Below are 70532 nucleotides of genomic sequence, written 5' to 3' on the forward strand. Positions count from 1 at the left end.
GAGAGGCAGCTATTTGGGATCTTAATTTGGTTGCCCTGACCTAGGATTTGATTTGGAGACGGTTTATTGCGTGGTTCAGCGGATGCTTTGGTGCGGATTTAGTCTGGTGCTAGCTGAGATAGTTTGGAGTCTGGACCATGTTATACACAACAGAAACTTTACACAACAGAAACTTTATCAGACAATTGGCTACGTTTTTCGGAGTCTGATAGATTGATGTTGGAGCAATAGCTGTTACAGATCTTGTCTTTTGCGTGTATAGTTTGAAGAGGATTGCAGAAATTGGACATGAGAAGCTCTTGGTACAGCAAACTATCTTTGATTTTAGGCTCTAGACCGCCTATCAACTGGTTGCTTTTGACGGTAGTTGGTGTCTTTGTTTTGATTGCACTATTGGGATCTTCTTCTTCCTCTACTACTTTTGACTCGGTGACTGCCTCTGTGAGACGAGAAATTTATTTGAATTACAGAAGAGTGAAAGAACAAGCATTGAGCGACTATTTGGAATTAAAATATCTAGGACCTAACCATGTAAAGGATGTTGATTTTTGTGGCAAGGATAAAGAGAATTATGTGCCTTGCTACAATGTCTCTGCTAATTTACTAGCTGGTTTTAATGGTGGGGAGGAGTTTGACCGTCACTGTGAAATATCTCGTGATCAACAACAGTGTCTGGTTCGCCCCCCTAAGGATTATAAGATTCCCTTGACTTGGCCAAGTGGTAGGGATGTTATATGGAGCGGGAATGTGAAGCTGACGAAGGACCAATTCCTCTCATCTGGAAGCATGACAAAAAGGTAGGTTAATCTTAACTGAAAATGCGGGATTCAACTCTCAAGTTATGTTGAATTATTTAGTGAGCACTAATATATGGCATTTGTTAATACCTCTTATGATGTAAACTCTAATGTTTTAATTTTTTTCAGTATGATTTACCTTTGAAACTTCTATAGGCTGATGTTGCTGGAAGAGAATCAGATTTCTTTTCACTCTGATGATGAGGTGATTGTCGATGGTGTCAAAGATTATTCTCACATGATTGCTGAGATGATAGGATTGGGGAGTGATAGTGAATTTCATGAAGCTGGTGTAAGTTACTGTAGTGTGCATTGCTTTATTTCTCGCTTCCTTTTTGTTATCAGACTATACCAGGTTTTTTCTTCGTAAATGTAGGTATTTTTTATTAGAACTGTATCATAAAGTATATTTAGTTTATAGTTTTTTGTTCTTTGCAGAATTGGCATATATTCATCTTTTACATACGAAGTATTTGCAGTTATTCATCTTTGATGACTTTTGTCCTACTGAATTCCAGGTGCACAATGTACTAGATGTTGGCTGTGGGTTTGGTAGCTTGGACGCTCATTTACTCTCACTTAAGTTAATGGCTGTTTGCATTGCAGCATATGAATCATCTGGTAGCCAAGTTCAGCTAGCTCTTGAGAGAGGTCTCCCAGCAATCATCAGCAGCTTTATCTCAAGACAACTACCATTTCCATCCTTGTCATATGACATGGTCCACTGTACTCAGTGTGGAATTATCTGGGATGACAAAGGTATTTTTATAGTTTGGTATATTGATGCTATCATTCCTCTTTATATTATGCATTATTCAGTTATACTTTTGCTAAGGATTGCCATCTGGGTTATTTTTAATATTCTTTTCTCAGCTATTTAATACTCTAAAAGAATGTAAATCTCAACTTAAGTGAGGATTGTTAAAAAAATTTCTGTGGGTGAACCAAAATATCAAGATATTATCATTTAATGTTACAATACTGGGGGTTTAGTTTTGAATTTTGATGGAGCGCTGTTTCAAGCCACATTTTAAATATTTCTTATAGAAGTTAATAGAAAAGATGTATGCTGATTAAACTTGATAAATCATTAATACAAGTTCAATCTGATTGCTATAATCAGTTTATTTAATAGGGTCATGAATATGTTCAAAAAGGTAAATTTACATGTTACATGGATTCACTAGTTATGTCGTTCTCTTGGGAGGTCTCAACAGATGTTTCATGATCTCATAACAAGTCGATGATTAACATGATGTGAATTACATAGCATCTATTTAGTGAATGCTATAATGAAGATTTTGTCGAACCTTTTCGAATAAATAGGAGTCAGTTTACTTTGTCTGAACGTACCTATAACTAAATCGCGGGCTTATGTTTGATATTTTTTTTGTGTAGGTAAAATCTAGTCTTTTTAACGACCAAATTTTGCAATAATCTTTATCTTTTTCTGTTGTAGCTAACTAGCTATACATGTTCTATGTAGTAAACTAAAAAAATTAAATTTTTTCTTCCTGAACTAAGTTCATGGCAAATATTCCCCAAAATCGAAGATCTTGGTTATCTTATTTATGCATTGCAATCGATTATTAATATTATTTTACTGTAGTTTTTCCTTCTTTTGTTGGTTGTAGAGGAGGAGGAGTGTTATGGGTAAAAGCGGTTGGTGTGATACTTTAGTCATAGAGATGGTTTCAAAAAAATTATTTTTTTGTTTGACTGCTTCCACTTATGACGAGTTTTGTCTGGTAGATGGGATGTTTCTGATTGAAGTTGACAGAGTACTCAAACCTGGAGGTTACTTTGTTTTAACATCGCCCACAAGCAGGCATCAAGGAAGTGCTGTTGGCTCAAAGAAAGGAAGTTATATAACTCCTTTCGAAGAATTCACCCAGAAACTTTGTTGGAATCTTTTGGCAGAGCAAGAGGAGACTTTCATCTGGCAGAAAACTGCAGATACTCAATGCTACACTTCTAGGTGAGATCCATTTCTTCTTCTTGATCTTTCCACCTGCTCTCATTCTATCAAAATTTCCTCCTATTATGCTTTTGGTTCTTAATTTTAGGAAGCAGGACAGCATTCCTCTTTGTAATGGAGATGATGACCAATCATACTACAGACCACTTGCACAGTGTATAAGTGGTACTACTAGCAAGCATTGGATCCCAATTAAGAAGAGATTTTCTGGTTCTCTGAGCTCTGCTGAACTTGAAGTTCACAGTAAGTGGTAGTATTTTAATTCCATATGGGGTGCATGACTATATTAGTTTCGCTTCAGTTCATCACCCTATTCTTGCAAACAATCAGTTTATCATTCTATCTGCTTATAGGAATTATTCCTGAAGATTTCTCTGAGAATTTGGAGTTCTGGAGATCTACTTTAAGAAATTATTGGTCATTGCTTTCCCCCTTGATTTTCTCTGACCATCCAAAGAGGCCTGGTGATGAAGATCCAATGCCTCCTTACAATATGGTTAGGAATGTGATGGACATGAGTGCTCATTATGGAGGCTTCAATGCCGCCCTAGTGGAAGCCAGGAAGTCTGCGTGGGTGATGAATGTTGTGCCCATAGGCGAACCTAATACACTTCCTTTGATTTTTTATCAAGGTTTTACCGGTGTCTTCCATAACTGGTATGATGTTAGTTCTGAAATTGCCTTCACTGCCTTTTATTTTGGAAATACAAATTAAATAATTGGCTTCCTCTTGAACTTTATTTCATGTTTGTGTCTTGCATTTTCTTTTGACATCATGTGTCTTAACATGGAATTGTATGTTCTATGATCGAATGAAGTTTGATAGAACATCATCTTCTTCTCTATTTAGTAAATGCTCAGCAAGGTTGATTTTTGAAGTCGTGGTGGGGTGGGAATTTTGGTACTTGGTATGTCGAATCCCTTCTCAATTGGTAAAATACACAGTCTATTCTCCATAACTTCAATAAACCCAAATTGAGAAGCTCCTTCCTTAAACCCAAATGAAGGAAAAATATTCTCTAAGCGACAGTTTGAATGTCACCACACTCAGGAACTATTCTTAACCCAATTATATTTCAGTGTGATGTTCTTCTTTGTTTGTTCAATCTCTTAAAGTCAGATGCCAAGTCTATAATGGAAATTATTACTTCAATTGAGCTTCCTGTCTTCCCCCTAAAGTTTCTTTCTGCTTGAAGTATAGCTACTTTCTGTTTTCTGCAATCATATTCATCGAGCGTTCAGTTACATATCTTACGATGCAGGTGTGAACCTTTCCCTACTTACCCCAGAACATATGACATGCTTCACGCCAATGGACTCTTTTCCCACCTTGCTTCAGAAAGGTGCAGTGTGGTTGATTTAATTTTTGAGATGGACCGTATTCTCCGGCCTGAGGTACTGTTCAAGACACTGGCTTTTAAACTTGGTTTTCATGATCATATCCTATTCTTGATTAAAGCTCATGATCGTTTTTTGAAATGCCCATCGGTGCTCTATAGATAGTCTCTGCTCTCAAATTTGATATTCATGACTGGTCTTGTTGGCAGGGATGGGTTATTATTTCTGATAAGATTGGTCCTATAGAGAGTGCACGTAATCTTGTTACCCAACTCAGTTGGGAAGCTCGGGTGATTGATCTTCAAAATGGCAGTGACCAAAGGTTACTAGTATGCCAGAAACCATTTCTGAGAAAATGATCCAAGTCTCAAAAGTTCTCAGTTCTCATCATCCGCAAGGCAATCCAGTCTTTTTAAATCTGGTAAATCTTTCACATGTTGGATATAGGGCCGATCAATCGTTTCTGTGTATAAGTTTTCTATGCATTTCAATCTCAAGAGTTTTCGTAACAAATTCAACCTCATTATTTCCTACACGAATTATGTCTTTAAGAAGATGGCTTCAGAAATTTTGGACATTGTAGATTAGATGAACGTCCGCTGAGAAGTAGCCTGTTCAAGAAAAAAGAAGATTTTATTTTCCACTTTCAAAAGTGAAGAGTATCAATTCTTTGATCCACTTGATCTTTTTGGTTTTCATAATCGTTTGATTGATTTTTGTAATTGAATTCTATTTCTGCTTAAACGCTGCTGTTTTTGGACTATTTGGTGGGTGCAACTGCAAGTCACAGAGTGAGAGATATATCATATGAAGGCCACAACTCAAAAGTATAGTAGATTCTTCAGTTGCTATTCATTTGTTCTCATACCTTAGGACCTTTGGTTTATGAAAATATATATTATTACAATTGGCTTGACATGTATCTCCTATTCAAAGAGTAGAGAAGGGAACATTTAATCTTCTCACACGATGCACTCATGATTTTGATCACCAAGAGGTACTAAATGTCCGAGTGGCCTGATGCCCTGACATTTGAGGGCCGCTAGTGAATTTTTAAAATTAAGTTAGAAGTAAAAATATTAAATTGTTTAATGTCTATATGTAGTTTTTTTCCTTTAAAAAGGAGGAAATTTTTATGTAGTTTTAAAGATGATATTCAAAGTTAAATCAGACTAAAAGCTTTTTGACAATGTTGTGCTGTGCATTCATCAAATTTTCATGTCTTTTGACTAAGGATGTAAATGAATCAAACCGTTTGTAAGCTATTCGAAGCTCGATTCGATAAAAGATCGTTTAAGCTCGTTTAATGAGACTCGTTAAGATAAACGAATCAAGTTCAAGCTCTACAATATTCGGATTGTTAGTTCGTGAACATGTTTGTTAGTAAATTCATAAGTAATATCTTAGATGAAAAATAATAATTTTGATATTTAATTTATTGATTTAACACATTAATTATGAAGTATATAAAAAAATCTATTAATTTATTTATTATAATAAATTAACAAATTTTAATAAAAATATTATATTTTTTTCTAAATGTATAATTTATTTTTTATTGAATTTAATGAATATTTAAATGTACAATTCATATTTATTGAGCTCGTTTAAGTTCGATAAAAGCTTGAATAAGCTCGTGAGCCATGAATATATTTGTTAAATAAAGCTCGAGCTCGGCTCGATTATAAAGATTATAAACAAGCCAAACTCAAATATTTAAGAGTTTGGCTCGGCTCGATTCGAATACATCTCTATTCTTGACGTATAATTTTACCGGTAATTCATGTCACACGATTTTTGTAGATTAAATTCGAATATTATGTTTAATAAATCTTTGGAAAATAAAATTATGCTAGAATAAGTTCTCTAATCAATCTTAACGTTTGGATCTCAATTTTGTATATCTTGTTTTCTTTTAAACATAAGGTAATTTGGGAAAATTATATTTTTGAAAGAATTGGTTTGAAGAATTTAGTTAGCATTACTAGGGGTGCGAAAAAATACCGAAATACCGAAAAACCGTACCGAAAAAAATATCGAACTTACCAAAAAAATCGGTATACCGAACATATACCGTACCGAAATTTTCGGTATCGATATCGGTATGAAATATTTTTTTTTCGGTATTTCGGTATATACCGAAAATAATTTTTTATTATTTTTTAAATTTAAGTTCGGTATACCGAAAAAATGTCGGTATACCGCGACAAAATTTTCGGTGTCGGTACGGTACCGGTATGAAATTTTTTCCATACCGAAAATTCGGTATACCGAATGTGTGGTATACCAAATTTTCGGTATCGGTATCAATATGAAAAAATTCCATACCGATATTTTCGGTACGGTATACGGTACCGTAGTTTCGGTACGGTATATCGTACCGTACCCACCCCTAAGCATTACGATGCAAATCTTTATAATAAAATAATAATATAGATACACTTAAACCAGGGTTTGATCTTATTTGGCTTGCATTATAGGGCTTGTGCATGTGTTTATGCTAAAATGCAAGATTAATTATAATTTAATGAACCCATGGATAGAAATCCTTCAACATAGTTAAAACTTAAAATTAGCTCAGTTTAAATTGTCCTCGCATTCTATGGCTCGTGGGTAGGATGGTATGTATATATGTGCCTCTTCAGCTTCCATTTGAAGTTCGCACACATTCGTACTTTAATGTACAAGTTTTCTGCTTCACTTCGTAAAACCAATTTCCGAATTGAAACCCAAATTGAAGAACTCAAATTGGAAATCTCCGGCCACCATCTAGAAGGTCCACAGTAGGTGCAGCCATTGTTGATTCTCCAATGGCTGCCATCGTCCATTCACACCAATTAACATGTGCAGAATATCCTCTATAAATAGAGGCTTCAGCTCGTTGTTTAAATCATCTCATTCCCAGTTGAGGAATCCTAATCCCAAGCAGAGGAGATTGAGAGTGCTGTGAGATTTGATTTTTCTCTCAAATTAGTTTGATCTTTGATAGTTTAATTCACAACAAGTGGTATCAGAGCCTGGTTAGAGGTATTATCCATCAAAGGAGAGCTCTCTGTGAAAAATTCGATTTCGTGAAAGTGTCTGAAATCTTGTTTTGATTATACCACGACGTAGCTCTCGTTCCCACGAGTCTACCGGTATTTTCAGATCGAAAATCGGACATCAAACGAATTTTCTGTGATTTTTCAAAAGTTCTTTACGAAGAAGATGATGAACAGTGCCCGCCACGTCATTGCCACGTAAGCGTCCAGTCAGCGCCACGTCATTGCCACGTAAGCGTCCAGTCAGTGCCACGTCATCAGCACTATTCAATTTTCTGAAAATTGCATTTTGGTCCTTATATTTTCTGCTCGTTTCAAAATGGTCCTTTATCTTTCCTAAAGTACAGAATGGCCCCTGAACTTTTGGTAATGACTTAGAGACCCCTGAACTATCAGAAAGTTATATAGTAATCCCAAAATTTTCAGCAATAGAATTTCTGACCCCGAAGTGCCTATTCCACCATTTTCGGCCGTTCCGGACACAACGGTGTACTCCGTTTTACGAGATTCAGCTCCTATTTTGATAAATAAATATTGAAGATGACCACAGAAGAGTCAACATCATATTCTGGAGCTATGACTATGCTCACGACAACCAACTACACGCTGTGGAAACCTCGGATGGAAGATCTCCTCAGCTGTAAAGATTTGTTCGATCCCGTAGAATTGAAAGGTGAAAATCCTGATCCAACCAAAGCGTCAGAGTGGAGGAAATTAAACCGGAAATCTATTGGTCAAATCCGACAATGGATTGATCATAGTGTCTTCCACCATGTTGCACAGGAGACAGACGCATATGCTCTCTGGAAGAAGCTGGAGGACATGTACCAGGCCAAGACCGCTCGGAATAAAGCCCTGTTGATGAGGCGGTTAGTCAATATGAAGTTCAAAAGTGGAACTTCTGTTGCCGAGCATACCAGTGAGTACCAGAGTCTGGTAAATCAATTATCGTCTGTAGAGATGCCGCTTGGAGATGAGATGCAGGCACTCCTACTTCTCAGTTCGCTTCCTGATAGCTGGGAAACACTTGTAGTTTCTCTCAGCAACTCGGCTCCAGATGGCAAACTTACCATGTCCATGGTTAAGGATGCCCTGTTCAACGAGGAGGCCAGGAGAAAGGATATGAGCACAGACCAGACTCATGCCCTTGTCACAGAGCCCCGACGAAGACAACAAGAGAAACAACAAAAGGGTAAAGACAAATGGAGAGGCAGAAGCAAAAGCAGAGGCAGATCCACCGATGGCAGAAAACCTTCGTATAAATGTCATCACTGTGGAATAGAGGGTCATATGAAGAAGAATTGCTACAAATGGCTAGAGGAGCAAGGCCAGAGCAGTTCCCAGTCGAAGAACAAGGGTGGAGAAACGCTAGTCATCATTCCTGGAGATGTAGCGTTCTATTCGACCCATAATGAGACATGCCTTCACGTTTCAAAAGAAGACACAGAATGGGTGGTAGATACTGCAGCTTCCTACCATGTGACTTCGCACAAGGAATACTTCATGACATACAAAGCTGGTGACTTTGGAGCAGTGAAGATGGGAAATTCCAGTTCCTCTGGGATTGTAGGAATTGGAGATATCCAAATAAAGACAAGTGTTGGAAGTACAATCACTTTGAAGGATGTCAGACATGTGCCAGATCTTCGGCTCAATCTTCTTTCTGGAATAGTCCTTGACAACCTAGGGCTATGATAATCATTTCAGCAATGGCACATGGAAGATGTCAAAGGGTGCTTTGATAGTCGTTCGAGGACACATTTGTGGCACACTGTACAAGACTCACATGAAGATATGTACAGACACCCTCAACGTAGCTGAGAAGGAGGGTTCTCAAAATTTGTGGCACCAGAGACTCGGCCATATGAGTGAGAAAGGGTTGTCTACCCTAATAAAGAAAGAGCTTATCATCGTTGACAAAGATGCTGCGCCAGATCCTTGCATTCATTGTCTATTTGGTAAGCAGCACAGAGTCTCATTCAGTTCCTATTCAACGAGAAGATCAGAGTTGCTCAGTCTGGTACACTCTGACATTTGCGGTCCCCTGGAGGATGAATCACTAGGCGGAAATAAATATTTTCTGACTTTCATTGATGATGCTTCTCGAAAGGTGTGGGTCTATTTCCTGACAACGAAGGACCAGGTATTCGAATACTTCAAAATGTTTCATGTCATGGTAGAACGTGAGAGTGGGAAGAAATTGAAGTGTCTCCGGTCAGATAATGGAGGCGAATACACTTCCAAGGTGTTCGATGCAGATTGCAAAACATACGGCATTCGACATGAGAAGACGGTCCCTCGCACCCCTCAACACAACGGTGTAGCCGAAAGAATGAACCGGACAATCATGGAACGTGTTCGGAGTATGCTCAGTATGGCTAAACTGCCAAAGTCATTCTGGGGAGAAGCAGTCAAAACCGCCTGTTACCTGATCAACAGATCACCATCAGTACCACTGAATTTTGAAGTTCCGGAGAAACTGTGGTCTGGAAAACATCCATCATACTCACACTTAAGAGTATTTGGATGTTTTGCGTACGCACATGTATCCAAGGAGCTCAGACAAAAGCTTGATGCAAGGACCACTCCATGCATTTTCATTGGCTATGGAGATGAAGAATTTGGATACAGACTATGGGATCCAAAGAAAAAAAAGGTGATCAGAAGCAGGGACATTGTGTTCCATGAAAGCCAGACTATAGAAGACATTGAAAAACCTACAATGTCTCAGAAGTCAAATGTTGGTGCTCTAAATTCAGATGCAACACTAAACCCGTTCGATATAGTGACAGAATACATGCCAGAAGCAGAACCTGAGGAAGAAAGGGGTGTTGAGCAGGGGGAGCCACAACCCACTCCACCAGATGTTCCAGGATCATCACAAGGCCCAGATGATGGTGAATCTTCTCAGACTATTCCAGAAGTTCGTAGGTCTGAACGAGGACGGATTCCATCTAGAAGATATACGGAATCCGAGTACCTTCTGCTTACTGAAGATGGAGAACCAGAGAGTTTCCAAGAAGCACTATCTCATAAGGACAAAGAAACATGGTTGTCAGCAATGCAAGATGAGATGGAATCTCTGCAGAAAAATCACACTTATGAGATCGTAGAACTTCCAAAAGGGAAGAAGGCACTAAGAAACAAATGGGTGTTCAAGATGAAGAAAGATGGCAGCGGACAAGTGGTGAAATACAAAGCACGATTGGTAGTCAAAGGATTCCAACAGAAGAAAGGAATTGACTTTGATGATATATTTTCACCAGTAGTCAAGATGACGTCAATCCGAGTTATACTTGGCTTGGTAGCAAGTATGAACTTGGAGCTTGAACAGATGGACGTGAAGACAGCTTTTCTTCACGGAGATTTAAAAGAAGAAATCTATATGGAGCAGCCAGAAGGTTTTGCGGTTTCAGGTGATAACCTCGTTTGCAAGCTTAAGAAAAGCTTGTACGGTCTAAAGCAGGCACCAAGGAAGTGGTACAAGAAGTTTGATTAATGCATGACAAGTCAAGGCTATAAGAAAACTGCTGCAGATGAGTGCGTTTACATTCAGAAATTTTCAGACAGGAGTTTCGTTGCTCTTCTACTTTATGTAGACGATATTATGATCGTGGGAAAGGATGCAACGAAGATTAGTCAGTTGAAGAATGAACTCTCTAAGTTTTTTGAAATGAAGGACTTTGGACCAGCTCAACAGATTTTGGGAATGCAGATTGTTCGAGACAGAAACAACCAACGGTTATGGTTATCTCAGGAGAAGTACATTGAACGTGTGCTCGAGAGGTTCAACATGAACAACGCCAAACCAGTCAGCATTCCACTTGCCAATCATTTCAAGATGAGCAAGAGTGCATGTCCTTTATCCAAGAAAGAGATCGGGGAAATGTCATCAATACCATATTCTTCAGCTGTTGGAAGTTTGATGTATGCAATGGTATGCACAAGGCCAGATATTGCTCATGCAGTGGGAAAGGTGAGTCGTTTTCTCTCCAACCCTGGGAAGCAGCATTGGGAGGCAGTAAAGTGGATTCTCATGTATCTAAAGGGTACTACTAAATTATGTCTTTGTTACGGGGGAGCTGATCCAATATTGGAGGGCTATACGGATGCAGATATGGCCGGAGATATTGATAGTAGCAAATCTACTTCAGGATATATCTACACTTTCGCGGGGGGAGCTGTCTCATGGCAGTCACGACTGCAGAAGTGTGTTGCTTTATCCACAACAGAAGCAGAGTATATTGCTGTCGCTGAAGCTGGGAAAGAAATGTTGTGGCTAAAGCGATATCTTCAAGAACTTGGAATCAAGCAGAAAGAGAACAAGGTACATTGTGACAGTCAAAGTGCTCTCGACTTAAGCAAGAACTCCATGTACCATTCCCGTACAAAGCATATTGATATTCGATATCATTGGATACGTGAAGTTATGGATCGACAACTGTTGAGACTAGTTAAAATTCATACGAAGAAGAATCCAGCAGATATGTTGACAAAAGTGGTAACGCGAGAAAAGTTAGAGCTATGCAGAGACATAGCTGGAATGCTTGTTTTGGATATGGCTGGAGGGGGAGAATTGAAGAACTCAAATTGGAAATCTCCAGCCACTATCTAGAAGGTCCACGGTAGGTGCAGCCATTGTTGATTCTCCAATGGCTGCCATCGTCCATTCACACCAATTAACATGTGCAGAATATCCTCTATAAATAGAGGCTTCAGCTCGTTGTTTAAATCATCTCATTCCCAGTTGAGGAATCCTAATCCCAAGCAGAGGAGATTGAGAGTGTTGTGAGATTTGATTTTTCTCTCAAATTAGTTTGATCTTTGATAGTTTAATTCACAACACAAATTTGGAAGCTAAAAATAGTGAAATTTGGTGAGACTTCAGGAATTTAACCATTGAACATCAGATGATAATACAATGCTGGTGAATACTAAAATGCCGATCACATACAGCGAATGCATGATATATTAACAACAGCCCAACAAAAAAAATGTTAATCGAATTTATCAGAGTCAGGATTCTTCCTTTACGAAATAACTTTGCGGCAAGCGGAACTCTTCTTCCTGAGTCAGAAACTCGCTATCTTCATCATCTGGTTTCTGAATGCGACAATAAGGAAACCAGATATAACGATATTACGAATTGTTGTTAAGTTTGAAGCCAATATAAATCATGCAAAGTACTAAAGGAAAAGAATGTTGATTTCTGATAACTCGAAATGTTACTATCCCTGTCAAGGAAAAATATACACAATCATACATTTTGTGTTTACTTCCATGATTTATATTCTTGTTGCTGAACTTCTTCAAGGATACCAATCTGAAATCTATTGCCTATTCACAAATGCAATTGCTCAGCAGACATGAGGTTAGAGTAAAACAGCACCCTCGACTATATGATCTACATGCTGTATAATACCAAAAAAAAAAAGGCTGTAGCTGTAAATAGGGGTGGGCTCGGGTTTCGGGTCGGATACCCGATCTTTTCGGGTATTGTTTTTACTACCCGACTTTACTCTGGTAACTACCTGACCAGTCGGATATCCGATAGTGTCGGGTTCGGGTATTCATTTTTTTTAAAAAAAACTAACCTTTTCTTATTTTGTGGCTATAGAAAAACCTATCAAGAAAAAGAAAAACCTATCAAGAAAAAATAGGCTTATCAAAATAATTATGTCTAATTTCCACACCAAATTAAACAAAAAAAATCCATATTTGAAACTATTTAAAATAATTGATAATAATTAACAAATATTTTTCCAGAAAAAAAAAATGTAAATCGATACACCGAACAGACTAATTAGAAACATATATACATTTCTCTGGCCCCGCTTAATTTGAATCACTATTTAAACTGCATTTAGCTTTGAGGGTTTTGTTTATTTGATCAGTGCTTCAATTCGGTTATAGACCGTAAGGAGGCATGAGACATTTGTCATCTATGTTCAATAGGGTTGCAAGGTCACTTATGAATTACGATAAAAAAAAGTAGACATGCACTCTTTCTGTGTCATTCATGAACAAATCAATATTAAAAAAAATTAGAAAAAAAATAATTCAGGTTCTCGGGTAGACATTTTCTATCCGAACCCGACGAATTACCCGATGTAGCCGAAAAATGCACCAGATCAACTTCGGGTAACCCGATCCGATTGCCCACCCCTAGCTCTAAAGCTACTAGGATGCAAATATATAATTCTGATATTCCTATTTGGGTAAAGATAAATCTAATTCTTCAATCTCAACTTCTTGGACTCCAGACTCATTTGCATTCTTGTGTCTCATCTACTTTATCAGTTTGAGCATCGAGTAAAACCCAGAAAAGTTTCATAGAAAAAATTTTTGAAAACAGCACTTACTTATTTCGGTATATCCTTTTTTTGTGTACATAAATAGTTGAAGAGAGGAGGAGGAAGGAACATACCACCATTTCCAAGTTGTAAAAGCGATCAAGCAACTTAAGTACATCTTCTGCAGTAAAGGGTCGATTGAAACTGCAAGTCGTAAGATCAAAGCTTCAACATGACGATCAAGGTAAGAATGAAAGGAAAGCCAAGATGGCATAAACATAACCTTCTGCGCATATACTCTGTTAGACCGTAGAGTACGAAGTGCCTGTGCACACCTGTTATACACAATAAATATTTCATCAGAAACTACTATTATATAAAATATCTACTTCCAAAACCTACACAGCTTTTATGCAAAGATTTTTTTTCAACTGTAAGAATTATCGCTGAAAAATCATGCTCAAAGAGGGAAAATTGGCCAAATTCGCCAAGTATAAACTATTATCATTAATTTAACATTAATTTATTCAATATGAATAAACAACCAAATTACAAAAGGTATTTAATTTTGGAGGTTTAAACTATGTAGTATCTTTGGCAAACCAAGTTGGCACACCACTAATGGTTAATTCCAGCTTGTAAGCGATGATAAAAATAGGGTAACTTGAAAAAACAACTAATGTGCTTCTCTAAAATCTGCTAAAACTCCCCTTGAAAAAAACATCAATATGCTAAAACTTCCTCTATTTCCAATTTGAAACTGAAACCCCCTATGAAAAAATAACGAGCTAAATACTCCAATGCTGTTAAATTTGTAGATAAAGCCTTCCTTCAAAAAATTAATAAGCAAAAAACCCTCAATGTAAATACTCCAGTGCTGTTAAATTTGTAGATAAAGCCTTCCTTCAAAAAATTAATAAGCTAAAAAACCTCAATGTAGTTTAACCCCCACGCTGACAATTTTTGTGGTGAACGCATCCTTTGAGCGGTCATATATAAAATAATGCTGAAAGTGCCCTATTCAAAAACAGTATTTTGAACATAATAAAAACATAAATGGTTTTTTACCTTGTTTTATAGCATCTTTAAATTTTCAAATATTGTTTTCAACTTTGAACCCTAAAGTTTCCATATAATTTCACCTATAGGTGCTTACCGTGGATGACAAAAAAAAAAAAAAATTGTTGTCCAGAGAACCTGTAAATTTCACAACATATTAATTTTTAGCTCATTATATTTTTACACGGGGTCGTAGCTAGCTACAGCCTACAGATATAAAAAAAACACTTTGGGTTTTAGCTCTTTCAGAAAATTATTTCACCCCAAATGGGAAACACCATTTAAACTAAAATAAATTTCACGACAAGCAGCCATTTCATCTAGAAGTTCTTAATCACCCGAACAAATATAAGAGCAATCATCCACGATCGAATCAAAATTTACAGATATGTAACACAGAATGCAAAATTTAAGCAACGAAAAAAAAAAATAAAGAAGAAATTAAAACACACCTCGTAGTTTAGCGGGAGGATAGATTTCCAGAGCTTCTAATAATCTCAGCTCCAATTCTACCTCTGTATTCTCCTGAAAATCAATAGATCACAATAACGAACTGAAATTTTTAGTTTTTACGCGCGGATAATGAAAAAATCAGTCACCTTGCGAAGTGCGGAGCTAGAAATTTTGCAAGGAGAATGTACGGAGAGCCCATCTTGTTCTTCCTGTTCCTCGTCCCCTTCCTCTCCCTCTTCCTCTTCTTCTTCCTCTTCCTCTACCTCTACCTCTTCTTCTTTCTTTACTTCCTTCTTAGATCTGCCATTAGCGATTTGCCCCATCCCCCACCCCCACAAAAGATTTCAACAGTAAAATTCAATCTCAGATTGGATTTCGTTTGATTGCATTGGAGTGAGGTCGATTGGTTGATTTGAACTTGAGGTTTAAACTTAGGGTTTTTACAGTTTGTCGAGTGATTCCAGTTGAAACTGCCATGAAATGATGCATGGATGGGCCGAAATCTGAATTCCGAACTGGGCTCAAGTACTATTTTTAAAAATTTAATTAATAAAAATAAAATTCTTGGTTTTTGAATTTCTACTTTAATTTCTAATTTTTTTTTAAAAAAAATCAATTTTCATGGCACTATTTAAAGACAATTTATTTCTTAAAAAAACCAATTGAATTTAAACTGCATCATCATATTCACATGGATAGCTTTTTAGCTTTTACCAATTTAACACATTTTTTTTAATATAGTAAAATTTGTATTATTAGAAACCAACCAGCAAAATTCCCTATCACCCAAACAAACACTTTTAAGTTTAAGCCGAAGAAATAGCAAAACAAGCTAGCGAATGAGCGACCGCATTGGCCGATCACAAGACATGGCTAAGTGCCTAGGGGCATTCTTCGTCCAATATCTCCCTGATTTCCCCCACAATGGTGCCATCATAGTTAAAATTCTCCTTTGACTGATTGAATTCTTGCATGGCCTGAAGGGAGTCCAATGTAATGTGGTGAATCTGTAGGTTGGCGCCGGGCCCTTGTTAATATGATACTATCCTTGATCACAACAAGCTCAGCGTAGGCAACCGATGGGGGTTTATCGATCTTTTTTTCAAATGCAAATGTAGGTTGTCCTCATGATTCCTTACCACTCCTCCAACTGCGTAGCTGTTGGTGATAACATTGTAAGTAGCATCGACATCAAATCTTAGTTGGTACATTGGTGGTGCTATCCATCTCCATGGGGAGGGGCTCTTGCCCGATTTTTTTGAGAGAGAGAGAGAGTCGAGCTGCATTAAATTCTCTCAGCGATGGCTCACTCCACTCGGTATTAATGTTCCTGTCCCTTTCCCCTCTGCCGTGCACCACTTTCAGCCTCTCGGTCCATATTGCATAGGTGTGCATAGCGAAAGATTCGAAATCCTTCGTGTTCAGTCTGTCTTCATCCACGTGAAGATATCAAACGAGTGTCTAAGGATATTACATGTTTCTAGATTGTCCAGAATTGACTGACTAGGTGATAGTTCAAGTGATTGTGAGAAATAGGCTTTACTGTACCCATCGAGTGTCAAAAGTGGTAACGTGCTCGCCATTCCCCACATGCCAGAACAACCTTTTTGTGGCCTCCATCACATCTTGGTGCTGGAAATACCTTGATTTAAGAACACGAGCCAGTAGTAAATCCAGATTGATTATGATTTGCCAAATTTGTTTAGCTAGAAGCGCTTGATTGAAGGTTTCAAGGTGGCGGAATCCCATCCCTCCCATAAACTTTGGCTTACAAAGAGCTTTCCAAGTTTTTCAATCCACCCTTTTTTTCGTTCATCCATCCCCTACCAGAAATTAGAGCATTTTTTCTCAATCTCCTCACAAGTTGCTTTCGGAATGTGTGAAGCAAGACATTGCATAAGTAGGCATCGACTGCCGATTTAATTAGTGTCTCTTTTGTCCCGACGGAAAAGGTTTTCCTTCCCCACCCTGCATCCGTTTCACCACCTTTTCCACAAGGTATCTGAACTGAAGTTTCTTGTTTCTGACAGAGAAGATAGGCAGGCCCTAATACACCTCATGGTGCTTCACAACAGGAGCCGCTATTGAAGTTTTCATGTTGTCCGCCTATTAACATATGCATTATCTCACATTCATTTTAATATTAGTGATACGACCAGATGAATTGGATTTCAAGATGAGTGGGCAATTTCACCGGATCGGATTATTATTTCTCATGGAAGGGTTCTTCTTGGCTTTTGAAATATCTACACACTCAAAATAGTAGAGATCGTTAGTGTGACGCCGAAAGGTTTTCCTGTGTGGCAACTCCGACGCTCAAGTCAGTCAAGTGTGTTCTTGAGAGAATATGTATTTCTTAGCAAGAGAGTATATATCTGAATGCATTAATATCAAGCAAATTTTGTATTTATAGGAGGAGAATCAATGATGACTTTATTTTCAGTGCCCAGCTGCTACTAATGATGGATGATTGCACATGCCTTGCTGACTGACACTGTTAAGTCTGAAAACCCGTACCTACTTTGATCGAGTCACATCACTCTTGCGTGCGCTGAAAAACCTCCTAATGATGACTAAGTCATGGTACCCCGTACCTGTGAGCTCAAACATGACACAAAGTATCTTTGGGGCAGAGCACTTGTTCTGGCTTGTTTTACCCGGGCTTTTAATACTCAGGCTACTACTATCCAGGCTCTTATTGCCCGGGCTTAGAGATGAACTTAGCTCCTGCTGAACACAGGGTAGGGCTGCTCCACTTTCATGGCTACCCTAATTCATATTGGAGATGATCCGGATGCAAGGTATTTCCCAGAGTATCACTCCCGGGGTATCAATTAGCATTCATTATTTGTGAATCTCACTACACGTCCATTCATCTTTATCCTAATTTTATATTAAATAAATACATTTTCAATTTGATTTACTCTAACTTAAATTATTATTACTTAAAATAAATAAATAATAATAATAATACTTATAAATATATTTATTGCTTAAAATTATTTGATCTTATTTTACGAGTATAATTTATTTAAAATTAAAGTATTATTATAAATTTTGAAATGAAGAAGTATCACATAGAAAAAAATTGACATATGCTACATTCCATCAGTTACTTTGCAATATATTAATTAAAATAAAATTACATTAGTTGAAAATTAAAATAACCGAAGGTCATGTATTATATTTCTCCCAAATATCTTGACAGAGGTTCGAGGATAATAATTTGTTCCTCAGTCATCTGTGAAATATCATTCGAAAGGATTGCACATATTTCCGCTGAACTTTAGATGTGACAACTTATGTTTTCATATCCTCTATTTCAAGTTGTTTTTGTTTCATTTCGACTTCATCTTTTTTCATACTTGTATACTCAGTAAACTTTATAAACATATTGTCCAAATTTATTATCATACACTCCATGTTCGATTAATTTTGACATTTTCTCTTTTTTTGTTGTCTTCTGACCTACTGGACGACGAGTTTCTTCTTCATTTATGTTTATATGTAGACTCATCTTGGTTGGATGAGGTGTTGCTTGCTCTAGACTCCGAGGTCCTCGCCTTGTTCATGCCAGCAATGTGATCAACAGATTGCTCTAAACATGCTCGAGACTAAATATGACGTTATTTTCTTCGCGATATTTTTAATATACAAGCATGATCTAGAAAGTAATTTATTTTTTTAAAAAACATTAATCTGTCAGGCGGTTCAAACAATTGAACACTAGGCTGATGTGGTTCACATCGGTTTGAATATCACACACATATAGATTTGGACAGCAATGTAGGTTTTCTAATATCAGAATTAATTTGGTCCCTTTGAGAATTTGCACATTGCCGATTCCTTATTTCTTGATCGGCCCGCACATAGACCTTGGTGTTAACGTTACATTTTGTTTCTGCATATGTCTTATCTTTTCCTTTTTCTTTCAAGATGGCTTCGATGTCTAATATCCATCTCCTCCCACAATCAAAATTCTCATCTTTTTACGAACAGAATGCCACAAATTCAATTGCATCAACAACAAACAGAAGAAGAGCCCATTTGGAATTTCCACCACTCTCAAAAAAGATAAGAGTCTACAAAACCTGTGATTTTTCCGAGCACACAAGTTTGTTGGACTCAATGAAATATTGAAGCAGCATGATTCTCATAAATCTTGTATCACAAAAGCTGCAGCAGTTGATGCAGAGGGTCGTGAGATCGAAATTACGAACGGGTTCTTATTGTTTAAGACAATTTTCATGCCATGTAATGCCTTTTGAACTAAGAATCACGTTTCTTTGTATTTCAGGTCTGCTAGGCCTGGTAAGAGCTTTGCAAAGAGATATCCGGCTTTGGTTACAGGGTTCTTTTCTTTACATGGTGAACATTTTTTGTCTCTTCAGTGTTTTTTCCTTTTAGAAAAAGAAAAGAAAAGGTCACATTTATGCACCTAATGTAACTTCAACCACACCTGTTTGAGTGGCCACTTCTTATATTCATGATTGGCTGTTAGAAAAACCAAAATCCAACAAGGAATTGCAGAGTGATAGTCAAGCTTAACACGCTTTTTCAACCAACGAGACCATTGTTTTGGAATTCAACTCTCTTAAATAGTCTTAATGGACTTGAGCTCCAAAAGGCAACATGGGAAAAACTAGCCGTAAGCTATTGATTGGCGATTGAAAGTCATCTTAAGTAGAACGCTGTTGGGCAATGTTTTGAGTCGCAAATCAACTTAACAATGAATTATAGAAATGATACTTAAAATTAAGAGATTCTCAATCTCTACATTATTTTTCCAAGTTGTGCTTGGCTAAGAGACTTTCCTAAGTCCTAACTGTCTCCGTTCAAAAATTTTTCCTCTTCTGCAGATTGGAGTTTCTTACTGTCTGGTTAGCTGGGCTGTTGGGCTACCGAAACGTGCAGTGAGTTTCATCCTATAACCTAGTATTAGTATTTCAAGGCACTAGCGTCCGGATCAACTGAATAGAATCGATGATGTCTTCTTCCTTTAAATTCTCGATTTCTTCTGTTGATTGCTCTCCAGTCATCATATCGATAACAAGTTTCCCAAGAAGAAGGAAAGGAAATGTACAATAACACTTCAAAAACACACTCATGGGAAAAAGAATGGTACTTTAGACTAACTGCGTTCTTCATTCAGTTTTCAACAGCCTCGGAGCCATTTTTTAATGCTGGTGCGTCACAGTTTGTATCAGGCCACCAGATTCCATTATCCTTGTGGCTTTTCCACGACTTTGTTCAAACTTGAATTTAAAAAGGGCAAACTGATATTTTAGTCGGATAGGCATGTATTTTTTTTTTTTTTTTGATATTTTGATTATTTATACTGTTCAATTCCAATTTTAGTTATGTATTTTTTCATTCTTTAACAATTTAGTCATTTTATATCAAACAAAAGTGTCAGGTGTTCAAACATCAATGTTATGTCGAGGTCTTGTAGGTGCCACAGCAATGTCACGTAAGAAAAAGACTAAAGCAAAAAATAACGAAGGTAACGAAACAAGAATGAAATTTGACAATATAGATCAAAATTCTAGAGAGACAAACACACATAAATAATATTGCAGTTTTACTTTTAAAAAATGACATTCTGTTGTCAGAATAGGCATGATCACGAGTTAGATATCACGTGTTTAAAGTCAAATATGGTCTTTTTTAAAGTTCAAATTGACCGTGATTATATCAACCCAAACACCACTAAAAGAACAATTTATTGAATGTTCTTTTTATATTTTATTGACATAATAGTGTTGCACAATATATTGAACAATAAAGTACAATATACTTTCATAAAAAATCAGTGAACTAAATGGTGAACAAAATACAGTAGAGCAAAGCTTAAAGTAAACCAAACAGAGGTCTGTACGAAGTACAATGTCCTTAAAACAGATTTGTCTCCTCTTGTATGTGCTTGAGGATCGTCTTGAACGTCTGTTTCCCAGAATACAATGGAACAACTAACAGTGACTTAGCACGAGACACTACTACGGCGAACTGAAAAGCGTATATTCACTTTATCACCGAAATTTAATGGAGGCCAAATAGAAGGCTAACAATATGAAATGTAAGAAAATGCTTGAAAGAGATTTTGAGTTTTGTAAAAATCATTTACATGTATTTGAAATGAGGAAATGAACATATTATATATAAGCCCCAAAATGCACACCAAGAGTCATGCAAGATTAATTAACTCAATCAGTCTTCCCATTAACTCAAAATATGAAGAGCCAAAAGTTTTCAATTAACTCAAGTATGTGGAAAGCCAAAAGACACTTTCACAATAATGAGTCACAACTAACTCAAAAATGTGGAGAGCCAAAAGACAATTCCATATTCATGAGACATAATTTTTATTCAAACTCTAAATTTGATTCAAATTTCCAACGATCTCCCACATGAATGAAAATTGATACAAATCTTGGTGACAAAGTTCTACTGTTGAATCCTGCATAGGATAGGTAGGTGTTACCCTTTGAACCTTCCCTAATGAAATATATTTGCTTTGTTAGCTGACCAGTAGACATGATGTCCTTGAACTGTTATGTCATTTATGTAAACTAAGTTATACTTCACACAAGACTCTCCCTGATACTATTCAGTTCTCATGATCGTGTTCGTTTTGGCCATGAACACATGTATGGTTATGCGAGAGGGTCTATAATTGTGCCTAAAAATTCTTTTGAAGCGGCCCCACTTCTATCTCACATAGGTGATTCTATATTTTTCTCACCAGAATCATTAATAGTCGTAAGTTTATCCTCAACATTTACTTCTTCATAATAGAAATTTACTAGGGATAACCCCCATAGTGATCTACCAAATCAGTGTGATTAAGTTGTCCCATTGAACCTAGTTCTTTGGATCCCCAGTCAGCGTAAGTTGGGTTTTCCTTCGCACCAATTTATTCTATAGGCTTAAGCCACATTCCCCTTGATGATTTCGCAACTAACTCTCTGTTTAATCCCTTCGTTAGCGGATCCACTATATTATCCTTTGATTTTACATAGTCAACAGAAATAACTCCAGTTAAGAGTAGTTGTCTAATGATGTTGTGTCTACGACGTATATGTCTAGACTTACCAATATACATATCATTTTGTGCCCTTCCAATCGTAGATTGGCTATCACAATGTATGCATATAGTCGGCACAGGTTTTTCCCATCCTGGAACATCTTCTAAGAATCGATGGAGCCATTCAGCATCTTCAGCACATTTGTCGAGAGCTATAAACTCAGATTTCATCGTGGATCTAGCTATTACAGTGTGTTTAGAAGATTTCCATGCAATTGCTGCACCTTCTAAAGTGAATATAAATCCACTTGTAGATTTTGAGTTTTTCATACCAAATATCCAGTTAGCATCACTGTATAATTCAATAACAGCGGGATATCTTGTATAGTGCAGTCCAAGGTCACTAGTGTACCTTAAGTACCATAGCAATCTGATAATTGCTTTCCAGTGTTCGACTTCTGGGTTACTCGTAAATCTACTCAATTTGCTTACTGCATAAGCTAAGTCTGGTCTTGTACAACTCATTAAGTACATCAGACTTCCAATGACGAGAGAGTATTCTAATGAGATATACTCTTACCTCGAATCTTTGATAGATACTGACTGGTATCTATCAGGGTTCTAGCCAATGCAGAGTCATTTTTATTGAATTTCTCAAGTATTTTGTCCACATAATGTGACAGATTTAGAACTAGGCCTTCAGATGTTCTATGAATTTTAATTCCAAGAATCACATCGGCTAAGCCCAAATATTTCATGTCAAATCTTGAGTTTAATAACTTCTTGGTGGATTTAATCATATTATCATTACTACCAATGATAAGTATATCATCTACGTAAATACATAAAATGACGAATTCATTTTCAGTATTATTTATGTATACACATTTGTCACATTCACTGAATTTAAATCCACTTTCTATCATGGCTTTATCAAATTTTTCGTGTCATTGTTTTGGTGCTTATTTTAAGCCATATAGAGACTTCACCAGTTTACAAACCTTATTTTCTTACTCAGTCGCAGAAAATCCTCAGGTTGTTCCATGTAAATTTCTTCTTCTAGATCTCCATTTAGAAAAGCTGTGTTTACGTCTATTTGGTGTATTTCAAGATTTCGCAAGACGACAATTCAAATATCACACGAATAGAGGTTATTCTTGATACAGGAGAACATGTGTCAAAGTAATCAAGCCTTTCACGTTGATGGTAAGCTTTAATTACCAATCTGGCTCTATGGTTCCATCTGATTTCATTTTCCGTTTGAAAGTCCATTTACAGTCTAGTGGTTTGCTTTCCGGAGAAAGATTCACTAATTCTCATGTATGCTTTTGTAAAATGGATTCTATTTCGGAATTGATAGCATCTTTCCATAGAGGTCCCTCATATGAACTCACTGCTGCCTTGAAGCTTTGAGGTTCACTTTTCATCATGAAAGTGATGAAATTCGGACCAAATGATTTCTCAGCCCTAGCTCTTTTGCTACGTCTAGGTTCAATATATAGGTTAAGCTCCCGTTCTTTTTCAATCGTCTCATATAATCTTTTGGATGAACTTGGTTCTTCCTTAGAATTTCAAGGAAACATGTGTTCAAAGAACGAAGCATTTTTTGATTCCATTATCGTATTCTTGTGAATATCATGTATTTGAGATTCATGTACAAGAAAACGATACGCTCTATTGTTTTGAGCATATCCAATGAAAATGCAATCAACAGTTTGTGATCCTATCTTTACTTTCTTTGGAGTGAATACAGCTACATTGGCAAGATACCCCCACACTTACAAGTATTGGTAGGAAAGACTTCTATATTTCCATAAATCAAATGGACTTTTATCTTACTTCTTTCGGGACACCTTATTTAAAAGGTAATTTACCGTTAGAACAGCTCCCCCCACATGTTCTGAGGTAAACCGAAACTTAATAACAATGCATTTATTATTTCTTTCAATGTGCGATTCTTTCTCTCTGCAATGTCATTTTACTGAGGAGAATAAGGCACAGTTCTTTTGTGTTTGATACTATGTTGAGCACAAAACTCAGTAAATGATTATTCATATTCACCTACACGATCACTTCTTAGCACTTTAATTTTCTTGCTAAGTTGATTTTCAACTTCACTTTTATAGTGGACATATTTTTCAGTTGCTTCATCTTTACTTTTAAGGAGATACACATAACAAAACTTTGTGTTGTCGTCAACAAAAGTAATGAATTATTTATTTCCACCACATGTTTGCACACCTTTTAATTCAAATATATCACTGTGAATTAGACCAAGTGATTCATTATTTTTTTGTTGGAGGAGAAAAATTTCTCATTTTCTAAATTTGACCATGCTCGACAATATTTGCCTTAACAGAAATTGAAAAAAACACTCGTCTTTCAGAACTCTTGTTGTCTTCCTCAATACGAAGTCGAACAATGAGCTCTTTAACATTCATCTCCTTTCGCTTATGTTTTAAATAGTTTTTGAAATCCTTCCAAGCTGGTGGTAGCTTCTCAACAATAGCAGCCACTTGGAAAGATTCGCTCAAAGTCTTCCCCTCATCATGAATCTCTTGAAGAATCGCTTGGAGTTCTTGAACTTGGCTGATAACCGGCTTTAAATCCACCATTTTAAAATCCAGAAAACAGCCTACAATAAATTTCTTGGCCCCGACACAATTGGTTTTATACTTTCTGTCAAGGGATTCCTATAGCTCTTTAACTATTTCCATTTCGCATAACACATTGTAGAGCGAATCAGCTAATGCATTCAGTACATAATTCCGGCATTGGAAATCAGAATAATTACATGTCTCATAGCACTGATGGATTCAACATCTCTTTCATCCTCTTTGAGTTTAGGAGTATCCTCTTATAGGAATATAGCCAGGTTGAGCATCGTCAAGTAAAATAACATTTTTTGCTGCCACCTCAATAGCAGCAGTACATGGGGTAACATGAGGGACGAGTTGAGGCACCATAGTAGGGAAAACATGACCAGTTTCCCTTAGCTAGTTAGTTTTAGTATCCATATTGAAAGAAACCACGTAATGAGTGTAACAGAATCTGTTTTAAGTTTTTTGCACAATACATCGAACGATAAAGTACAGTAAACTTTCGTAAAACCAGTGAACTAAATGGTGAAGAAAACACAGTAGAGAAAATCTTAAAATAAACCAAACCGAGGCCTGCATGAAGTACATGATCCTTAAAGCAGATTCGTCCACTCCTGTATGTGCTTCGAAGATCGTCTTGGACGTCTATTTCCTAAGATACAATGGAACAACCAGCAGTGACTTAGCACGAGGCACTACTACGACGAACTGAAAACGTACCTTCACTTTATCATCGAAATTTAACGGAGGCCAAATGGAAATGTAACAATATGAAATACATGAGAATGCTTGAAATAGATCTTGAGTATTTGTAAAAATCATTTACATGTATTTGAAATAAAGAAATGAACACACTATTTATAAGCCTCAAAATGCACACCAAAAGTCATGCAAAATTAATTAGCTCAATTAATATTCTCATTAACTCAAGAATATGAAGAGCCACAAGACACTTCCACATTCACGAGACATAATTTTTATTCAAACTCTAATTTGATTCAAATTTTCAACAAATAGTACATAAAACACCTACGTAATTTTTTTTCTAAAAAAATGAAAATTTTATATTTTGTGTAAAGATGAGTCCAAATGTAATCTTGAAGATGAAATTTAATATTCAGGACAGGCAGTTTGGTGGTTATTGAATATACGTTGAACCACACCTGATATTAATTTTGCAAAGACCAAAGTCTGGCCTAGATGGGGGCCTCTCTTCTTTGATACAATAATTTAGTGGGCACTTTCACTTACAAAAATATTGCAAAAATTCTTAGAAAGCTAATTCTATGATATGTTTAAGAAATTTAAATATTGATAAATACAAGACAAGGTACAACATTTAAAACCTCGCATCTCAAATTCACACGGAACAGATCATGGATTCATTCGCATTAAGTCTCATATCGCAATAAGTAAATAAACAATACATGTGTCGTGTAGCATGAGCAGTGCGGTGAAGACGATCACTTGCCCGAATTTTAAATTTTCTTCTGTCTTCAATCAACCAAATTTTTTTTTCATGAAGTATTTTAGTTATGTTTTTGGTGCAAGATGTCTTGAAACACTAAAATAACATAGTTGAAGTTAAAGAAGAGAGCAATTAAAAATAATTATGTATATCCAAATTAAAAGATGAAGAGTTGAACCCTTTCATCTTAATCAAGCTGGGTCAGGATTAGATCAAGCCGACAAGTTTATGACCGTTGGGAATAAAAATAAGCTCGAGAAACACACATACACATGCATAGGACAATGAAGTCGAGAGTACACGTAAAGCTTTTGGGTTTTTATTAAACATAAAATAAATAAATATATTTTTATTTAACATTAGCTCATAATGTCATTGTTAATTAACCAACATATAATAATACTGTCCAAATGTAGGCTTCAATTGGTACATTATATTATTATATACATTCAGGGATATGCAAGAAAAGTCACTTGAATTGACACCAATAACTCCTTTCACTGCCAAAACCCTCCTGTAGTTTGTACAAGTTGTCCATCTCGAGTGCACAGTTTTCTGTTCACCGGATTTTCTCTCAAATTCTTGAAGATCTTGAAAATAATGGCTGTTTTTGTAGTGTATTTATTGATTCTGTTTGCCATGGCTATTCATTCAGGTATTACTCTTGCTTTTTTGTAGTATTTAGTCATCTGTACTGATACATTTTTCCCTTTCTTGAAGGGTTTGTAAAGATGTAATCTTTATGTATCTTGTTGGGCCTTTACTACAGTTTCCTGGCATTCTCCGATAAAATGTGAGCTTTTGATTCACAGATGCAGCTTATTGCGTTTGCAACAGTGGGTTGAATGAAACAATTCTCCAGAAAAATATAGATTACGCTTGTGGAAGTGGAGCTGATTGTTCAGGAATACATCAAAATGGGGCTTGTTTTAACCCAAACACAGTCAAGGACCACTGCAATTATGCTGTTAACAGTTATTACCAGAGGAAGGGCCAAACTCCTGGGAGCTGTGATTTTTCAGGCACAGCCACAGTTACTGCAAATTCCCCTAGTAAGCCTCAATACATTCACAAAAGTGTCTTTTCTTTTTTAGCCATTGAAACCAAAGAAATACTCAACTTTTGTCTTATTGTTTGTGCTTTGTTTGATAATTTGCAGATGCTGTTACTGGATGTGTGTATCAATCTAGTCCAAGGTTTGCTGTTCTTTTCTTTATATATAGCAGTGTTGTATGTCGTTATATTCTTTTCATTATATCAAGAAATGTTGTTGAATGGGAATAGAAGTAAAGTATGCAGTGAAACTGGGACAAGTCATTCTTCATTCCAATGTAAAGATCTGAGCAACAACCATTGGAATATCAATGGTGCTCCAAGACTGTTGGTCCCAGCTGTGTCCTCGTCTCTACAGATGTTTAGCCCAATGTGTAGAATAGGGGTGCTTCGATGCTACCATATGGGCAATGCCGAAAGTTAAAATCTTGTGTACCAATATTGTGAAAACTTCTCACTGGTTCTGAGGTTTGGTTCATGACACTATAGGTATGAATTGATTGATTGATTCCCATGGGCAATGGAAGATCCAATTCCCATTTTAAGAGAGTTTTAAATACATTTGGTTCCAGGTCTGCACCTAAATAAAGCACATCAATTGAATCAAGTGAGCTTTATTGATTAATATGTCCCTTTATTTGTCACCATTCTACATGTTCTGCATCTCAGATTATTAAGCATTGTTCATGACATGCCATATTTTAAAAGTATATCAAGTTGTATAATTCTTGTGCAAAGTAGGTTCTATTATTCTTTAACAAAGTAGGCTTACTAAATTAGACATTTTGGATATTCAATATATCTTGATTCTACTCTATTCCTGTGCAGCGGCGGCGGAGGAACACCTACAACCATCAACGGCACCAACCCGGGTACGTTTCCAGGCTTAACAGTGCCTCCAGGTGGCTCCGGATTCGACAGCAGTGCTAGAAAAACGCTGCTGTCTCGAAGCACTATGACCTCTACGCTATTACCATTCTTCTTTTCAACTTTCTTCCTTTATGGCTTGATGTGAATGTTAAGGAAAGACAAGATGATATAATTGGCACGAGGGTTTAATCGCATTCCTCATAAATTGAGGAAAGGGGGAAAAGACTTGGGAAAGATTAAAATAGACCAATTCTTAAATTATTTGTTTATTATTTAATGAGATCTTCAGACCCTCATGTTTCATAGTTATGCTAATTGTTAAGCATTTTGTATATTTATTATTATTATTATTATTATTATTAACTATTAAGTGCCAAGTCTTTATCCAAGAACATTCATTTTCACAATATCCTCAAAACAAAAAATGATTAAAAAATGCAAACATTATATTTGATTAGAAATATATATATTTCATGAATTTTTTTTAATATAATTAAATTTGTATTTTATACAATTTATATAAGAGACGGTCTTTTGTGAGACGGTCTCACGAATCTTTATCTGTGAGACGGATCAACCTTATCGATATTCACAATAAAAAGTAATATTATTAGCATAAAAGTAATAGGGGCCTCGATGAATGTACAATTGTTCTCTAATAAATTTCTTAATTCTACTGACGTAAGTGTTTTTGTGTTTTTCTAGGTTCACCCTTTCCGCAGCACACACCGTAACAAAGTTCTCTAGTCATCCAAATCTTTTTCTCTATAGAAATTTGGAAAATTTTAAAAAATATAATCTTGGTCAAACTAAGTTTTTGAAAAACAACCATATCCAGATGAATTCGAGTGTTTTTAATGATTCATTAATACGAGAATATTAATTTTTCGGAAGATATCCAATATCCATCCATAGGAAAATCCCAAAACCAATTCGAACAATTTATATGTTAAGAAGAGTTTTGAGTATTGAAATTCGAAAAAGACAGTTGAAATTTTCGAATAAGAGATTATTTATAGTAAGGTTTTCGTGAGCTTAATTTAATTTCTTTTGGGTTCTAAAGGCTAAATAACATAATATATATACACATATTAATGCCTTTTTTTGCGCCATGTCACATGGGACCTGACTCAATGACTTGTTTCATTGACAAAAACTTGTGTGACACAGTCTCACGGGTCGTATTTTATGAGACGGATATCTTATTTAGGTCATCTATGAAAATTACTTTTTATGCTAAGAGTATTACTTTTTATTGTGAATATCGGTAGGGTTGACCCGTCTCACAGATAAAAATTTGTAAGACCGTCTCACAAGAGACCTACTCTATTTCAATTATGCTCAAGTTTGAGCCTGATTATAGATTTGATACAAATTTATTAAATAAAATATTATAAAAAGATGAGTATTTTTTTTTGTTTTTGAAAAACATATTACCACACCAAATTTGTTAAGATGTTCTACATCGATTGGATAGAGTTCTCGAGAGTTGTATATATAGACTTGGACAATCCTCGCCCTTGAGCTAGTTTTTTTGATCGAGTTAGGTCTAAATCTCAATCTTAACATGCTATCAGAGCTCACACCTACCATTATGTGTTGGACTACTCAACCCGTTAATATCTTTATACTCCAGTTGTTTATTCCAGTTAATATATTCAGAGCTCAGACTCACCGTTATGTGTTCCTGGGTGTTTTATATATGGACTTGAACAATCTTCTTTTTTGAGCTAACTTTTGAATTTGAGTCATGTACAGATATCAATATTAAAAAAAATTAGTTGTTTAAGTTCATCAACTTTAAATATGGTAAGTATAGATTATAAAACAAAAGCTTAAATTGAGATTAATTTATTTCAATACATTTGTATATTTTAATAATAAAAATTATTCATATTTTAGATTAAAATTTTAATATACATTAGATATTTGCCAAAACTGGCAATGGGAAATTATGCTTGCTTTTGTTCCAAGAAATTAATGACTCGTGGACAGGATATCTAAACACGAACAGGAATCCCATCCGTTCCCTAGTGCACACCGTTTCCGATTTCACCTTTCCCAAAATGGACTCACAGCAACCGCCGAGACCTCCGGCACGTCAAGGTGGAGGCGGAGATTTCACCGCCATAATTACTGTTCTACTTGCCTTCATCGGCATCTCCAGCCTCGTACCAAACTTACTTAGCTTACGTTATTTCATTTATGATTTTTTTCTTAAAAGGAATATAAGGTGCCTTTTGTTAGGTTATCTCATTGTTTTCAGATAAAAAGTTCCATAATTGATAATTGAATTTTTTTATTGTAAATTTCCGCTTCTTATTAAAGCGGCTATAATACAATATCAGGAAATTTATTATATCGGATCACCTGAAGCAGTGTCTGGTATGGGCAACATTATCTGGTTGTTAAAAGCATGTGATAGATTTTTGGATGTAAAACACTTTTGAAGAAGGTATTTGATGTACCTGGTTTCTTAAAACCACCCCTGCAGTCGAAATTTGAGTAGTTTTATTATGGTGGAGTAGCTAGGAATTAGCACAGGGTTTAAGGTTTAGGCAGGTTCATGTCAATCTGTTTGGCAGCAGCTAAGTGGATTGAAACTTCATTGTGGTAGTTAATAATTCATTTACTTAAATGATGAAACTAAAAGCGGGGGGTTGGCTGTTGGGTTCCCATTAAGATGTATTGCACTATGATTCTTGTTTTAGTCATGAGAAAAACTGGTAGGCGGTAGCTTTGAGATTCTATTGTGGATACCATTGTGTGCCACTGTAGAGTGTGGAGAAGCGTCCCTTCTTCCAATATGTAAGTTTAGAGTTCAACTCAGGTATTCAAGTATGAAGTGTATTGTATGTGAAAGAAGGGTAAAAAATTATTTTCTTATGATGGTTTCTGATTACCGATTCAAAGTTGTAGAAATGAGGCTGATAATTTAAGCGTGAGCGTCCAAACACATGATATGGCATCAAATCGTTTGCAGATTTTAGTTCCATCACAATCAACAATAATGCAAAGTCTCTCTATTTTGCATCAAGTTCCAGAGGGTCATGTTGGGGTTTATTGGATTGGAGGTGCCCTTCAAAACACCATTGTGAATCCAGGTAGCGGTTTCATCCACCACCAAGTGATGCATTCATGTTAGCTAGCATGCAGTTCTCTCATACACAAAACAAAAGCTTTTTCTGGTCTACTTTCTTGTTTCTAATTTGCATCTCTTGAATGAAGGTTTTCATTTCAAAATGCCAATTATAACTCACTTTGAGCCTATTCAAGTAACCTTACAGACAGATTTGGTAACTTTGCTGCTCCCTCTATCTCCTTTGTGTGTGTTTTGATGGGCAAAAGTTTCTGAGATTCTAAAGTTCTGTAGATTCTCGATGTAAAATATTCATTATACTGAGCAGGTTAGGGATATTCCTTGTGGAACGAAAGGAGGCGTGATGATTAACTTTGAGAAGATAGAGGTGATCCTATTTTCTTGCTTATTTTAAAAACTCTCAATTATGATTTGAACACATAAATATTACTCAGAATCCCTTCAGGTTGTTAATCGTCTTCATAAGGACTATGTGTATGAAACATTGCTCAACTATGGTGTCCAATATGACAACACATGGATATATGACAAGATCCATCACGAGATCAATCAGTTTTGCAGTGCCCATTCCCTTCAGCAAGTTTACATCGACATGTTTGATCAGGTGAACTACCTTCCAAAAAAATTGATTGATAAGGTGAACTTATCAATGGTTATTTTTCACATATTATTAGGCATTTTTAGGTGATTTTCACTCGTATGTTCCCTTAATGCATACACTAGTTATACCTATGAATGTATGTTTGAAGGGTATTTTGCTTGATCATTCCTTGAACTAGTTGCATTTGGTACTTGGCTCATTTCTCTCTTTATGGCCTATACTGTAGCATGTTAAAGACCTGACAGGTTGAATATATCTTAATGAGGCAAATGTGATTACTAAACAAAAATTCTCGTATTCTTTTTCCTTCTTTAAGATTCTTTGCCCACATGGACTTTTCATATTAAGGTTCTAATGAGACGGATTTGTCGTCGAATGCGCATTCAATGGGAGGGTTATGAAATTGATGCTATAGTTTAGTGGATGGGTATTATTGGATACAATTGTTATGGTGGGTGGAAATACAAATTTTATGTAAAGCTGTCAGAAGAATTAGTAGAAGGAGCTCAAGTAAATAGCACCCATTTGTAATTCAAAGGTGTGCAGAAGAAATAAAAGTAAAGAAACTCATGATTTTGTTCGTCTCTCCCTTCTAATTATATTTAACTAGAATAAAGTCAAAATGCGCTATTGAGATCTTAAATTTGCGGGATTAAGTTGTCTATCGTTTCAATTTTTCAGATCGATGAAAAAATGAAAGAAGCTCTTCAGGCTGACTGCACAAGATATGCACCTGGTATTGAAATTATTAATGTGCGGGTCACGAAACCTACCATTCCAGATAGTATAAGGCGGAATTTCATAGAGATGGAAGAGGAGCGCACCAAAGTTATGTATTTATGCATGTTTATTATCCATTTTTTCCATCTGTGGTTTTTATTTTGGTTGAATATTAACTTTTAATTTCTAGTTGAAAATGAAAACTCCAACAATGGTTCGAAGGTGGGCATCTTTTAGATTTATAGGTGATTTATATTCCTGAAGTGCAAAGTTCAGAAACAATTGATTCGTGTAAAAGGTCATCCTAATCCACTCTATGTTTTGATCTTTTAATAATTAGAACACTCTCTGTCTTAATTTTTATCAAAATAAAATTGCACCAAGTAGTGTTCAGAAGCCTATCCTCATATGTCGAGAAAATCATTGTTTGGTTAAACCGTAGGACATTGGAGCTCAAGTAACCTTACCTTGTAGTTGGTTCTAACATATATTCAATAATAGGTCTTGATTGCGATGGAGAAACAGAGAGTATCTGAGAAGGAAGCAGAGACACAGAAAAAAATTGCCGTAAGCGAAGCTGAAAAACATGCACATGTCAGTAAGATTCAGATGGAACAGAAGTTGATGGAGAAAGATAGCATAAGGAGACAAGAGGAAATTTCTAATGCAATATATTTAGCTCGTGAAAAGAGCTTGGCCGACGCCAACTTTTACCGGTAAAAAGACTCGCTTACCATTTCGTATTCTGAAACTTCTGGAAAATGGAATTTCCTGAGAATGTGCATGGTCTCAAGTAATGACATTGCATGTGTCAACTTCTATTATAATCGAAATAAAACTTTCTTGTTGACCTTTTTTAATAAAGTGTTATCTTTCTACACTAAAAATAACGAAAAGAACCTTTTAATGCTACGTTGGACCTTGAAGAACGATGAAAGAAGCAGAAGTAAACAAGTTGATGCTGACTCCTCAGTTTTTGGAACTCAAATTCATCGAAGCTATTGCTAATAACTCCAAAATATACTTTGGTAACAAGGTTAGGGACACTTATTTTTAACTTTGAACTTCTTCTCTCGTACCCTGTCAAACAAGTTTCTACTTTCTTTAAGCTTCTAATGTTTTGTTACAGATACCGAACATGGTTCTAGATCAGGGACTACTCGGAAACTTTTTACAAGACTTAGCAAAGAATGGAAATTTGGAAGTTTAGATCTTCTCATTGGTCTGACCACATGAACGAAGAACTCAAAACTCTGGTGGAGAATCGGCTGTAATTATTTTGTCTTAATCTTTTGAAATCACGCTTCATATTTGGGACCAAATGTTGAGTGTTTGGATGCACACTGTGTTTCATTACAAGAAAGAAAATTTATGGCAGCTTAGGTAATCTATTTTTTAGTCAATTTCAGTACCCATATCTATTTTTTGGTTAAATCAAGCATTATATCGTTGCAGTTTCGTCCAGCAATCGTATGCAAGTGTATTGAAGTGTATCGACCAAGGATATTAGATATTTCGAGCAAACTTGTGAGCTACTTGATTGAACATGATTGTTGTTGAGCTTGAGCTTTTAAATGATCGCTTGAAGACTTGGTCGGTTTGCTTGCTTTTTATTACTATGATTATTTATTTAGATGTTGAATATATGCTAGATAATATTTATTTTCTAAATGTTATAAGGCTAAATTTTAATAAAATTTTCGTGGCTTACTGTTTTTTTTAATTAAAATTTACTACATCATCATCTTCATAATACAAATGTATGATATGTTTATTTGTACTCAATTAATGAATCTGGATTTTGGCTCGTTACTTTTCAAATGCTCGTTTAAAACACAGTCAAATGATAATTTTTACTATATAAGCATTTCCCTATCCATATATGTACCAAGAGTCTTCAACGATGTTCTGAGCCTATGCAAGTTGAAATTTGATATTTTTTTACATATTTAAACCAAACACAATTTATTTTCTTAAATTATTTTTACATCTACAAATTTTCCCTAAACAATAAAATTAAACCGAACACAAATTTTTTTTTCTTTTTTATAAAACAAACCAAGCACCATTTCCAGTCTCGTTTTTGCAGTTAAATTGTCGTTGAAACATAAAGAGGATGATGATAAGGAAGCACGTCGAAGAATGTGTAAGGAGTATCCATTTAGCAAACATAATAATACATCTGAAGTGCTTGTAGCTACGAGTGTTACTTTAAAATATCTTCATTCTTCGTCTGGAAAAAGTCATGTTTGGTGATTAGAAATCAGAACTGAGCTTCTACGGGCAATGCTTGAAATCACCTAGTCAAGTTTTTCATCCGAAGAACTGAAAAACCAATTCGCCTTCCATACGACAGAGGCTGATAGAAGACGTTCTGTTCTCCATCCAGATGATTGAAGCTGCCAGAATGAAGTTTAAAGCTAACCATAAATAACTCGAGATAATTCACGCATCTTTTTTATAAATGTGGTGTAAAAGGTATATTTGTATGCTGAAGTAATGCAATAACGGTAGGATATTCGGTCTTTGCGCTAAAATATGTCATTTAACAACTAATTCAATCTCTCTGCAGCAACACATTTCCATGCTTTTAGCCATTGATAAACATCAATTACTGAAGCATTTTAGATACATACATTGAGGTGGAAATTATTTAGGTAAGAAGAAACAGAAATCTTATGTTATTTGCCTTTTGAAATATGTAGAAAGCAGCGGAAACCTGATCAGCAAATGGGGCATTTAATTTTGTCTTTTTTTCCCTTTGTACCAGCCATTTGCAGAAAGAGAATACCCCATAAATTTAGTTAAAAGATACCTTCACAATCAAGGTTTCATAGTTTTTAGACATCCACGATTGACTTTCCAAATGCCCAGATCCACTTTCGCCAACAAGTTTTACCAAGACAAGAGCATGTATGAAAGCCTGTAAGACATCTGCTGCTATCGAATCTCGGTGCATAATGACACTAATTTTATCATTTCTCTGAAGTAGTATATACTTTCCTGCACATAGAAAAATAGCTAAGAAGCCGAGATTCTTGGTTTTAACATCAATGCCAAGGAAGGTCCATATGAAGTTTTAACCTTTACTATAGTAAGAGCCAGTCAAATGAGAGAGCTCCACCCTGTTTGCAACGGAAAGAAATTTATTTAAATAGACAACATAAATGTATTTCCAGAGAAGATTTTAGCACTCACACTTCATTGCTGTTAAGTGATGATGGCCGAACACCTAACCGTACCCGTGGGTGCAAATATTCAGTCCTACTTTTTTCTGTCCACGAGGTCATCCACAGTGGTAAAACATGCTCCATCACTGAGACCTGTTTAGGAGAAAGAACTTGCATCCAGCACAGAGAAATCTAACATCAATGTGACTGAATGCACAAAAATAAACGCGGTAACAAATTTCAATGCTTGGATCCATCACATAACATTTTGGAGACAAAAGCTAAAAATTATCAATTATTATAACAGAGAAGGCAGGAATGAATTTCCTTGCAAACACAAGTTTATTAGTTCAATATAATTCATTCACGTCGGCAGTGAATTACAGATTTTTTTTTCTGAAAATGAACGAGTAATAACAGTCTAAATAAATCATAATGTGCACGCATAAATCTAGAGAATTTCACGAGCACTTCAAGAGAAGCAAGATAAAGACACATTGTGTTTCCAAAAATCAGTTCCAAAGATTCAATATCTGACCTTGACCGGTCTCCATGAAATGTGACAAAAGAATAGAGCTTCTTTCACAATTTATAGTAGAAAGTGAGAGGCAGCGAACAGCCTTATAGTTTGCTGTAAACCACAAAAAAAAACGACATAACATATATGAGTGAATAAATGCAAATGAAGTTTTTAAATTAAGCCACGAGAAAGCAGCTGGAATGATGCTTGATAGAACTGAGCGCGAAAACTGTCAACGGAAACTAACCATACATATGAAAGATGGTGAGAGAGAGAAAACAAAACCAAATGGCAAGTGAGTGCCCCATAGTAATATGAGCAAGGAGCATTCCTAAAGCCATTCCAATCATAGTTGCAACAGTCTCTTGGCTTCCTTCCTATCACATAAACCAAACAGTCACATGGATGGCTGCACTTAAGATTGATGTCCAGAGAATTCGTTTCTTTATCAAAATGCATGGTACCTTTGCAGATATATCCGCTGCATTGTTCTGAAGTGCAAAATGTTGCGTTAAAGCAGCTCTAGTGGCACCACTGGCAACGCCAGCTAAGTAGCAGGATGACACAAAAAGAGAAAGGAAAACAACTTTACTTGAGTTTTTTGTTTTGTAGAGTAAAATCAAACTTCCATGACAGAAAGACAGAAAAATAACTCCAAATGCACAAATTCCGTGTTAAGGTGATATAAACAAAATTGTCGTGCATAGTCATGAACTAAAACAATACATGTGCCAGTTCCAAACTTACTAAAAGATCGTGATATGCTCCCTAAGCATACAATAAACAAAATTGCTGTTGGGAACAAAGGCGAAACAAGGTCCATTAACATCCCTGCAACAAAGTTCATGTTCAAGCATTAAAATGTTGACAACGATAACGACAAAAGTCACACTCGCTCCATGCGCAAGGCTGAGGTACAATGTCGATGATAGGGTGAGTTTCCAACTCAAATTTAAAAACTGAACATCATAATATATTTTACTCCTTAAAATTGGAAGGAAAAGAATACCAGTCAAAATCAATTCTATGAAAATTTGCAAATAATTCCTAGAGGCAAGAACAAAAATATAATCTAGTAGATTTACAAAAAATTAACATGCAATCCAAATAAAATTTAGATGATACTATTACCAAGATCATTCATAAGATCCGCAACGAGACGCCACATTTTAGCATTGCTATCCAGATTTGCCCCCTAGAGAAAGGGATTATGAGTTTTTAGCTGCTGTACTTTTACCAGACCTTCAATTGCTTATGCATTTCATCCAAGAACTTTAAGTAGTATAGTATATAATATAACGCAATTAAATACCTGATAAAATGTAAACAAGATACCTCCAAGCATTCCAGTCAAATCCCTCAGAAACCACTGAAACTCAAAACCGAGAACATTATACATTAATTAAAATAAAAGAACTTATACATTACCACATAAAATTCGTAACTTTCCAAAAACCTGAAATGTGGCCCCTATCACAGTAGCAGATTTCTCGCCAACCCCAATAGCACTTAAGAGAGCCTAAAACCACTTGAAGTAATTAACAAGTGTTGATAAGTGCAACCAATGGGTTAAGGCACGACATAAGTCTGAAGTCTTAACCTCAATCCATGGCATATCTCACCTGGGTAGATAGCATTGTTCTCATATAAGTTGAAAGGCCCTAAAAAATAACAAACCATAAATAACTCTCGGCAGTTTGGAAGGTAAGTCACCAAACTTGGAAAATAAGGAAGTCAGTTAATTTCCAACCTGCAAAGAGTCCCATAATTGAAAGGGGGCATAATCAGGAGTCACACTGCTTGGGAATCCCTGCATTGACATGATTTTAAACAAACAAATTCTTTTTCTTAAGAAATTAGGCATAATAAGAAAGGATAATATAGTTTAAACTCACATGGTTCTTGGCATTAGCTTCTTTTACATTTTCTAGGATAAAGATCCAGTTTTTTCAATATAAAACACATAAAGGAAACATTTTGTATCCGAAAAAGACAATTCCAGGTTGAATTAGTAGGTTTTGATCCCAAAGGAACAGGAACAAAATAGATCAAAAGTTTAACACATTAATAGGAGTATAAGTGCTAAACCACAGTAATTGAGAAGACTAAAGGGGTTTAAGAGGGGAAGTTATGCAGAACAAAAGGAGGAGAGCTTGGAAATCAGAGAAGTTATAATTATTCGGCCTTCATCTTATTCCTCAAATGTAACCACTAATACATAAAACTAATTGTAACCAAACTATGACCTGAAAAACTATTTATAACTCAAAAAAACTTATTTTCGTAACACGTTAATATATAACCATGATGTAGCAATTGCACGACTGTATGACACAGATATGGATCATCCAACAAGCAGCAAAAAGGCACGGCTGCAAATAACTGCTACTGAACTACGATCAAATCACTCGTTTAGAAATTTAATGAATTTTAAGAATTAAGATATTATTATTGGCATTTGACATTAGGACATTTACACATAACAATATGGCATGTGATGATGACATTATTTGAACATTATGAGTGATAAAAAAAGAAAACAAAAAGAAAGATAGATATAACAAACTTAGTAGTGTTATCTTAGGTGTGTGTTGATTATCTAATAAATCACATCAATTAAATAGTGTGCTTCCTAAGGACAATTTCACTTGATTATCTTATCTCAGGTTGGATTGATTTAGTTTTTATGAAATTAAATCATAGATTCTCACACTATAGCACTCAAGTCACGAGATTCAACGTGCAATGTAATTTAATTCACTAAACATTCATATACCCAACGTAACTCACCCGCACAATATTTCTGATACCAACTGAAAAAAAAAATCGAGAAAATAGAGAAATCTGAACCTCGGGAACAAATGCGTCGAGAATTCTACGAGAAACATGATTGAATCGGAGAGCAGATTTTTGAACGGAGTTTCCAGAAATCGTGATGGTGGCGGTTTTCACTAACTTTGTCGAAGCAGTGCCGTTCCATTCCTCGATAACGGACGTTTCCGATCGGAGAAGCCTCATCTTACTGGTTTCTCCTTCCATCGTACCTTACGAGCTTTTCTCAGTTCTTTTCTCCCCGAGAATTTGACAAGTCCCCTTCATTTTGTTTATTTCAACTCAGATAATAAAATTATTTTGATATGGTTCATAATTCTAATAAGTCACTCAGAATTGACTATCGAGGGAATAGTTTGGCACACTGGATAAGAGAGATTGATAAATAATCTTTTTTATCTCACTTTTGGTACTTTCTTAAAAAGCCTATGATAATATCATGGGCCTATGATAAATAATTTTATACAAGGATAAAATATCTCTTTTATTAGTTGTGATAATTTTAATTCAATGATAAAAAACACCATAAATGACTTAATTGCCTTCAATATATAAAAATTCTAAACCCTATATATGATCAATTTCTAAATTAGTATCACTAGATGATAATTATATAAATGATTTTTATAAATCTCTGCTAACAGGTAGATATTAAAATCAAATAAATATTTTTATTTATTTTTATTTATTATATAATATGATAATTATATAAATGTGATAGACATGAATTAATTGTGGCGATGAAAATAAAAATCAGCAGACCAGCAGCACTCTTTAAGAAAACAGTAGACAAAAAGAAAATCAGAAGCTACTGGTCTAGTAAAACAAAAGCAGTAGAAATGATAGAAAAACAGAATCAGTAGAAGATGTTGCCTAACGTGACTACTTTAAATGTTACCGTTAAAGTTACCAAGTACTAGTATTAATTGCAGCATTAAATACTATACGGAGTCATTTAATTCACTTTACCGAGTTTAGTATAAAACATGACTGATTGTTTTATAGCTTTTCTGCAGGAACTTTTTTTGGTAATAAAGCTGACTCTATCAGAAATCTGAAGACATCTTCTGATCATAAACGTTGAACTCAGTCGCTTATATATACATGGAACAAATCCTTACAGAAAAAGAACTCTACACATAATATCTTTTCAAGGATCAACGCTATTTCACTCAACGAGACAACCTCGAAATTCCTTGATAACTTTGAGTTCAACACAAAGAAAAGTAGCACACGCTTCATAGCAAATATCTGATCTTTTGAAGATCATCTTGTGCTACTGATTCTTACACTCTTCACAATCTTTTACAACACTTATACTTTATCAGGAAGAGCTTGTAATCTGAAAAGAGTCTTTTCAGAACCTTTTGTATCACGTTCTTTTTGAGTCGAGTAACTAAGAGTTTCAGTAGGCAAAGGTGTAAGTCCTTATGAAGTGGGTGTGTACAAGAGTTGTACTGTAATATCCAAAGTCTTTTAGTTATACCTTCTGGAAACAGAAGAAGGGGAGACGTAGAAGATTTCATCTTCGAACTTCCATAAACAACTACTGCCTACTGTTATTATTGTCTTTCACTTACTTAATCAGATTGTTTCCGCACCTATAATTGTAATCTAGGTGAAGGTATACGCAACAAGATAAACTACTATCTCTAACAGGATTTTAGTACCTCATCAAAAGAAAGGAAAAAACGAGTAGAGTTTATTCACCCCCCCTCTAAACTCAACTTCGATCCTCAACAATTGGTATCAGAGCAGGTTATTCTTGTTCGTGAAAAACTACAACAGATGGCACACTTTAACAAGATCCCTATGTTCTCTAAGGAAGATTTTGATGATTGGAAGATTAGAATGCAAGCTCATCTTGCAGCACAAGATGATGACATGTGGTATGTCATCACAGATGGTCCATTGAAAATATTAAAGCCTAACACAGCTGTTGCTGTTACTGAGGGTGCACCGCAAATGGTTGAAAAATCAAGAAGTGAATGGACCAGCGAAGATAAGAAGAAGGCCAACCTTGATAATGTTGCAAAGGATATATTATATAAAACTCTCGACAAGAATACCTTTAGCAAGATTAAAATGTGTTCTACTGCAAAAGATATTTGGGAAAAGCTCATCCAGATATGTGAAGGAAATGAGCAAACGAAATAAAACAAACTGTCTGTAGCAATGCAGAAGTTCGAAAATCTAAAAATGAAAGCTGGTGAAACTCTAAATGAGTTCGATGAAAGATTCAGTAGCTTGGTAAATGAGCTAACAGCTCTGGGTAAAGAGCATAGCAACAGAGAAATAGCTCTCAAGGTGATGAGAGCCTTACCCAGAGAATGAGATGTAAAAACAATGACTATGAGAGTGTCCAAAGATCTAAACAAGTTGGAACTGCACGACTTGTTTGCAGACCTGAAAGCATACGAGTTCGAACTGGAGGTAAGAAGTGGAGAAGAGCCCTCAAGTCTACCTACCAAGGCTCTTGCTGCTACTGCTACTGCTACTACCTCTTCTACTGCTGCTACAGCTGTACCTCAAGCATTACCTACTGTGATCATTGACAGTACATTGGAGAAGACTGCTGAACAAATCACTAGTGATGCTATGTCCTTGTTTGTAAAGAAATTCTCCAGGTTCATGAAAAAAAAACCATCGAACTTATCAGGGTCCCAATCGCAACTTCAAGAAAGATTCACCATCTGGTGATACGGGATGCTTTAACTGCGGAAAAATAGGTCACTTCATTGCTGATTATCCTAAACCAAAGAAGGATGACCAGAAGAGAAAGGATCACAAGAGGAATGACAAAAAGTCCAGAAGAGATCGAAAAGCAATGATTGCTGAAGAAAGCAAATCCAAATGGGCGGACTCCAGTTCTGAGTCATCTGATTCAGAAAGTCATTCCAGTGACAGTGATGCAGAAGAAGTTAAATGTCTTATGGCAAACACTGATTCAACCTCGACATCTGGAGAGGTATTTGATTTTGATTCTAACGAATTCACACGAACTGATCTGGTTAATGCATTACATGACATGGTAGAAGAGTATTCTAGACTTTCTCAATCATTCGAAGAAGTTAAGATCGAAAATCAGAACTTAAAGGATCAGAACAGTAAGTTAACTTGCTTGCAAGTAGACAGCTGTAATGATTTACAAGTTGAGATGAGTAAATTAAAAACGGAGAATGAAAGAGCAAAAGCAGATTACCAGAAGATGCTTTCTGAAAACCAGAAGTTATCACTACTGGTAAATGCTTGGAACAAGTCTTCTATTTCACTGGAAAAGATGCAAGAGTTACAAAAACAATATGGAGACAGGAGTGGTCTCGGATTTTGTAATAATGAAGGCACCTCTGAAACAAATACTAAGCCAAAACTGGATATGTGCAAAGAGAAGTATATTCACTTTGTGAAATCCAGCGTGGTACAGAAACCAGAAGTACCTACTGTTTCAGTAGAAAGGAATGTAAATCAGATGAACAGAAGAATGCACTATGGTCTGGGTTATGTTAAACCTAAGGAAAAAGTTGACCAGAGTTCTAGAATCATGAGTGGATTCAACTCAGGAAGACAACCTCCTATGAAGGTTAAAAACTACCAGTACTATAATTCTAAACCTGTTCAGAAGAGATACAGGCTGGACAACAGAAACAGAAGGGAAGAACAACATACTAGGATGCACAATGTTGAAAACAACAGACCCTTTGTTGCACACACTTCCATGGATACCCGAAGTACAAAATTGTACAAATGTGGGTCCCCAAAGGACTGATAAGGCTTGGACCCAAATAGATTTGGGTACCAGATATTAAAATTTGTGTTTGCAGGAACAGCAGAAGAAAACAGAAATCAGTAACTCTACATGGTATCTGGACAGTGGATGTTCCAGACACATGACTGGACAGAAAAACCTACTCTCCGAGATAATGAGTTGCACTGGACCAAAGATAACTTTTGGAGACAACTCAAAAGGTAAAACCGTGGGTAAGTGTAAGATTATTCATGGTAACATAACCATTAATGATGTGTTATTAGTTGACAACCTTTGTAACAATCTAATTAGCATTAGTCAACTATATGATAATGGTTATTCTATAGATTTTCAGAAGCACTCATGTGTAGTTAGAGATTCTGCTGAAACTACTGTATTAACTGGAAAGAGAGAAGGCAACACCTACATAGTCTCTTGGAACTCAAATCATGTCAACACTCCTACATGTTTAGTTGCATCTCTGAGTGATAAACACTGGCTGTGGCACAAGAGATTGAATCATCTGAATTTCAAGTCTATCAACAATCTCAAAAAGCAGAACTTATTCGACGGATTGTCAGACATAAAATTTGTTAAGAATCATGTATGTTCTGCATGTCAACTTGGTAAGCAAGTAAGATCTAATTTAAAAAATATAGGCAGCAAATCATCCTCAAGATGTTTAGAATTATTACATATTGACTTATTTGGTTCAATTTCTATCATGAGCTTAGGGGGAATGAGATACACCCTTGTTGTTGTTGATAATTTCTCTACATTTACTTGGGTAATCTTTCTTGCTGGAAAAGATCAAACCAGTAACCTCCTGATCAAACTTCTGAAAAAGATTCAAAATGAAAAATCAGTTTCTGTCATTAGAATCAGAAGTGATCGAGGTGCTGAATTTACTAACAAGATTCTTGAGATATATCTAGATGAACAGGGCATTCATCATGAATATTTAGCTGCCAGGATGCCTCAACAAAATGGAGTAGCTGAGATGAGAAATAGAACACTTAAAGAAGCTGCTAGAACAATGCTAGCAGATGCAGACATCTCTCAGCGCTTCTGGGCAGAGGGTAGTAATACAGCTTGCTACACACAAAACAGAATGATGATCAACAAGAGAAACAATCAGACAGGTGTTTCCAGAAGTGGTTCCATCTGCACGATCCAATGCTCCTACTTCAGTGCAAGCTGCTTCATCTGTTCCAGCAACATCTACTGCTTCTACTTTCAGACCAATATCTGAATAGTGATTAGAGAACCAACAAGGGGGTCTTCTGCATTTCGACCCATTTTGCCTATTTCATCAACCGACAAAGGCAAAGGAAAGATGATTGAAGAACCACAACTTTTTGGACTCAGAAAAACTGTGACCACAGGTGTTGATCTTCATTTGGCAGAAATAGAAAGCTCTGCCAATGATGACATGAATTTATTTGACGAGTGGCACAAGGTTCGAATTTTTCATTCTTTTGCTTACTTCAAGAAGAAAGGATCCTATGGGAAAATAATGAACGCTGAGAAGAGGGTCTTTCAGCTTGCCAAAACAGAAAATGTAATCGAGGCCTTGCGTAGAAGAAGCTACATCCTCGAACAGCTGAAATGTCAGAAGTTGGAATCGGTTCTGAAAATTTTTAAATCAAATTTTGATCCTACAATTCCTACTGCTGTTCAGGATCAAAACGTCATTCTGATTCTAACTGACAAATTGAAACAGATGAGTGAGCAACTTCTTGATCAAGAAAAGGGCTTTGGCGAGCCAATTGAATATCAAGTCGGCCTTGTTCCAGACTTTCCACAGATCCAGACAGTTGAGGAACGGACTACAGCTTCACCAAAAGCTTCTGTTCTCAGTACTCCTGCATCACCAACAAGGCCTCTTCAGTCATCATCTCTTTTGTCTGTGCATGAACTGGCTTCCGTTGAAGAAGTCATTGAGTCAATTGTTCCCACGTCCCCTACTACTCAGGAAGCAGTTCCAGCTACTTCATTGCCACAATCACACTCTCCAATCGCAGAGCAACATATGGCAGAATCAGATGCTGTATCTCTTTTGCCAAATCTAGAGAAATTTTCTGCTGCTCATCAAGCTGAAATGAAAGTTCTTCTGAACCAGCAATCTGAACCCATAACTGCAGAACAATCAGCTTCACCTACTGCCGTTGCTCCAACAGAAGAGAACTTGGTCTCCAACTTGGTTGCTCCTGATGAAGAGATTGTTCCTACCATAATTGATGCCGAACCAAATGTCTCTGCTATTCCAGATGAAACCTCTGCTGACCCTGGTCCTTCTACTGCTGTGATGGACACCACTTCCCTCACCACCAATCAAGTCTCTACTGCACTGATCGTCACTGATCCTGTTCAAACTCTCACGAACACTCGCGCTGCTGAAATGAGCCAACGCATGCTTGCGCGAACCCCCTCACCTGAATCAGAATCATTCAATTTGGAGTTTCAGATTGACGTTCTGCAAAGGGAACTCAATAACCTGTCTGATTTAGTCAAGCGGATATCCTGTGAAAGCATATCAGAATTTAGTGGTGCTCAGTTCTTCAGAGAATGAATGAGCAAAAAAATATATAAAACGGCGGAATCCGTGGAGAAAATGCATGCTGAAACCATTGTTTTCAGACAAGCTGTATCGAGAAATTATAGTCACATCGTGCTTGCTCAAACTGATATACTAAATCGAGTCACCGAGCATGATGATCTCATTCGATCATTTTCCACCTCCATGGAAGTAATGGATCCCAAGATTGATTCTCAAACTCAATCTCTCACTACTCTCAATGATCGTATCTCTACTCAAGCTCCGTATCTGAAGATGTTAACCAATGGCATTCAAAACTTGTCTCGAAGAATGAATGATCTTATGGCCCATGTGATTGCCGCTGATGCCAAAAAGGGGGAAGAAAAACGAAGAGATCCATCTGAAGCAGAACTAAGGCAATCAGAAGCTGAACCTTCAGATAGAAGATTTCAGGATCCTCAAGATGAAGAAGTCATTTACAGGGACATTGGAACTGATTGACAATTTACTGTGTTAATTTCATTGATATTATCCTTTTGCTAATTGATTATCTGCTATTTAACGCTTTCCTACTGTTTAGGTTTTGGCATCACCACAAAGAGAAAAATTGATAGACATGAATTAATTGTGGCGATGAAAATAAAAACCAGCAGACCAGCAGCACTCTTTAAGAAAACAGTAGACAAAAAGAAAATCAGAAGCTACTGGTCTAGTAAAACAAAAGCAGTAGAAATGATAGAAAAACAGAATCAGTAGAAGATGTTGCATAACGTGACTACTTTAAATGTTACCGTTAAAGTTACCAAGTACTAGTATTAATTGCAGCATTAAATACTATACGGAGTCATTTAATTCACTTTACCGAGTTTAGTATAAAACAGGACTGATTGTTTTATAGCTTTTCTGCAGGAACTTTTTTTGGTAATAAAGCCGACTCTATCAGAAATCTGAAGACATCTTCTGATCATAAACGTTGAACTCAGTCGCTTATATATACATGGAACAAACCCTTACAGAAAAAGAACTCTACGCATAATATCTTTTCAAGGATCAACGCTATTTCACTCAACGAGACAACCTCGAAATTCCTTGATAACTTTGAGTTCAACACAAAGAAAAGTAGCACACGCTTCATAGCAAATATCTGATCTTTTGAAGATCATCTTGTGCTACTGATTCTTACACTCTTCACAATCTTTTACAACACTTATACTTTATCAGGAAGAGCTTGTAATCTGAAAAGAGTCTTTTCAGAACCTTTTGTATCACGTTCTTTTTGAGTCGAGTAACTAAGAGTTTCAGTAGGCAAAGGTGTAAGTCCTTATGAAGTGGGTGTGTACAAGAGTTGTACTGTAATATCCAAAGTCTTTTAGCTATACCTTCTGGAAACAGGAGAAGGGGAGACGTAGAAGATTTCATCTTCGAACTTCCATAAACAACTACTGCCTACTGTTATTATTGTCTTTCACTTACTTAATCAGATTGTTTCCGCACCTATAATTGTAATCTAGGTGAAGGTATACGCAACAAGATAAACTACTATCTCTAACAGGATTTTAGTACCTCATCAAAAGAAAGGAAAAACGAGTAGAGTTTATTCAACCCCCCCTCTAAACTCAACTTCGATCCTCAACAATTGAATTGTTGGGTGCAATAATTGTCCCTGCTTGGTAGAGCGATCAAACCGTGGTGCTTGAGCTGCTGTGCGGTTTAAAAGATTTGAGTTGCACCATTACCACTAGCTATAGCTTTTGGTAAAGCAGTAAGCGCTCGGTCCTACAATTGGTATCAGAGCCAAGGTCATGGGTTCGATTCCCATTGATTGCAAGGAGTGCAATTATTGGGAGGGAGATTGTTGGGTGCAATAATTGTCCCTGCTTGGTAGAGCGATCGAACCGTGGTGCTTGAGCTGCTGTGCGGTTTAAAAGATTTGAGTTGCACCATTACCACTAGCTATAGTTTTTGGTAAAGCGGTAAGCGCTCGGTCCTACAAAATGAACTCGAGATAATTATATAAATGATTTTAACCTTAAAAATTGATATTTGACTTGACTCACTCAATGGCTCAATTATCATATTATATAATATATAAATTATTATGTAAAAATAAATAAATCATACAAACATTGTCGGCGCATGAACATATAAGAAATATGAACTCAAGCAACAACTTTGAAATTATAATATTTATTATGATAAGGTTAATATTGTCATTACAATTTAATATATAAATTTAATCACTCTTATTAAAATCATACCAAACATTAAATATAATATTATACATCTTATTTATCGTTAACTTATCCTTATATTATATATCACATGTTTATCTGATCATGTATACCAAACTATGCGTTAATAGATAACATATCAAAATTGATAAAATAACCATTTTGATACGATGTTCATCAATATACAATTTTGATACATTCAATAAGTATTATCTCAACAATAATCACAAAGATAGACACGATTGATAAACGATATATCATTAGAGATGTAAACAATTCAAACCAAACCAAATAGTATCAGGCTTAAATTTGGCTCGTTTAAGATTGTTTGAGGCTCGAGCTCGATTCGAACTTCTATTATCAGGCTCGAGCTCAATTTGTCTTGAAATTACTATGCTCGAGCTCGACTCGTTAAAAGCTCGTTTATCATGTTAATCAAGCCGAACTCGAGCTTGATTCATTTATAGCTCGTTTACCATGTTGAACAAGCATGGCTTGAGCTCGGCTCGTTTTTGAGCTCGTAAAGCATAGAATTGAGCTAGAGTTTGAGCTTGATTCGAGCTTGTTAAAAATTAAATATATCTATGATCTAATTTTAAATCAGATATAAAAATGTAAATTCATTCATAAATACTCAAAAAGACAAAAATAACAACTAAAAAAAATAAACTCTGTATATTATTGAACATCCAAAAATAATACATCTAGTATCCAGATAACAAATATTCGTCATAAACTGATATCACTATATAAATAACATTGCAATAATTTCACTACTTTAATACTTCAATTCCTTTCATTGAAATTATTAATAATATTTTTATTTGAAAACTAAACAAATGAGCCAATTTCGAGCTTACGAGCCACCTAAATGAGTCGAGCTCGGGCTTACAAGCCACCTAAACAAGTCGAGCTCGAATTCGAGCTAGCGAACATATTATCAAACATGTTTGTGAGCTCACGAGCCGAATATCCTTAAGCTTGAGCTTGGTTTGATTAATTTTTCGAGCTCGAAATCGAGCTTGAGATTGGTCTGATATGATTAACAAACAAACTTAAACGAGTTTTTTATCGAGCCGATCCCCAAATAGCTCGCAAACGATTTAATTCATTTATATCCCTATATCAAATTATATAAAATAAAACATTTTGTTTACAACTCTATATTTTAACGAGTCAAACACGTTTATCTCATTTGAAGGATTTTTACATTAATTTTTTTTTAAAAAAATAAACCGTTATACAATATATTTCATAAAAATCAAATTGCGTAATATACAAATTGTTCGGCAGAAAATATTTCACTCTTTTACTAAAAATGTAGATGATATTGATTTTCTTTTGAACCATATAATAACAGCAATAATAAAAATTAGTTTTTATATATTAATGATTTATAGTTTTTGCTTACTTTATAGTTTATTTTCTAGTTGATGTTTAAATATAATGACATTTTTTATGGCTTAAGTTGAGCATTATGTCCTACAATATTTTATAAATTAAGAGTGGGTTTACTTATATTTTTATAAAACACAGTTCTCAGATAATATAAATCGAATACAAATATTATATAGTAAATTATTGTAAGAATCCGATCAGTCCAATTCCAGGTTCGATATATTTATTTATAATCGTATTTGAGTGGTATGTGTATTATGTATTGCTAAAATAAAATCATTATTTTTATTATAAAATATGTTTTCTATTTTTGAAATTTATATTGACAAAAACTTATTTGAGACGGTCTCACGAGTCGTATTTTGTAAGACAGATCTTTTATTTGGGTCATCCATGAAAAAATATTAATTTTTATGCTAAGAATATTACTTTTTATTGTGAATATTGATAGGATTAATTCGTCTCACAGATAAAGATTCGTGAGACCGTCTGACAAGAAACCTACTCATTTATATTTTCGTAAGTAAAAAACATGATATTTACGGAATTATTGAATGGTAAAGAAGTAAATATTAATACAAAAATCAGTTTTTGAAAACCTTTACTGAATATGCATAGGATATGATTTTATTTATTTATTTATTTTTTATTTAGTTCCCCCAAATTAGATTAATAACTCGAAGTTAAAAAGTATTTTATTCACGTAGACATTAATAAATACTGATATTTGTGTGAACATAATATTTATATATAAAAAAATAATATTTTTTATATTATTTGTTTGCTAAAAGTACTGATGAGATTTTAGTGTGGATAAAAAAAATGGATAACACACGCTAGAAGGAGGGCTTGAACCTCCGACCTTGTGGTTAACAGCCACACGCTCTAACCAACTGAGCTATTCCAGCTAGACTTGTCAAGATTTGAAAAACAAAATATATAATTAAATTAATGTAGATTCCCTCATAAATACACCAATAAATAAATCGATGAACCCATTTATTAGAATTTAATCCGCGTCTTCCAGAGGCAAAATGAAATTCCAAAAGACAAATATATATTACTTTGAAATATCTAATATTACACAAAAATTTTGTTTCACAAATTAATTTTATGAAATTGATCTCCAACTCGACCTAGTTCTGAAAAAATATTTTTTTATATCAAAATTTTTTTAATTTTCATTATAAATACGGATCGAATCAACTAGTTTCATAAAGATATATATGCGAGGGAGTTTCATAAGAGACTTAATCTTAATATCATATAATAAATCACACTATGCTACACAGTGTAATCCTTCCAATTGGATTGCGATATTTGTTTCATATTGGCTGGAAATGAAGTTTAAAATACTCATCGTAAATTGATGATTGATACAAAATATTTTCTATAGGGTCCTATTTAGGGCAGGACCTTTTATGAAGTCAAGGAGGCCACCGCTTCAGAGCCAGTCCTTGAGAGGGTCCAACACACTATTTTGAGTTGATGACTTACTGATATAAATTTTTTTGGTTCAATATTAAATAAAAAGAAGAGTAGTTTGAATATTTTTTGTTTATAATTGATCAAACTTGATCTTTTTTTTTTCAAATTCGGTTTGAACAATATCAAGAGGCTAAATTATCTAGAAGATTTTGTTAACTATCCTAGTAATAGTTCCATAAACAGAAAGAAGTTTATTCAAGTTGAAATTAATAAACACTTATCTTCGATCAATAATTTCATAAAATAAACTAAATGAGCTAGTTATGTTGTTAATTGACGAATAAATGATCTGAAAACTGAATTATACAAATTTGATATATTTTTTTCCCTCTAAAATAGCTAGAAAATTATTATTTATTTAATTATTTCAAATATTTATTGACTTGTTTTTTCATATAATATATTGTTTCTTATGTATTTATTGTATTTATTATTTGCTAACTGAATTTTAGCATTATTTATAGCAACAAGAGAATTCATTTTTAAATTTTTGCTTCAGGCTTCATCGAACAAAGGTACGGCTGTGCTCTTATTGTACAGCCGCCCAGGCGGGACATGACAAAATGATATCAAAGTCGTTCACCAACAAAAATACCGGGAAATAAGTCTTATATCAGACAAAATGAGTCATAGGAGCCACCTATTGAACCGGAGTAATCTCTAGATTTTTTACGTTGTTAATCATAAGATAGACCGTTTATAGGAAAATATTGTGCAGTCACGCGAACACGAGGTTATGCCGTGACATGGATGGGAAAAATACTTATGTTGGAGTGGGGCTGCTATCAGAGATTCTCGATCAAAAACCACAACGAACAACTTCCTCCGACACATCTCAATACTTATTTGGAGTTAGAAGATCGAATATATTTCAAATTTCATCTTATATTATACAAAGCAGAAGAAGAACTGACGATATATCATACTATCTTTGCCACCTCGTCTTTTCCTGCGCGGAGTGCATGCAAACTTGTATTGTCTTAGGTGCTCCGATTATTTGGTAGCGGTTTTTTTTGAATATATATGTAGTTAGCTAAAAATACTGGCGCCATTGGAGGTCAGTTTGTTCAGAGCATTTCTTGAATTTGCATCCGAAAAATCCGTTTTTCCTTCCATCACCATTCGACATACCCATGCCAAAATCCATCTCCCCCAAAACCCTAATCTATTTCTTTGTTTTTGCCATCGTTGAGGAATTTTCATCACCCCATTTTTATTTTTCACGAAGAAGAAAAGCTAGATTTGAATTTTTATTATTTAAAGGTATGTGTCAAAAATCGAGAAACAGAAGAACGACTCAACGTTTCGCAGCTTATAATAAATTATTGGGTTGAGGTCACATCCCTTTATCAATAATCGGATGTAATTTTTTTCTATATATTAGTTACGGCCGGTTCTTATGTTTTAGCTTGATCTTAGAAGAGGTTGCTCCATTTAATTCGTTAAGAAATATGGGTCGATTTGTTGCTGATGACTTACGTTTGTTTGATTTTCAGATTTCGAGATTGGGGCCGGCCGACGATTCTCCATTTGGAAGATCGATGTTGGGCTTCCAGTTAGCTACGTTTACTAATTGGGACATCTTATTAGCAAAGGTGAGGTTACTTTCATTATACTGATGTCAATGTAGTTGTTCACTTGTTTCGCTATCACATGATGTTTCTTTTAATGTTAGTTTTAGACCATGGGAAGATTGGAATGGTATTTTTATACACAATAGTGGAATGGGTACTAAGAGTGGGATTGGTTTATGTAGTCAAGCAACAGTTTTCTGAAGAAATTTTTGTAGTTTGCTCAGAAGTTATTTATACTTCGTTTATAGGAAATTGCAGACTGCTTTCTCATATATATGTTGCAAATTATTGTGCAAGCATTAGGCATATGGTTTAAACAAAGTAAAATCTGAGAAAATTTAGCTCGTGGTGGCATCTTTCTTCTGTTTTTAGGGAAGTCGTCGTGATTTACTTTGAACACAGTTTTGGAGCTAGTTCATGTGATTGTACATCGATCCTTTGCTTAATCAATTACAAGGTCTATAATAGGACATGACTTTCTATCATCCATGCTTAGTTGATGAAATTCATGAATATTTTCTATAGTTTCACGGCTTCTTCATCTTGACATTGTTTCTGAATATTTCCTTAATGTTAGTTGCCATCGGACAGATTCCTGTATGATGATGATAAGAATTTATATGCTCCAAAGATGTTTACTCCTTCATTTCAGGTATGGATCATGGACGTCAAAACAAAAATGATTTAAAGGCAAATACTAATGTTTCTCTTAATAAAAGTGATTCATTCGCACCCCTGATTTCACTCATTGATTCGGACCGTGGAAGTGGAAACCAGCCAGAGTCGGAGATTAATCTAGAAGAAATAGAAATTGGCCGTGACTCAATCCAACGTTTAGATTCTTCGGGCAGGTCTTCAACCTCATCAAACTCCTCATCCGGTGATTTCTTCCAAGTTATTCCCCATACGCTTCCCAGGTCCCATCCATCAAATGGCATTCCCAAGCCTAACGAGGGCATCAAACAGTTGTATAAAAATGACGAGGTTGATGTTTCAAGTGAGGCCTTGTACAGGCTAGAAAAATCTATCATCAACTCTCCAGAATCCAGCTCACGATTCTCAGTCATTACCCATGAATCTTTGTTGCCACAAATGCTACCAACTCTCTCCTTTCATCCAAACGATGGAAAGGCCTGCAAATTTTGATCCTGGCAGGATTCCGGCTTCTGTTTTCTCTAAACCCTTATCACCAATGGAGTGGAGTGTTGCTTCAAATGAATCATTGTTCAGCATTCATATTGGGAACCGTAGTTTCAGGCATGCTTCAAAGAGGGGTAAAGACTTGTACAGATCTGGAGAACTACTCAAATCCGAAGAACCTTTTAACTTGAAGCAAATATATCAATCTGGAGAACTTCACAAGTGTGAAGAATTATATCAATATGAAGAAACTTTTAAATCTGGTGATCCGAAAAGAACTGGTGAGTTAGTGGGTCTGAGCTGAATTATTCAGCTTCGAAGGAAGTGCAACCTAACGAAAATGTAGACATGGCAAATAATTTGAGTCAGAATAGGATGCCTAGTGCTAAAGGAGCCATTGATGCACCAGTTAATGATGTTTCCAAGGCTTATATCAATCAAGGTGGCATAAATCTCGGAGAACCCAAGGACTCTGTCAGCGCCAACCGACTCCCAATAAAAGTGAAGATATTGTCCATTCAATTACTTTTCCCAAGTTAGTGTTATTTTTGTGTCAAGTCCAGTAAACTACTTATTTGTTAAAGTTACTCTTTAGCCATTCATATTTTGAATTATTATTTCTCTATGATTGCGAGAATACCCTTTTGTGTGTTACAGAATGAAGAAGTCTGCATGTTCCTTGTGTCATTGTTCCCATTGTAGATGGCTCTTCTCGTCCTGTAAATGGCCTAGCTGTAGCCGTAAATTGTCAGATTTATCTTGCAAATGGTGGTCGTGTTGCTCTTGTAGGTCGTTTGGCTGTCCAAGATGCTCCAATAGTTGTTTAAACTGCTCAAGCTACTGCTGTAGGTGCCCAAAATGCCGTTGTAAATGGCCAGACTGCTACCGGAAGTCGTGCTGGCCAACTTTCCACCGGAGATTGTGCTGGCCGAGCTGCATTTGCAAGCGTCCCTCTTGCCCAAGTTGTCACTGCAAGTTTCCAATCTTGTCAAGCTGCTGTTGTAAGTGTTCATCATTGCCAAGCTGCTGCTATAACTGCCCTTCTTGGCCTAGCTGTAAATGTCACTGTCTTGATAGCAGTTGGTTGTGCTGCTGCTGTTGGAAAAGTAAAACAAAAACATCCAGTCTTGGTTCTTCTTACATGTATGCTTCGCAAAATATCTTGGGGCATTTTGCTACATAAACATGCAACTTCAGTTCTTACATTTATGTTTTTGCTTATTTATAGGCATGCTGAATTATTTGTTTCTCAATGCAGTTTGGCTGGTTCTGGAATGGCGTATCCAATCTCCGTGAAGGCATCATCCAGTAAACGTTGCTCTTGTTTGTCATGTCTTTCTTGCCATTCCTGCTCACATTGCTGTTGAGTAAGTATGATATGTTATCTGGTTTTATTGTCTAATACCGGGTTAATGAGATGTTACCTTTGGCACTACTCTCATGGCGCATCTAAGACTGGACATTAAAATAAATAAAGTTTTAATCATACTTGCCACCTTAAAAAAAATTTTAGAAGCAGCATCTTCAGTAAAACACTGTTAATCAGTTGCATTCGCTGCCAGTCTTGTGACCCGGAGAAGTATCAACCGTTGTTTCAGTTCTTCGTTCCAAAAACGGTTTGTTACATGATTCGGGACAATGTTAGAGAATAGGTTTGTACAAGTTTCTGCTAATTCATCATACCAAATTGAATTACTCCCTCTATGGACGTGTGTATTTGGGTTATGACCATATTAGTATAGTTGAAGTCACCATGAAACATGTTGCCATATTCGTCTCAAGCATACTTGTTGCTGATAAAGTAGTCGTTTTTTGAAGTGCACCGGGTTGTTTTTAGAGATTTGTCTTTGTTTAGCATGCCTTGATGGTTTTGGATAAACTCTTTCATCCGACATACTCGTGGCTCCGCAAACATGTTAAAGCATCATTTGGTGTAAAAAATAAGACAATAATTGATTACACATTCTTATTTTATTATGTCGTTGTTTACATATGGATTAGAGGAATCATTATATCATCCTTATAAATGAATTTATCATCTATATATTATATAATTTTTATCACCTATATATTATATATATTTAAAGTCATTGCATAGATACTTGGATGTTTATTGATAACTATCTCGGTGCAGGTCAAGTTATGGGGATGACTATTCGTTAGGTTCGGTTATTAGTTAAACTAATTTTTAAAAATAGAGCCAGTTGAATTCATCCGAATAAAAAAAGATTGAATAATTGTTCTCTTCTACTATATATAATACTTGGGCTTACAAAAAATTTGATATCATGATATATATTTTTATTCAACACCAAATTAATCAGTATATAACTTTGATAATTATAATATGAGTAGGTCTCTTGTGAGACGGTCTCACAAATCTTTATCTGTGACGGGTCAACCATACCGATATTCACAATAAAAAGTAATATTCTTAGCATAAAAATTAATACTTTTTCATGGATGACTCAAATAAGAAATATGTCTCACAAAATACGATACTTGAGACCGTTTCACACAAATTTTTGTCTTATAATATTATCTTATTTTATAACATAAATTAAGCTAATTACAACAAAATTATTAAACTACAAAAAAAATTGAAAAAAAAAACATTGTATAAGCATGTAAGTTGTATATCAAAATACTAGTAATACATAATAAACTATCTTTACCATCTCATTCAATGAAAAAAGCAATGCATTTATGAGTAGATTTCTAGATTACAAACTTAAGGTCTCACTTTTTTACAAAGAGGTCATGAAAACTTAATAGTTTTAAGAACCACATGAAATCAATATTTTTTCTTTTTACTAAGGTTAGAATTTGTTGAAATTAGATATAATTGCAAAATATTTACAACGAAGCCCACCTTATTTCTTTATGACTCGAGAATTCGTAGCCACTACGTATTTGATAAACCAACATACTAACACAATATCTTGCAAACCATGCTAGTCAGGTAAACACACTGGACAAACATTGTCTGACAAATTTTTCCGAGAAGATGCTGATAAGATAAATCGAACTCCCGATTATTGATCACGTGGTCACCTATTCCACCAACTCGGATACCATTTCCACCTTATTTCTTGTACCTACTAGTTGTTTATCTCTTAAATTTGATAAATCTTTCCAGATTTATCCAGTCTTGTGATGAAAATCTTCTCCATTCGAATAACAAATGCTCTAAACATTTTCCCTTTCTAGTTTCTCATTTCTTTTCTTCTGTCCATCTAACGATATCAATTTATTATGTTTTAAAAGATATAAATTAACATTTTCGAGTAACCCATTTCTTGATTTCAATTAATTTTCATTATTTAATAATTATCTGCAATATGATAACATAAACCCACTGTAAATTGTAAGGTTTATGTGCGTAATCCCAAGTGAATAGACATCAAATCACGGAAATAAATAAACTCAAAAGTACGCAAAATCTTCACTGAATGGTACGACACGTCTGGGATTTTCTGGGCCCCACGCGAAGTGGGTCCCAGGCAATCCAATGAACATACGACGTCGTATCCCGCACAAATCCAAACAATCCGCCGTTTTATATCGCAAAAGATGCTCCACGTGTAAGATTTGCCTGCGGGCCCACCAGAGTGTCGTCACTTGCAATTTCCAACGCTTGCCGGCTAACGTAGTACAGTGTTTGTCTCCATGGAACCCCACATTATCGGCATGTTCAAAATATCATTTTTTCCATAAATTTAATCATAAAATCATATTCTAATAATAAAAAAGGAGTAATATTTTCGTTGTAAAAAAAAATTTGTTTTTGATGTCACAGTGTAATTAAATTTGTAGATTGAGTGTCGTTGCCTAAATCATAGATGGGGCCCCACTTGTTTCACGTTATAAAGAACAGTGGGTTAAAGGGCGTTTGGGATTGACAACATAGTATTTGAACATTGCAAACAAGTAAACACCAGCAAATCTGCAGAGAGGAAGAAGAAGCTTTTAAAAATCTTCTCTTTTTCTGAACCCATTGAGACTGCTGCTTGCATTTACCAGCAAAATTCTCTAGTTTTCTGCAAGAACAGAAAGATTTTGTTGTCTCCGGACTCCATTTTTGGTGTTCCTTTTTAAAGATTCTTGGGCTAGCTGTGCTTCCTTTCCTCTTGCTTTCCCTCTTCGGTTCCATCCCATTTCAAATTTCAAGTTTTTGTTTTGAGGAAAAGCACAGCGAACGAATTTCGTATCGATCTTCGTTTCTGCAACGGTCCGGAATATATTTTCCTTCTTTTCTGACAAGGGTTCTGTTTTGGTTCCTGAAAAGTGGGAAAACGGTGTCATTGGGTAAAATGAGAAGGGAGAATTCCGTGTTTTCTGCAACCAAGGGTTTGGTTTCTTGTTTTCTTCTTCTGTGCGTTTTCTTGTCTGTCTATGGGCAAATTCTTGATGAAAAAATGGCTCTTCTTGAATTTAAGAAATCGATTTCTGACCCGAATGGGATGCTTGCTAGCTGGAATGCTGATTCTCCCAACCACTGTTATTGGTTTGGAATTTCCTGTGATTCAAATTTCAGAGTCACAGGGCTGACTCTAGGAGGTAACTTTTCCCTTGCTCCTCATTGTTTTATGGATTCAAAGTTAGCATGGCATGGATTTGGTATCAGGAGAAATTGTTCTGAAGTAAATGGAAAGTTAGTGGGAACAATCTCACCTGTTATTGGAAACCTTACAGAACTGAGGGTTCTATCACTTCCATTCAATGAATTTTATGGGGAAATCCCTGTTGAAATGTGGAGATTGGATAATCTTGAAGTGATTGATCTTGAGGGGAATTTCATCTTTGGGAACTTTTCGGGATTCGAGTTCTCAGTTCAGAGGAAACTGAGGGTTCTTAATCTAGCTTTCAACAGGATATTTGGGAAGTTTCCACCTTCCTTTTCGGAATGTAAGGATTTAGCGATTTTGAATTTGGCGCGAAATGAGATAAATGGGGATATTCCTGGATTCCTTGGCCGTTTACAGATGTTAAGCTCGTTGAATTTATCCTATAATCGGTTCGTTGGATATGTCCCGAGTACTTTAGGATATGATTGTGTGAATCTTGAGCATTTGGACTTCTCATTTAATTTCTTGAAGGGGGAAATTCCGCGGGCTTTGGGAAATTGTAACCGTTTAAAGACGCTTTTGCTTTCCTCAAATGTGTTACATGGCGTTATCCCTAACGAGCTCGGTAGACTTCGAAGCCTTGAAGTTTTAGATGTTTCGAGCAACAACCTAACCGGTCCTTTACCTGTGAATCTACAAAATTGTGTCAATCTAACGGTTCTTGTCCTCTCAAGTCGCTTTAATGTTCTTCCGAGCAAGAGATGTCCACGTGGCGAGGCGTCTCCGGATTTATCTTGCATAGAATTGAATGATTACAACGTTTTCGAAGGTTCTATTAGTGATGACATTACAAAACTTCCTAAGCTGAAGATTATTCAGGCTCCCTGTGACAATTTCAAAGGCAGTTTTCCAAGAAGTCCGAGTAGTTGTCAGAGGCTCAAAATGGTAAATATAGATCAAAGCTTTTTTACTGCTGAGATCTTTGATCTTCATTACCTTAACCTACACCCTAACAGAATTGGTCGACTGTTGGTTATCTTCATTAAGAATGGAATTTCTGAATAGGTGGCGAAATCTGTCGGAAATGAAACTTGGCTTGTGCTTGATTTGAAAGATAGAAACTTCATGTGCCAGTATTTGCTGAATTGTGACAGAGTACCGGGAAAAATACCATTGATCCACTTGCGAACTCTTCTGTTTTTAGAAACATCAGCTATCAACAAAAGGATAGCATGTAGCATTCATCAGGGAAACCATTTCCGTCCCTTAAATTCAGTCCATTCATCTGCACCACCGCCGCATCAGCATAAAGGTCACAAGCCAAAAAGGCATGCTCCTAAATCAGCACACCATTTGAAAAGTGAAATAAACGGGCTTTCCCCCCTTATTTTGGGAGCCATTATATCTGCATCAGCCATTTGTGTACTTTCTGTCATCTTTGTTGCTGTATTATTCTGTTGTATGAGAAAGAATCAACAGAATTCGAGGGTCGAGATTTCTGCATCACCTGTGCCAAAGAAAATCTCAGTTTTCAATCCCATCGGTGTACCTTTAACATACGAGAACATTGTTCAGGCAACGGCAAATTTTAGCCAAACCATGTGTATTGGAAATGGTGGATTTGGTGTAACATACAGGGCTGAAATTTCGCCTGGAAATACGGTGGCGGTCAAAAGGCTCACTGCAGAACGGCACCAAGGCGCTCCACAGTTTCATGCAGAAATCAGAACCCTTGGTCGAATCAAACATCCGAATCTTATTACTTTGATCGGGTACTGTTCCAGCGAAGACGAGATGTTTTTGATATATAATTACCTTCCCGGAGGAAATTTACTTACATTCATCAGAGAACGATCAAGTAGAGCATTTGATTGGAGCATACTTCACAAGATCGCTCTGAACATAGCCTCTGCACTTTCTTATCTTCACGATCAATGTAATCCCCGGATTGTCCACCGAGATATCAAGCCTAGTAACATCTTACTGGATGATGAATGGAATGCTTATCTGTCAGATTTCGGGCTATCAAAAATTCTTTCAATCACCGAAACTCACGCCACGACCCGTGTAGCTGGAACATATGGTTATATAGCGCCGGAGTACGCCTTGACTGGCCGTGTATCGAATAAGTCAGATGTCTATAGCTACGGTGTGGTGCTGCTGGAATTAATGTCGGATAAGATGGCTCTGGATCCTTCATTTTACTCACATGAAGACGGTTTCAATATCGTTTCGTGGGCATGCCTGATGATGAGTCAAGGTCGGATCAAGGATGCATTTGTGGAAACTTTGTGGGATAACGGTCCTCAGGACAAACTTGTGGAAATGTTGCATTTGGCCATTTTTTGCACGGTTGAATCACTTTCTTCAAGACCAACGATGAAGCAAGTCGTCGACCGGTTGAAGGCGCTTCAGTCTCCTGTCCCTGGCTAGTTGCAAGGTGGTGGACATTTTCTGAACTGATCAATTGTGACAGAAAGAATAAAACATCAGTTCAGATTTCTGATTATGTAGTTATAGTAAAGATGACCCGGAATAGGTTGATTTGAAAACAATGATCCTATTCTATTGACTCTGTCAAGTTTTGGAAATTACATACATTTGAAGTATATACATGTTTATCTAAATTTTTCTTCTAGAGGTACCAGTTGCATATATCAAATTCACAAGAAGCAAATTTAGTACGTACGAGAAACGTGCAAAAAGTGCACGTGCAGAAAATGTGCACGTGCAAAAAAATTGCATGTTTCCACTTTTTTTTTCTTTTAAATTTTTCATTATTTTTTCAACTTTTGTAATTTTTCTCGGAAGAATTTTGGTCAAATTTGGCCGATCTTACAGTTGTTGCTCTTGTTTTGAATATATTATTTCATTTGATTTTTCTGATAACACCATTAATGTTTTATGCATTTCTTGAACTTCTGATAAATGAAATAGAGAAGAAGAATTTTTATGTGTGATCTCATCACCTCTTGTTTCCCAACCGTTAATTCAGTTTGATTCAATCCACAATGCCTTAAAAAACTCATCTCTCATTTATGATGAATTTCTTCAATAATAATACAATCAAGTTGTTTCCATCGAACCAATCTATCAAATAACTTGGACCGATTCTAAGTGCGGAAGATGTTTTGAGCAAACACGCTGACTATATGTAAACCGATGAGCTATAATTGTCAGAATTTTTCTTTAAAAATCATGTCGCCACGCAATTATAAACATGATAAATAATATGCGGAAGCAGATTACATCCGGCCATTGAAAATTTTAAATTTCTCTGCTTTTCCTCTGATTGATGCCTTCTAAGCACTCAACACTCTCTATAGATGTTGTATTTTTATTCTTATGAGGTGTGTGCTTAGAAATCTCAATCACCGCTATTTATAGGCGTTTCTCATAACATCGATGAGTTTATCGAGAGCCCAAGAGTCAAAAGAGGAGGCACATGCGTCTCAATTTTCTAAAATTAGAAAATTGAGACGGTGCATGTACAATTTTTCAAAATTGTAGGCTATGATCATCGTCATTTCCTACGTTTTTCCTTCTTTCTGATAATAAGTAAGAACTAACGAATAAATTGAAAACGAGTATTGTTTGTGTGTGTGAGCAGATATGTAAAACCGAAAAATCGAGAACATAAGATTTGTTCTTGGAATTTTGAAGGCAAATCAAAGTATAATTCTTTACGAATGGAAAGATTTCATTAAAATGTTTTGAATTGTACCATCTTGTTGTGTAAATCCACTTCAACTGATGACTTTACAATCTCAGTTGAGATTCCTAGCAATAACTCAGGAGCAGTTGAGAAGACAAGTCACCAATTATCTGCAACATGCATGATCACACAAACGGCAAGCCTGCTAATCCTGGCTAACTTCTACGACCAACCATCTTCAATTTATGAGTTAAATTGTACGGAAAATTGAATGTCATGAATACTGATGATCCTTGAAGTTCTAATAACAAATGATATATGGTACTCAGATGCTCAAAGTACTTCTTGAAATCATTTCACTTTTACTATCCAACAGAAAATCTTTATCTAAAACGATGGTGTTTTTATTTTTATTTTTTAAATTTTGGATCATATAATAATATTCAAGTGAGTTCTTTGGATATCCCTCAAAATAATACAAACTGGATCTATTATTCAACTTGTCTCCTACTTTTTTGCTCCAAGTAAGTAGGACATTCTCATATCCTAATATAAGAATATTTGGGATGCTTTCTCCATCTATATTTCATATGTTGTTTTGTTCACTTCTTTTATATGGATATTGTTATATAACATTGTCGCAATCTCAAGTACATATTTCCAAAAAAATAACGACAATTCAATTATTCATCATACATCGAACTATGTACATCTATGTTTGATTACAATGTTCTGACACATCATTCAAGTGTGATGTGGTGGCAGGAGTCCACTATGAGAGAATCTCGTTATCCTTATGATAATCTTGGAATTCGGTACTCAAATATTAACTACATTTGATCAGACCAAAGTGTTTAAATAATTTTTTTTAATTGTTTCTCTACTTTATCTCTGAATTTTTTAAGCTTTTCAAATAACTTATTCTTGTATTTTATCAAATGAACGTACCAATAGCTAGAATGATCATCAATAAAGATAATAAAATAAGAAATCTCATTTTTGGTTCTAAAACTTAGCCGGCCAAACACATATATATGGGGGTTGGCAATTTTTCCAATCAACCAGGACTCACAAGTAGCAAGACTAATTTGATAGTAGGTGTGAGAAATAAAAAATGGGTAATCACAGAAAAATACTTACATTCTCTCAAACTCCAAATATTTTGAATGAAATTTCTCTATTTATGTCTTGCTTCGATACAAAGTATTGTAGAAATGATAGACCATTAAATCCTGGAAATCAAATAGCAATTTATCTCCCAACATGCAAAATCCATCCTCAATTTCCAAAGCTTGACTCTATATCCTCTTTATTCAGTCACCACAAACAACATTACAACATGGATAACTCAAAAATTTGTTAGTACAAAGGTCCTTTTGGACCATACTTAAACCCTTGCTCGCTCTGATCTCGACTCCACCATTACAACAGGGCTTCGATCTCGACTCCTCCATTACAATAGTGAAGAAGCGTAGGCATTCACCACTATATGTTTGAGGGGATGATCGACATCGGTGCCTCCTGCATGCTTGACGAACTCGGCCGGCGAATGAAACTTTCCACAGCAGATGCACATTATTCTAACTTCTTCTCCTTTCCCAAACTTGTACAGTATTCCATCGACTCTTCTTCCGTTGGGGCCGTCTCCCACCGTGAAAACACAAGGCATGTCCTCTATTGCATTTGTCCCAACTCTCCGTCCTGCGGTTCTTGAGGTGTCAGACTTCTTAGATGGACTAGCAGATACGTCTGATCCAGTGGTTTTGCCTGTATTTTCTTGAGATTTTGTGTCGGAAGAACCAACATCTTGATTTTGTACTTTCAATGGATGAGAGCTGGTGGGACTTGGTTCACCACTCGATCCTGCGATAGATATTTATAGCATAAAAAACCATGTAAACAAAAAAGTTTCATATTAAAAATATAAACTTAGAACTAGTAATAAAAATCAGTATGTTCAAGCTATAATATCGAAAAATCAGATCACAGTATCTTGTAGCTCATCTGACACCAAGGTCCTTAGATTTGAAAGCAGATCTCAGGTTCCAGACTCAATTGTGATCATCCATACACAGCTCTTTAATTTTAAATTGATAGCGAGGCTTCTTAGCTGAAGCCTTGAAATGATTGAAGTCGTAGAAACCACGGGTCATTCGCTTATTTGCCGGATAAAGTACCTCATTAACTCCAAGTGAGTGTCAAGCAGATTACACACAGGGCACGAGAGCGTAATTGTAATGCCAAAAGAATCAATCAGAGACTAAAATATTCGAGATTGTAGGTTCCATCAGGATAATAAAGGGGCATTTCTCTGAAAAAAGATTTGACAAATAAACTAAATATAATCTAATCAATCCGAACTCAAAAGTTATAAATCATTATGCTATAATCATCCATGTATAATACATCCTAAGTCACCCCATCATTCGAACCAAACATTACCTAAAAAAGAAATTCATCCCTAGGGATGAGGAAGTGAAAGATCTTTAAAATTTTATGCGTGATCTTTCTTGACATTCGAAGTTCTCCCTTGAGATCACAAAAACACGCGGTACCGCAGGAGGAACAAAGACTACGACTGATGAGAAGTAGAAAAAAATCAAGAATTCGGAGTTTCGGACAGAACATTGAATGTAGTTTACATACGAAAACAAAACGCAATATACATGAGAGGGTGCAGTTGATAATAATTCATTTCTTCAGAATTCTACATAACAGGATCCAACCCATAGTTTCGCTGTCCACACAACAAAAACTCAATCATCAGACATATGCGATCAAATCCAAGAAACATATAGCCAGCTATGTGTATTTAAAAGATCAAACCACCTTGTCGAATTTTACCCTCCAGATCCGAGACACATGACGAGCTTCCCGACCCGGGGGACTGCAGCTTTAGCCATAGCCACATCAGTTCCACCTCCACAACCGGCCCAAGAAGTCGAACCAAACCGTGCTTCCAAGGATGAACCAAATCTTTTGACTCCCGAATTTCCACCACCACTGCCGCTGCCGCCGTAAATTCCTACTGCTTCTTTATCACTCCTCAAATTTCTCTGCTTCTCGGACCTCCTCCTCTTGGCCTCCATCCTTCTCAATGTCTGCAACTCCTTCCTCTTCCTCCACTCTTCCTCGGTCACCACAGGCAGCGAGGATGTCCTCACCAGACCCGTAATCGGTGTCGATTTCGGATGATCCCCATCAACACTCACAACAGGTGAACACACTGCTATTGAGGACGAGCGGACCAAACTCTTGCAACTCTTGTCCACTCCAAATCTTCCCCCCAATGACAGCCCAAGATTCAATTCAATCTCCTCATTCTTCTCTGTCAATACCTCGAATTCACTAGCACTACCCCTAAACCTCTGCAACAAGTCTCTTGAAAGTTTGCTTACCGAAACATCCAAAGAAAGATTCTCCATATCACTTGTTGTCAATATTTTATTGGTAACATCACCATCCCCCATGGACAGGCATGAAAAACTTAAACAAGAAAAACTATAGAAGCATGTTTTCTACCTTCAGAGTATATAGATATGCATGTTGAAGTTTCTCACGATATGATTCGCACAAGCTCACATGGAAAAATCTCATTTTTACCATCATGATAGCCACCGGAAGCTCCAAGATTCGATTTTTGTGTAAAATTTAAGCAAGATTTCACAAGCTTCCACTTCACCAATACTTCCTTTAAAAAGGCTAAAGATTAGAAAACAAGAACAGCAAAGAAGAAAACCAATGAATCATCAGTAATGAAAAATCAAGAAAAACAAAAATGGGTTGCCTCCCAACAACAAAGACCATAATAAATACAAGTAAAAATTTAAAAAACTCTCCAAAAAGAATCAAAATGAAACGGGGAAAAAAGACATTGATGAAGCGGATAGAAAGCTTGTACGTGTGACAATCAAACAAAACCAACAAAGAGGGGGGAGAGGGCGGAAACGGAATGACGAAAAGGCCCCTGACTCCGTAGGAGGAAGTGTGCGAGGTACTAGGTAAAGGACAAGTGGCCGGAATTGATAGAGGTGAGAATGCGACACGTGGGCGTGGAGTTGAATTAGTCCTTGTGGGTGGTGTCGCGAGCGAAGTGTTGACAGATGGGAGATTCTACCCTGTGTGCGGGCGCAGCATTCTTGATGTGGGGACCCGACAATAATGTTTGATTTTACGATATGGCAGGGGTTATGTGTCGATTCGAGATTTATTTTCTATTTCATTTCTCAAATCCCGACCTTGTACACGTCATAATACAACATAAATTACAAAATTTGTGGACATTTTTTTAATTTTTTTTTTAAAAAAATAATTTTGTAAATTTAAAGTAATCAAATTTATTTAAATTCTAAACTCCAACAATTTATTATATTGTTAAGATAATTTCTATCCGAATATGTTTCGACAAAATATAAAAATTAGATATTTATGATACATGGATAATCTATAAATTTAATCATTTCTACGAAAATATAATATTTTACAAACATTCTGTAATGACAAACTAATTCATATTCATCAGACTCAATGAGAAGGAAAGTCTCCCAAACTTTATCTCAGCTTTCAAAATACTTGAAACAAATTGTTTGTATAATATAACCAAGTTATTTGCAATCTAATTGTTTTATATAGTTGACTGGAATTAAATTAATTATTCCTCAAATTCCATGAAAATATATGCATAGCAAAAAAAATAAAGTAAAAAATTATTATTAAATAAAATTAAAAAACGACTTTTTTAAAATAAAAAAAGCAATCATGATATTTTCAATGAAATGAAAGACAACAGATCATGACACATAAAACAATGCTCCTTGAAGCCAGATATCGGTTTGTTCTATTAAAAAAAATAAGCCAAAAGTTATACAAAAGTGGCAATAATTAATTTTACTATGATTTTTAATTTGGATTATTTCTTTTGTGAGACGATTTCACAAATTTTTATATGTGAGACGAGTCAACTATATCGATATTCTCAATAAAAATTAATACTCTTAGCATAAAAAATAATATTTTTTTCATAGATGATCCAAATAAGATATTTGTCTCACAAAATACGACTCGTGAGATTGTCTCACACAAGTTTTTACGTTCAATTTGTTAGAAGCCAGTTCTTTCAAAAATCACATTACAAAAAAAATCTGAATCTTAAATGCCAAAGAAGGAATTTTCAGCAAGCCAATTCGTTAACAATAAACTCAAAATTCATATAAGATAGATCGAAACCACTAAAAAGATGTAAAAAATTTATTTGAGATAGTCTTACTGATCAATTGTGTGGGACGAATCTCTAATACGACTCAATATATATAAAAAAATATTATTTTTTATTATAAATATGAACCAGATCTATCAATTTCAGATATTTTAGTAACATAATTAATACTAAAGAAAGCCTGCAAGCAAATACTTGAAAACTTGAACCTAAACGGTCAAAGGTGCAAATGGGTACAAAGAATCTTGAGTCCATAGTAGTACTTCTCCCTGCTCACACTAATTTACACGTGTCGAGTAATTTCTCTGTCGATAATCTTGGTGGACACGTGTCAACGGATCGGGTCTGTAAACCAACCAATAATTCGGGTCCCCACTCAGAAGATTGCGTCCTTCGGCCAGATTCATGAGCTGGCCCCTTCTCGATGCTTGTGATGTTCCATTTATTTAGGTCATGCAAATATATTATGGTCATTTAACAACGTTAAAATTCACCGCGATTATCATGAGATGATATCACACGTCAATTTTGTTAAACAGATATTTTATTTGAATTATTTATAAAAAATACTATTTTTATACCAAAAATGTTATTTTTTTAATTGCAAACACAAACAAGATTAACCCACTAATGTTACAAATAAAAAATCGTCTCACGAAAACCATAGGAGCTAAAATTTGTTTTGCCTTATGATCATAATGCTAAGGAATAATATTTGGTATATATTATAAGAAAGTTGACTGAAAAAAGTTTATTTGAAATCAAAAGTATAAATTTTTGTTTTGTTTTGTTTTATTTATTTCTACAACAAAAATTATATATAATTTTTTTAAAAAAATTAAAGGTGGGTGCAATGTGCGATCATCCACCACCCTAGTTGTGTTAGTATATGTCAATATTTTATAATATCCGTATTTTTCGATTTCACGTTAATAATTTAGTTGAAAAAAACGTCATCCATGAACTTGGTGAAGATACGAAAACAAATCGTGTTATAGAGCAAAAATTGTGTGAGACGATCTCACAGATCATATTTTGTGAGATAGACCTCTTATTTTGGGTCATCCATGAAAAAGTATTACTTTTTATGCTAAGAATATTACTTTTTATTGTGAATATCGGTAGGGTTGACTCGTCTCACTGATAAAGATTCGTGAGACCGTCTCACGAGAGACCTACTCGTGTTATAGTGCTGGAAATTCAAAATTTTATGGAATCTGATATTTTCATTTCTAGAAGGATGACGAATATAGTGTCACATTTTTTAGTTCGTGAAACTATTGTGTTATTGTTAAATGTAGAATGACTCAATGGAAACATTTATATTTGGCTTAGTAGAATTGTAATTTGAGACCTTAATTGATAAAATAGAATTGACGAAAATTTTTAATCTTAGTAATTTCTTTAAACTCATGCATATATGTAGTCCACAAGAAAATTACGAGAATTAATACAATAATCTGATAGGATTTATAAGAAAAAAATAATGTTCGAAACATTAAAAATGACATGATACAAATAAACAATGTGAAATAATTTTTTTACAATGTAATATTTTGTTTATGTAATAAATTTTAAGTTACGAATCGTAACTTAAAATCAACAAAGAATAGAAGAAGCAACTTATTATGATCATTTATTTATATGAACAAGTTTGAATTGATTGATTGGATGTGAAATGTTTGCCATTAGTATTTGTAGGGTCCAATTTAGGAAAACTCTATTTTGTTAAATATTACGCAAAAAGGGAATTGGAAAAAAAGTTTAGAAGGCCAATCAATTAATACATAGTTTAGGTGTCACTCGCCAAATGATATATATGACAATTTTATATTATATATATATATATATATTATATTAATATCAATATTTACTAAACTTGTTTGTATGCTCAAATATAATATATTAATAATTGATACAAAATTGTTTATACTGAAATATCATATATTCGTATCACATATGTAATGTTTTATACAAATTTTCATCCCAAAAAACACGTGTCATTAATATCAAATTTTTTTTTACATATTTGAGTACTCAAAAAGCATATAATAGTTCCAAATCTGAAACATTTAGTACTAAAATTTCATATATTAATATCATATTTTCAAGATTTTGTACCGAATTTTTATCTAAAAGACGTGTCATTAATATAAAAATTTGTTATACGTGTTTAGATACTTAGAAATCATATATTAGTGTCATATCTAAAAAATCTAGTTTTGAAAAATCGTATATTGATTCCAGATTTTCGATGATTTGTACCAAATTTCATCCGAAAAAACACATGTGTGCCCAAAGAGTACATAAATATTATTTTGGGTTAGTCGCAGCAAAAATCGGTTTGACAAATATTGAACACACATTTAACTATTGAGATATGAATTTATTGATCATTATGGAAATAAAAATTTTAAAAATAATTTTATTTTGTCAAGAATTATTCTTAAAAATGCAACAATGTGTTTGTTTTTTTTTACGCAAAAATTCATGTGAGACGTTTGTCGTGTGAGACGGACTCTGACCCTACCTAATCAATGAAAAAATATTATTTCTTATACCAAAAATTTTACTATATATCAGATCAACCGATCTTAAATTTATAGACATGTGAGACCGTCTCATAAAAAAATTACACTTTTTTTAATCTTTTATAACAAAAATTATTATCCAAGGTTTGGGAATAATAACAAATAAATTATATGCATTATAAAATTACAAACACTTTCATCAACTTTATATTTATTTTACAATTTACACACTTAATTTCATATTTATCTTCCGTTTGGCAAAAACTTGTGTGAGACGGTCTCACGGGTCGTATTTGTGAGACGGATCTCTTATTTAGGTTATCCATGAAAAAATATTACTTTTTATGCTAAGAGTATTACTTTTTATTATGAATATGAGTAGGATTGACCCGTCTCACAGATAAAGATCCGTGAGACGGTCTCACATGAGACCCACTCCTTACATTTTTAGGAGATTAAATGTAAGAAAAATAAAAAACCATAGAGGTGTATCACATATATAATATTAAAAGTTATCAAATTTATTTATTATTTTTTTACAAATCTCATGTGAGATGTATAAAATAAGTATATTTTTATTAATATAATAAAAATAAGAGAGCAAGATGTAATTAACTCTATTTAATATTCAAGTGAGGAACAAAAGGCCTTGACCACCAAAGGTCCAAAAGCCATTTATAATAATAATTTCATTAAGCAATTAACTATATTTAATTTAAGTTTGAGATTCGTTCTCTATACCTTGAATGTAGAATTAAATTAATAATTCAAGATAATGTTACTTTTATGGTCTAGTCATCTACCGTAATTGTTGTATAGGAACCGACCAAATAATAAAATCGAAATAAATGTCTCCACAATTATCATGATGATCAGGATGGAAAGAATGACTATTCAATTTTTTTATTCATAAATTTTCTTACTAATATAATACGAATTTTATTTTTCTGACTATCTTTTAAGTTTGAGACAAGATATGAGACTCGAGATATAATTATAACAAATATCTCATCGACTCAGAAAAATAATACGAGTTTTCTTACCTCGTTCTCAAAATTTAAGAAAAATTTAATGTGATCTAGCTTTCAAAATTTACAAGAACCACCCTAATTTTCCTATAACTTTCAATGAAGGTTTTTTTTTCCTAACTTAGAAAACATGATGTAACGATAATAATAACTAGTTACTCTGGTGGTGCGTGTGTATACAATCTTTTTTTTTATAATTATCGAAAGATTAAAGTGAAATTTGACAAATTATTGAGGGATTAAAGTGTTATTTGAATTGTTGAAAATAAAAATAAAAGTGTTCGTTTAATTTTTTTAAATAAAAAACGAAAGTGTAATATTTGTATCAAATAAGGACAAAGTTAGAAGAAAAAGTTGGTGTCCATTTTTATCTCTATCAGGCTCAACCTTTATATATAGTATAGATTTTCCTATAACTTTCAACGAAGGTTTTTTTCCGAACTTAGAAAACATGATGTAATGATAATAATAACTAGTTACTCTGCACACGCGGTGCGTGTATG

General features: G+C 35.2%; 8 protein-coding genes, 1 non-coding gene and 1 pseudogene across 14 annotated transcripts in view; 5 read left to right on the forward strand and 5 right to left on the reverse strand.

Moving 5' to 3' along the window:
• LOC142543525 (putative methyltransferase PMT5) overlaps positions 1–5029 on the forward strand; it is a 5526-nt gene extending 497 nt beyond the window's left edge. Inside the window, exons 2-9 of the mRNA XM_075650840.1 lie at positions 1–797; positions 954–1089; positions 1316–1556; positions 2550–2775; positions 2864–3018; positions 3129–3432; positions 4038–4170; positions 4323–5029. The exon at positions 1–797 is cut by the window's left edge and continues 160 nt beyond it. Coding sequence (XP_075506955.1) covers positions 289–797; positions 954–1089; positions 1316–1556; positions 2550–2775; positions 2864–3018; positions 3129–3432; positions 4038–4170; positions 4323–4472 — 1854 coding nt within the window. The 5' untranslated portion in view covers positions 1–288 and the 3' untranslated portion in view covers positions 4473–5029. The remainder of the gene's footprint in view (positions 798–953; positions 1090–1315; positions 1557–2549; positions 2776–2863; positions 3019–3128; positions 3433–4037; positions 4171–4322) is intronic.
• Positions 5030–12018: 6989 nt separating this feature from the next.
• Positions 12019–15417, reverse strand: LOC142543526 (uncharacterized). The gene is made up of 5 exons (XM_075650841.1): positions 15106–15417; positions 14959–15031; positions 13731–13782; positions 13582–13651; positions 12019–12257 (listed from the first exon to the last, which is right to left on the reverse strand). Exons 1-5 carry the CDS (start codon positions 15280–15282, stop codon positions 12171–12173), a joined length of 459 nt encoding a protein of 152 aa, XP_075506956.1. The 5' UTR covers positions 15283–15417; the 3' UTR covers positions 12019–12170.
• Positions 15418–21872: 6455 nt separating this feature from the next.
• Positions 21873–22508, reverse strand: LOC142542064 (secreted RxLR effector protein 161-like). The gene has a single exon (XM_075648510.1). The coding sequence runs from the start codon at positions 22506–22508 to the stop codon at positions 21873–21875; it is 636 nt and encodes a 211-aa protein (XP_075504625.1).
• Positions 22509–26541: 4033 nt separating this feature from the next.
• Positions 26542–28282, forward strand: LOC142541716 (PLASMODESMATA CALLOSE-BINDING PROTEIN 2-like). The gene is made up of 4 exons (XM_075648181.1): positions 26542–26706; positions 26864–27103; positions 27211–27247; positions 27933–28282. The coding sequence occupies exons 1-4, from the start codon at positions 26652–26654 to the stop codon at positions 28117–28119; spliced, it is 519 nt and encodes a 172-aa protein (XP_075504296.1). The 5' UTR covers positions 26542–26651; the 3' UTR covers positions 28120–28282.
• Positions 28283–29930: 1648 nt separating this feature from the next.
• Positions 29931–33970, forward strand: LOC142543527 (uncharacterized). Of its 2 annotated transcripts, XR_012819765.1 has the most exons (10): positions 29931–30145; positions 30958–31078; positions 31203–31270; positions 31382–31441; positions 31520–31678; positions 32357–32503; positions 32897–33111; positions 33323–33431; positions 33525–33778; positions 33851–33970. XR_012819765.1 is itself a non-coding variant. In XM_075650842.1 (9 exons), the coding sequence occupies exons 1-9, from the start codon at positions 30041–30043 to the stop codon at positions 33603–33605; spliced, it is 1065 nt and encodes a 354-aa protein (XP_075506957.1). In that variant the 5' UTR covers positions 29931–30040; the 3' UTR covers positions 33606–33970. The 2 variants fall into 2 exon arrangements, 1 of the variants encoding a protein (XP_075506957.1); XM_075650842.1 differs by having other exon boundaries at positions 33525–33970.
• Positions 33971–34536: 566 nt separating this feature from the next.
• LOC142543528 (protein root UVB sensitive 3) lies at positions 34537–39197 on the reverse strand. 2 transcript variants are annotated; one of them, XM_075650843.1, is made up of 14 exons: positions 38936–39195; positions 37836–37895; positions 37708–37746; positions 37542–37604; positions 37398–37454; positions 37217–37280; positions 36833–36916; positions 36550–36632; positions 36333–36462; positions 36104–36196; positions 35594–35735; positions 35480–35520; positions 35211–35398; positions 34537–34794 (listed from the first exon to the last, which is right to left on the reverse strand). In XM_075650843.1, the coding sequence occupies exons 1-14, from the start codon at positions 39122–39124 to the stop codon at positions 34696–34698; spliced, it is 1332 nt and encodes a 443-aa protein (XP_075506958.1). In that variant the 5' UTR covers positions 39125–39195; the 3' UTR covers positions 34537–34695. The 2 variants fall into 2 exon arrangements, 1 of the variants encoding a protein (XP_075506958.1); XR_012819766.1 differs by lacking the exon at positions 34537–34794 and having other exon boundaries at positions 35219–35398; positions 35594–35718; positions 38936–39197.
• Positions 39198–49664: 10467 nt separating this feature from the next.
• Positions 49665–49738, reverse strand: TRNAN-GUU (transfer RNA asparagine (anticodon GUU)). The gene has a single exon. It is a non-coding gene; the product is annotated as a tRNA-Asn (tRNA).
• A 1483-nt stretch (positions 49739–51221) lies between these two features.
• Positions 51222–54897, forward strand: LOC142541717 (uncharacterized). Of its 4 annotated transcripts, XR_012819457.1 has the most exons (5): positions 51222–51302; positions 51815–51913; positions 52545–53567; positions 53690–54175; positions 54291–54897. XR_012819457.1 is itself a non-coding variant. In XM_075648182.1 (4 exons), exons 2-4 carry the CDS (start codon positions 53381–53383, stop codon positions 54326–54328), a joined length of 519 nt encoding a protein of 172 aa, XP_075504297.1. In that variant the 5' UTR covers positions 51398–51913; positions 52545–53380; the 3' UTR covers positions 54329–54897. The 4 variants fall into 4 exon arrangements, 2 of the variants coding, with proteins under 2 accessions (XP_075504297.1, XP_075504298.1); XR_012819456.1 differs by lacking the exon at positions 51222–51302 and having other exon boundaries at positions 51398–51913; XM_075648182.1 differs by lacking the exon at positions 51222–51302 and having other exon boundaries at positions 51398–51913; positions 53882–54175.
• A 2033-nt stretch (positions 54898–56930) lies between these two features.
• LOC142541718 (LRR receptor-like serine/threonine-protein kinase RPK2) lies at positions 56931–60203 on the forward strand (annotated as a pseudogene).
• A 2334-nt stretch (positions 60204–62537) lies between these two features.
• On the reverse strand, positions 62538–65221 carry LOC142543529 (ninja-family protein AFP3). The gene is given in 3 exon segments (XM_075650844.1): positions 62538–63118; positions 64085–64143; positions 64145–65221. Coding segments are annotated over 3 exon segments (1050 nt in total). The 5' UTR covers positions 64726–65221; the 3' UTR covers positions 62538–62708.
• Positions 65222–70532: the final 5311 nt, after the last annotated feature.

Source organism: Primulina tabacum, chromosome 4, assembly GCF_025594145.1.
Source record: "Primulina tabacum isolate GXHZ01 chromosome 4, ASM2559414v2, whole genome shotgun sequence".
Classification (NCBI taxonomy): domain Eukaryota; kingdom Viridiplantae; phylum Streptophyta; class Magnoliopsida; order Lamiales; family Gesneriaceae; genus Primulina; species Primulina tabacum.

Bases quoted from the DNA above. Each gene is read 5' to 3' on its own strand.
- LOC142543527 (XM_075650842.1), top strand. From the start codon at position 30,041: ATGGACTCACAGCAACCGCCGAGACCTCCGGCACGTCAAGGTGGAGGC. The intron at 32,504-32,896 runs GTTATGTATTTA...ATTCAATAATAG, and splicing joins TGGAAGAGGAGCGCACCAAA to GTCTTGATTGCGATGGAGAA. The intron at 33,112-33,322 runs GTAAAAAGACTC...TGGACCTTGAAG, and splicing joins GCCGACGCCAACTTTTACCG to AACGATGAAAGAAGCAGAAG.
- LOC142541717 (XM_075648182.1), top strand. From the start codon at position 53,381: ATGGCAAATAATTTGAGTCAGAATAGGATGCCTAGTGCTAAAGGAGCC. The intron at 53,568-53,881 runs GTTAGTGTTATT...CTACTGCTGTAG, and splicing joins CATTCAATTACTTTTCCCAA to GTGCCCAAAATGCCGTTGTA. The intron at 54,176-54,290 runs GTATGCTTCGCA...TTCTCAATGCAG, and splicing joins AGTCTTGGTTCTTCTTACAT to TTTGGCTGGTTCTGGAATGG.
- LOC142543528 (XM_075650843.1), bottom strand. From the start codon at position 39,124: ATGGAAGGAGAAACCAGTAAGATGAGGCTTCTCCGATCGGAAACGTCC. The intron at 37,281-37,397 runs GTATTTAATTGC...CCCTTTCTCTAG, and splicing joins TCTTGTTTACATTTTATCAG to GGGGCAAATCTGGATAGCAA. The intron at 36,917-37,216 runs GTAATAGTATCA...ACTTTGTTGCAG, and splicing joins GGATCTTATGAATGATCTTG to GGATGTTAATGGACCTTGTT.
- LOC142542064 (XM_075648510.1), bottom strand. From the start codon at position 22,508: ATGAGTTGTACAAGACCAGACTTAGCTTATGCAGTAAGCAAATTGAGT.
- LOC142541716 (XM_075648181.1), top strand. From the start codon at position 26,652: ATGGCTGTTTTTGTAGTGTATTTATTGATTCTGTTTGCCATGGCTATT. The intron at 26,707-26,863 runs GTATTACTCTTG...TTTGATTCACAG, and splicing joins TGCCATGGCTATTCATTCAG to ATGCAGCTTATTGCGTTTGC. The intron at 27,248-27,932 runs GTTTGCTGTTCT...ATTCCTGTGCAG, and splicing joins GTGTATCAATCTAGTCCAAG to CGGCGGCGGAGGAACACCTA.
- LOC142543526 (XM_075650841.1), bottom strand. From the start codon at position 15,282: ATGGGGCAAATCGCTAATGGCAGATCTAAGAAGGAAGTAAAGAAAGAA. The intron at 15,032-15,105 runs GTGACTGATTTT...ATTGATTTTCAG, and splicing joins CTAGCTCCGCACTTCGCAAG to GAGAATACAGAGGTAGAATT. The intron at 12,258-13,581 runs GTATGTTCCTTC...TGTCGCATTCAG, and splicing joins TTTACAACTTGGAAATGGTG to AAACCAGATGATGAAGATAG.